The following is a 72,089-nucleotide window of genomic DNA, read 5'->3' as shown; positions in this document are numbered from 1 at the left end:
TTACTCCAAACTCATTAAAGTGACAAACTGACACATTTTAATTTTTGTAAAAAAATGACTTTATATTGAAGACGCACCTTTGAGTTGACAGCCTGCACAGTTCGGCGCGAGACAGCCGTTAGACCCTATAACGTGTTTCTACGCATGAGCTTAGCTAACCAACGTCTTCTTCTTCGATGGGGTTTAACAGCGGTTGGCATCCAATGTTAATGGTGCATTACCGCCACCAACTGGACGGGGTATTGAATAATAAACAAAAAAAAACAAAAAAACATTTTGGGAAAGGGGGAAAATGACATAATAGAAAATAAAAATTAGAAAACACATCACACTTCTTCAATCACAGTCCACTCCAAAATGCATCCCTACACTGGCTCAGGGGCCTGTGATGTGGGGGTGGGGGGTACAGTCCCTGACAGGATTTCTTGCACGGCCTCGGCTGTGAAGTCTCGGAGACCCAAAACATTCAGTGGCATTCACAATGATTACAATTGTCTTAGACTTCTTCTCCGCTTGTGATGTACAGTTTATGACCATTGCAATAAATAATACAAAGTCCACCTTTTTAACATGTGGCATTTTGCTATCCATCGGTTGATGAGGAACCTTCACTGGTTATGGTGGCACTACTACCATTGCTTATTCGCCGCCACTCGTTCCTTGACATTTTTGCACCGCCTCCAGATACGAGACATGTTGGACACTCCTTACCCTTGCCTCCTCATTCTCCTTCACCCTTCACTCCTTCACAGGGCACTCCAAGAAGTCAGGCGCATGTTCACCTCCGCGGTCGGAGCATTTCACTTCATCTGGCATACGAGATTCTTCCCTTCTGCACACACTTGATACAATATTTTACGTTTATGACAATGGAGGGGCTTTTGCACGAAAGCTCTTACAGGGTATCTCATTCATCCTAAATGTTATATGAGAAGGGAGAGACTCTTCATCAAAGAACAGCTAAGCATGGATGAAGTTCATTTCTTTTCTCCACCCACCATACAGGTCAATCGACATGCACCAACCACTCCATTGATGTCTTCAGTTAATGTCCTCTGCCTTTATTTCTTGCGCCACCCCAGAAATGACCCCCTTGATAGGCGCCCTGCTACAAAAATCCATGCATGAAACATTCCACTCCAATATCTTTTTTTGAGTCTTAAAACACACTTCTGCTCCGCATGCACAAAAATAAATCTATTCTTATGACTCTAACTGACTCCACACTTTCCTCCAACACATTCTAGATTTTCCTGGATGGATTTCCCAAGTAGTTAAATGGATTTCCCAAGTAGCATTGATCCAAAACCGAGTCTGGTGCTTTTCCTATTTTCAAACAGCTTTACTTCTGTTCTGTTCTTCCCTTTTTCTTCGCTACTCTGACCCATTCATTCTCACTTTCTGTACTATTAGCTGCACTTGACTCACTAGCAGTTTCCAAAAAGACCCCAGCCAACAACACCATGACATCGCCTACAAGTGTGATCACCTACCTTTGGTTCAACTATTTCAATAACATTTCATTTGGGCTTTTTCTGTGAGCTCACAGCGGCTTGGTGAGTATCGAAGCAATGGATGTAAAAAAAAAAAACTAGCTGAAATTTGCTGACTTGAGGTGTGAGGTGAATGAAGAAATGACTGAGAAACTCATCTTGTAAGTGTTGGAGGTGGTGGGTTTAGACAATCTGAAATCAGTCCTTTCTAAAGGGGCACTTTCCTACTTTTGCATGCAGCAGGAAAGGTACTTCTATAATTGCTCAGGTGCGCGTGATCCCTCAACATTATCAGGACAGAGAAAGCAGACACATGCTAAATTGTTCACATGGAGCCCTCCAAACAAAAGTTAAAGACAAAAATGGACAAAACTCGCAAATGATGGTGATGAAATAAACAAAAACTTGCTTCTCACAAGTGCACAGGTTGTGAACTCTGCACCTAACTTTTCCCCTCAGAAATGAGAACGGCAAATGACTGTAATTAATACAAGCATTACATTGTTATAACCAGGGTCACCTTCAATAATGTCTGATCCCCTGTCAGTTTTCCCACTCTTCGAGGGTGTCTTACACCTAACACATGTACAGTGTTACCCACTTGTGCACACAGTGAAACCGGACTAAATATACACCCCCTAATTATCATTATTATTATTATTATTATTAACATACAGTGTATTCGTAAAGTATTCAGACCCCTTGACTTTTTCCCAATTTTGTTACGTTACAGTCTTATTCTGAAATTAATTCAATTGTTATTTTCCCTCATAAATCTACACACAATACACCATAATGACAAAATATATATTTTTTCAAATCTTTATAAATTTAGAATTATAAAAAACTGAAATATCACATTTACGTAAGTATTCAGACCCTTTACTCAATACTTTGTTGAAACACCTTTCATAGCGTTACAGACTTGAGTCCTCTTTAAGTATAATGCTACAAGCTTGGCACACCTGTATCTGGGGAGTTTCTCCCATTCTTTTCTGCAGATGCTCTCAATCTCTGTCGGGTTGGATGGGGAGCGTCTCTGCACAGCTATTTTCAGGTCTCTCCAGAGACGTTTAATCAGGTTCAAGTCTGGGTTCTAGCTGGGCCACTCAAGGACATTCAGAGATTTGTCCCAAAGTCACTTCTGCTCTCTTGGCTGTGTGCGTAGGGTCATTGTCCTGTTGGAAGGTGTACTTTCTTCCCAGTCTGAGGTCCTGAGCTCTCTGGAACAGGTTTCATCAAGGATCTCTCTGTACTTTGCTCCGTTCATCTTTCACAGAATCCTGACTAGTCTCCCAGTCCCTGCCTCTGAAAAACATCCCACATCATGATGCTGTCTCCACCGTGCTTCACCGTAGAGATGGTGCCAGGATTCCTCCAGACGTGACGCTTGGTATTCAGGCCAAAGAGTTCTTTGGTTTCATCTTAGTTTCATTAGACCAGAGAATCTTGTTACTCATGGTCTGAGAGTCCTTTAGGTGTCTGTTGGCAAACTCCAAGCAGGCTGTCATGTGCCTTTTACTGAGGAGTGGCTTCCGTCTGGCCACTCTGCCATAAAGGCCTGATTGGTGGAGTGCTGCAGAGATGGTTGTCCTTCTGGAAGGTTCTCCCATCTCCACATAGGAACTCCGGAGCTCTGTCAGAGTGGCTATCGAGGCCCTTCTCACCTCGGCATACACATCACAGACAAACAAACTGAAATGGTCCACTCACACAGACAGTGTGGTGAGGAAGGTGCAACAGCGCCTCTTCAATCTCAGGAGGCTGAAGAAATTTGGCTTGTCACCTAAAACATTCACAAGCTTTTACAGATGCACAATCGAGAGAACTGCACCGCCCTCAACCGCAAGGCTCTCCAGAAGGTGGTGCGGTCTGCACAACGCATCACAGGGGGAAAACTACCTGCCCTCCATGACACCTACAGCACCCAATGTCACAGGAAGGACAAAAAGATCATCAAGGATGTCAACCACCCGAGCCACTGCCTGTTCACACCGCTACCATCCAGAATGCGAGGTCAGTACAGGTGCATCAAAGCTGGGACCGAGAGACTGAAAAACAGCTTCTATCTCAAGGCCATCAGACTGCTAAACAGCAATCACTAACTCAGAGAGGCTGCTGCCTACAATGAGACTCAATCACTGGCCACTTTAATAAATGGATCACTAGTCACTTTATAGAATGCACTCTAAATAATTCCACTTGAATAATGTTTACATATCTTATATTACTCACTTCTCCCATGTCACCTGCTTCTCCGCAAGCTCCACTGGCTTCCAGTCGAAGCTCGCATCCACTGCAAGACCTTGGTACTTGACTACGGAGCAGCAAGAGGAACTGCCCATCCCTACCTTCAGGCTATGCTCAAACCCTACACTCCATCCCGCACACTCCATTCTACCACCTCTCTTGGCCCTCCCAACCCTATGGGAGTGCAGCTCCCTTATGGCCCAGTCCATGCTTTTCTCTGTCCTGGCACCCCAATGGCTTCCCCCTGAAGCTAGGACAGCAGTGTCCCTGCTCCTCTTCCGAAAATATCTGAAACCCTACCTCTTCATAGAGTATCTCAAATATTCCCACAGCACCCCCCCCCCCCCCCCCCCTGCTAGCTTTGACTTTGTTGATACTGTAGCTACTTCAGTGAGGAAAAATGCACGTGCTATGACTGTGATACATGCATGTGGTTGTCTCACCTCGCTATCTTAAGTTGAATGCACTCAACTGTAAGTTGCTCTCGATGACTAGAATGTTTAAAAAATATGTTGGTATAAAATAATATTATTATCAATTTTTTCTGAGTGTGGAATATAAGTGTTTGTATCATATATATTATATATTGTATTATATATTTATACAGTCTTTTTTGCTAATCTTTATCAATAGTGCCAATAATGATGGACCTGACACTATTTCATTTTATAAAAAGTATACGGCTCTCTCTCATGTTAGAGTTGACCGTTTTTAATCAAAATGAATGGCACACCCAGCCAAATGCTGTTTCTCACTGTTTGTCATCATACCATCCTTAGCTGAACCAAGCCGAGGGGGAGAGGATGGGGTTGAGGAGAGAGAGGAACAAGCTGGCTGCTGCCAAGTGTCTCAACAGCAGGAGAAAACTGACTGACCAAGTACAAGGAGTAAGTATTCGGAGAATGACCACATCCAGTGGTCAGACCTTCAGTCAGACTTTTTATGTATAGGACTATATATGTTAGGTTGCTGGCATGGTTATGAACTATTATGTTGCCTGTCCTATAAGGAGACTGAGCTGGAGAGAGAACAGGCCAACCTGCAGACCCAGGTCGAGAGGCTCCGGAAGGAGATAGAGAAGCTGGTGTCCCACACCCCTGTGTGTCTACTGGGCTGTGACGGCCAGCCTCAGGCCCAGCCACTGCGCCCTTTCGCCCTGACCATCCACCCCATGGACAACTCAACCATTGTCCATCCCCTAGGCCCCCCTCACGCGGTCAAACAGGAGCCCCAGGAGGAGATGCTTTTCTCCCTTCACTACCATTAATAATTCGCCATCAGACCCACCTATCACCATGTTGAACAGTACTGTCCCAGTGTTGAGGCTCTTCCACAGACCTCCTCTCCAAGCATCTCCATGGTAGTGACATTACACTTGAGTTTGGACCATTGGGACCACTCTTCCCCCCCAGCTTGTTGACTCTGTAAGGCCATTCTTTACAGCAAAGTGGACACATTGAATGTACAGCACTATACTGTACCTTAATCACTATAGCAGACCAGATACTAATCTTTAAAATACTTGAACTGAAACTGGTTTGGTCTGCCTGGTACAATTGAACTAATGAAATAGTCCCAAAAGTACAAACTCCAAGCAAAATTAAGCACAGACTGGGCTATATTTTCTTGTCAAGTATTTGGAAAGTATTTGACATCCGTTTTTCACCCAGCTCAGTAGAGTATTCTTCCCTTGTATTAGGAAGATAAAGAAATAGATCAACTGGATTGGACCTATTCACCAAAAATGAGCAACACAGTTCCTTTCCAAGTTTGTCTCTTTCAACACAACAATCTTATCAATTTCTTTACTGACAGTCGATGACCGGTAGTTTGGTTTGCAAGACAGTAGATGGGGCTACAAGACATTGTATGGGCACTACTCCTTCATAAAGCTCCACTTTTATTCAACGATCGCAAATACTTATTAACTATCAGTTCTGTATTTCATTATTACATTCCTGTGTCATTTATCAAAGGCATTTGATGTATTTTAAGTAAGGGGTTATCACTTGATTCATGGCGATGCTTACTGTTTCTCTACGTTCCAATGCAATATGAAAACATTGCAACATTACTGACTATCCATCTGAGACAAGTGTAAAAGCAATACTGTCATCAACAATGATTTGCTTTCCTTTTGAGCAATATATTTATCTCATAATGTGTGTTATCAATTCTTGATTGTTTTCATTAGGTTTCAATTTAGTATTCGAGGCAATGCAATATATTCATAGGAAGAGTATTTATTATTCAAGGCAATATAATATATTCATAGGAAGAGTATCTTGTAGTTTGCTGTGAGAAACAGATTTTGAAATATGAATTTATGAAATGTGATTTTGATAGTATGATCATGATATATAATGCTGTGTTACAATTCGGTGTGTTAGCAACCTGTTTTCATGGAATAAACTGAAATACCCTTGTTTGGCTGTGGGTGGTGCTTGATGCAAAATGTTACTGCACTATTAGTAGTTAGGTTCCCTGACTCAATGTCTCCACCACTAATGGCAGATTACTCTGTGAGAATACAAACTCTGGGGACAATCCTATACGTTCATTAACTTTTTCTGCACTGATCAAAAATAGAAACCTCGACATGTAAAGTGTCGGTTCAATGTTTTGTGAGCTGAAATAAAAATAACCCATAATTATCATACACACACAAAAAAACGTATTTCCCTCAAATGTTGTGCACACGTTTGTTTACATCCCTGTTAGTGAGCATTTCTCCTTTGCCAAGATAATCCATCCACCTGACAGGTGTGGCATGTCAAGAAGCTGACTAAACAGCATGATCATTACACAGGTGCATTTTGTGCTGGAGACAATTAAAGGACACTCTAAAACGTGCAGTTTTGTTACACAACACAATACCAAAGCTGTCTCAAGTTTCAGCAGAAACTGTTAGAAACCATCTCAGGGAAGCTCATCAGCGTGCTCTTCATCCTCACCAGGGTCTTGACCTGACTGAAGTTCAGCGTCATAACCAACTTTAGTGGGAAAATGCTCACCTTCGATGGCCACTGGCACGCTGAATCCCAGTTTCAACAGTACCGGGGAGATGGCAGATGTGTGTGTGAGCAGTGTGCTGATGTCAACGTTGTGAACAGAGTGCCTGCCCCATGGTGGCGTTAAGGTTATGGTATGGGCAAGCACAAGCTACAGACAACAAACACAATTGCATTTTATTGATGGCAATGTGAATGCACAGAGATACCTTGACAAAATCCTTAGGTCCATTGTCGTGTTATTCATCCACCGCCAGCCCCTCTGCGTCCAGTTTGATAATCCACGGCCCCATGTTGCAAGGAGCTACAGCATACACAATTCCTGGAAGCTGACTCACCAGACATGTCACCCATTGAGCATGTTTGGGATGCTCTGGATCAACATGTACGACAGCGTGTCCCAGTTCCCGCCAATATCCAGCAACTTCGCACAGCCGTTGAAGAGGAGTGGGACTACATTCCACAAGGCCACAATCAAACAGCCTGATCAACTTTATGAAAAGGAGATGTGTCGCGCTGCATGAAGCAACTGGTGGTCACACCAGATACTGACTGGTTTTCCACAACCCTACTTTTTTAAGGTATCTGTGTGTTCTCAGTCATGTGAAATCCATATATTATGGCCTAATGAATTGATTGATTTCCGTATAGGAACTGTAACTCTGCAAAAAAGAAATGTAACGTTGCATTAACGTTTTGTTCAGTGTACATACAGTGCATTCGGGAAATAATTGTCCCACATTTTGTTATGTTACGGCCTTATTCTATAATGGATTCAAATTGTTATTTTCCCTCATCAATCTACACACAGTACACCATAATGACAAAATAAAAAATTGTTTAAAGAAATCTTTGCAGATGTATTCAACATAAAAAACTGAAATATCACATTTACACAAGTATTCAGATACTATACTCAATACTTTGTTGAAGCACCTTTGGCAGCATTTACAACCTCGAGTCCTCTTAGGTATGATACTAAAAGTCAACTACGAAGTCACAGTTGTAAATGAGAACTTGTTCTCAACTGGCCTACGTGGTTAAATAAAGGTGAAATATAAATAAAAAGAGTTCGGCACACCTGTATTTGGGGAGTTTCTCCCATTCTTCCCTCCAGATACTCTCAAGCTGTCAGGTTGGATGGGGAGCATCGCTGCTTAGCTATTTTCAGGTCTCCCCAGAGATATTCGATCGGGTTCATGTCCGGGCTCTAGCTGGGCCACTCAAGGACATTCAGAGACTTGTTCCAAAGCCACTTCAGCATTGTCTTGGCTGTGTGCTTAGGATCGTTGTCCTATTGGAAGGTGAACCTTCACCCCAGTCTGAGGTCCTGGGCTCTCTGGAACAGGTTTTCATCAACGATCTCTCTGTGCTTTGCTCCGTTCATCTTTCCCTCAATCCTGACTAGTCTCCCAGTCCCTGTCCCTAAAAACATCCCACATCATGATGCTGCCACCACCATGCTTCACCGTAGGGATGGTGTCATGTTTCCTCCAGACGTGACGCTTGGTACTCAGGCTAAGGAGTTCAATCTCAGTTTCATCAGACCAAATAATCTTGTTTCTCATGGTCTGAGAGTCCTTTATGGTCTGAGAGTCCTTTGCCTTTTGACAAACTCCAAGCAGGCTGTCATATGCCTTTTACTGAGGAGTGGCTTCCTTCTGGCCACTCTAACATTTAGGGAGTGCTGCAGAGATGGTTGTCCTTCTGTTGTCCTTCTGGAAGGTTCTCCCATCTCCACAGAGGAGCTCTGTCAGAGTGACCATTGGGTTCTTTGTCACCTCCCTGACCAATGCCCTTCTCCCCCAATTGCTTAGCTCTAGGAAGAATCTTGGTGTTTCCAAACTTCTTCCATTTAACAATGATGGAGGCAACTGTGTAGTTATGGACCTTCAATGTTGCAGACATTTTTTGGTACCCTTCCACAGATATGTGCAATGACACAATCCTTTCTCTGAGCTCTACAGACAATTCCTCCAACCTCATGGCTTAGTTTTTGCTCTGACATGCACTGTCAACTGTGGGACCTTATATAGACAGGTGTGTACCTTTCAAATAATGTCCAATCAATTACATTTACCACAGGTGGACTCCAATCAAGTTGTAGAAACACCTCAAAGATTATCAATGGAAACAGAATGCACCTGAGCTCAGTTTCGAGTCTCATAGCGAAGGGTCTGAATAATTATGTAAATAAGCTATTTCTGTTTTTTATTAAATCAGAAGTTGTCCGTTCTAAGAATTCCATTTGAACTTTAGCCTGTAGTGTTGATCTCTAGCCCTGTGTACTGATGCAAATCAATATCACACATATCACTGTCTATAAATTATTAACCTTACCATTGGAAGAATCAGGTCAGCCAAGACAACAGTGAGTAGGGTATAGGTGGCCTACATGCACTACCTAGAAGTGCCTGAAGTTCTTGGAAACCCTCAACACAGAGGATTCCTTCTTCTGTCCCTAACTTCTCATTAGGCTAAAGGAAGGGAAGGGAGTTTAGTTTGCATGGTAAGTTCCTTCTCTATTCCTCACACATATCATACTAATCTCAGTGTGTTGAAGGAGGAGAAGACCCAATGAATACCAGCAGACCTCAGGAAGACTCGTGTAGACTCCTGCGGACCCCAACGAAGACTAGCCGTCACTAAGTTGTCAGCTACGGAGATCCAAATAAAGAATAAACAGGATTATATCATTTGCAGTGGTCTGAAAGTCTCATGCTGTTAGGCTAAGGATGGACAAGAAAGAGGAAGACCCCTATCGGAAGTATACATCTGACTTTTCACCTCTTTACCTCTTCTTTACCTCCCAATTTCTCCTCTTTTCAGTCATCTCTCCTCCTTTCTACATCTCTCCGCCCTAGTAACCCCTCCTTTCCTCACCTTTCCACCAATCTTCTCACCCGTCCTTTTGATCTCATCAACTGTGCTCTCTTCACCTCCCCTCTCATCCTCTCTTTATCTCCCCTTTCCTCCTATTTTCTTCCCCTCTGCTCTTATCCTCGTTTCATCTACTCACGACAGGATGAGAGGGGCCTTTGTCTCTGAGGACCATTGGGTCTTTTGTGGCATCACTCAGAGGCAGACTTAGACACATCTTCCTGATTCTGCATGAGGTAAGTACTGTCCTGACTCTTGTCCCTGTTTAGTGTTAGCAGTACAGTCACGGAATCCACAAACTTGAACAGCAGGAAATATTGCAGATTGTACCTTAAATATCTGATGGACATTGTTGTCTTCTGGTGACTCAGTAGTTTGAGCAGTGATGCTTTTAAAAAAAAGTGCAAGTTAGAGAGGGAAGTTAAATGCCCTGCATGCACTCCGGGGTCTTATGTGTTTGACATGACCTTGTATTAAGTACTCATGATGGCTGTGTTTACAAATGTACAGAGGGGACAAAAGTTTGGTATGCCGAAGGTTTTTAGGCGCATACAGACGATCTATCCTGGAGTGAAGTGGCAGAGAAACATGAGGACAATGATCCCATGGAAGTCTCTCTCAGCAGAAAAGTGATTTAATGCATTGTTTTTTTTTTGATTGTCATGTTTTTGTGTCTATCCAGAGAAGGAAATGTTTGACTAAAAAATCTGGTGGTAAAACGGTGAATAGAACCATTCCGACTGATGACAACGGACCTCTCTTGGCGGAAAATAAAGGGGATTTCATACTAGCCATGATGGGAGTCATCGGGATCATACTAGATCTGCTCTTCATTATTGTTGTGTATATCTACAAAAGGCTTTCAGAACCTCCCTGAGATTCTGTGACACACCACATTTCTGGGAGTTACTGAGACCAAAGTAATAACGCTGAAACTAGCCAGCTACTTCCAACCAACCAAATGAAACTATGCCACTGTCTGGGACCTCTCTGTCTCACCTTAGTGACAATAATACCTTTAAGAGGTGGTGGAGATCAGACACATCACATTACAATCACTTGGGTTTTTACTGTGTACTGTATAGGCCCTAATGGATACAGGATGCAAAAAGATGGACTATAGCTTAACGTGTTACATGTAGCATTAACTTGAAGTAGCATTAGCTCGAGATAGCATGAAGTGGAGATGGTATGAAGTGGAGATAGCATTAACATGGAGAAAGCATTAACATGGAGATAGCATGAACTGGAGATCACATGAACTGGAATACCTGAAAAAGATTGAAAAACTACTCTTTCGTGTGGATTCAGTGGATGTTTTGTCATTTACATATTGCATGTGAAATATGCTGATGATCATTTTCCTCACTAACCAGGTTTTCCACCCAACCTTTGTAATGCGAGTAAAGTACATGTTAGATAAGAAATGTCATGACAGGCCTGATGAAAACAGAACATTTTGTAGGTAGACTTTCCAAATGTCGACAAAACCAAAAATATTCCAGACGAGGTGTGATCTTTTTTGTGGCAGTAAAATGAATCATGTGAGAAATGTCGGTGGAACAGTAGCGGTGCGTGGGTACAATCACTGGGGAGCCCAGAAAAAGTTCATATTACAACCTATGTGTTGTGATAATTGTGTTGTTTGCTCTATAACTTGTTAGTTAATCTGCCTTACCACCATGAGACTGTATATAGGCCTAAGGCCGAGACAATAACAAGACAGAGTGGCAGAATAAATTCAACGACACCTTTTGTTTCATCGCAAAACCAGAGAACAACCTATGTCTGGTGAAGTCCACAAAGCATAATGCACGTACCAAACAGTTACATGACCTACAGCATGGTCAAGCAAGTTAATGTTTCTGACATTTTCCGACCACTTAACAACTATTGATTTAGAACCACAGAGAGTTACCATAAGTCGCAAAGAAAACAGGAGCTGCCTCCACTATTCCAGCACCATTTCAACTTCAGCATTTCAACAATATAAATCACATATGCTTATTATAATACAGTGATAACTGAAAGATACCAATCAACGTAAGCTAAATATGATGTGGCTGTCCATGGTTCTGTGTGAGTGTGCGTGCGCGTTCATGCAAGTAGAAAAAACATGTTCACTTATCATACTCGTAGAGAAACGCCAATTCCAATCCTTCTCCCTTTCGTGTTGATGAAATGGTCTCCCACTCTATCAAATATAATACGCTTTTTGTTGTCCTAGGCTACCTGGCTAACATGCTTGATCGCTAGCCTAACTTCCTTTCATGGGCAACGTTAGCTAGTTAACATTAGCCTTCTACATCTAGCTACATATTGATCTGCTATCCTCTCAGGCCAGGGGCACAATGTTTGAATTAATGTTTGGATCAGAATCATCAATATAATCACTGGCCAGTATGGAGAATGTCCAAATCTCTATTTCCATCCATGGCTAATTTAGGAAAGGGACAATTTTAGGCTGTACCTCCACTGTATCTGTGAGCTGTTGGCTAGAGTGCACATGCCAATAACATTACACATTTACATTTAAGTCATTTAGCAGACGCTCTTATCCAGAGCGACTTACAATAACAGAGTGGGCACGCTCCCTATATAACACACGTTGTTTTGTGAGAAAACCATCAGTAGAGTTGAAACCTGATGGAAACCCATTTAACTTGTCATTTCTATTCGGTACATGGGAATTTACCCCCTTTCTTTCTCCCAATTTAAATGATGATCTTGTCTCATTGCTGCAACTCCCCAACTGACTCAGGAGAGGCAAAGGTCAAGTCATGCATCCTCCAAACCATAACCTGCCAAACCATGCTCCTTATCACCAGCCAACTTAACCCAGAAGCCAGCTGCACCAATGTGTCAGAGGAAACGCAGTTCAGCTGCGGCAGGCACCTGGCCCGCCACAAGGAGTCGCTAGAGCACAATGAGCCAAGTAAAGCCCCCCCAGCCAAACGCTCCCCTAACCTGGATGATGCTGGGCCAATTGTGCACTGCCCTATGGGACTCCCGGTCACGGCCGGTTGTGACACAGCCTGGGATTAAATTCAGGTCTGTAGTGACGTCTCAAGGACTGCGATGCAGTGCCTTCGACCGCTGCGCCACTCCGGGGGCCTTCGCAAAATGCCTTTTATGTGCATTATGTCATCAAGAACGGCCTTTCATCCGCAACAAGTCAATTTGATGGAAACGTATGTCTGGTGGGAAAATGCGCATTTTGTTTTATGCAGATTTTAAAATACTCACATGAAGATCTGTCTCCAATTGGATGGAAACCTAGCTACTGCTTGTAATTTGCAGATGCACAATTGTTACCACAGAAAATTATTATACCGGTTTACTGGGGCTATACAGTATGTACCACAATCAAGTTATATTTATTCTTCTTGACTCTAACTTGTATAAAATATTAGGAAAAGAAACCTTGTCAGTTCCTTTAGGTATCTCCCTCTTACATACTTACAGTAGATACCTCTGTTAGTTGGAAGCAGCATGATAAGTGAGCTCCTCTTTATGGAAGTGAGTTTCTGAGTTAGTCTGTGTACTCTGCTCCAGGCCGGAAGGATGCTCTTGCTGTTGATTAGGTACCAAACAGAGCAGTCTATTGAGCTAATAGCCTCTCTGTCTGGAGCTCCAATATGCCACACGGCCACTGACGATTAAAACACCTCTCACATGGCATTCATGGGGCTGAACACCACAAAGGGCTCTTGTCTCCCACTCTCCCATCCTAAATGCTCCACAGTGCCTCTGAGGCTAAAGGGTAAAACTCTACCCAAACTCGGTGTCTCTGTTAATAAGAGGAAGAGAGCGAAACCCCACTTTGCTGTCGGAAAAGTTGATCAGTAGCTCAGCTGTACCACTGCGACATGCTTTTCACACGACTAAGCTGAGCCGAACTAAGCTGAGCCAAGGTAAGGTGAAAATCAAATATCCAAACCAGCGCAATGTGGTTTGGGTCGGCATGATAGTATGAAAATGATGAGGGGCCACAGAGTGACGTGGACCCCAAGATATTCAGAACTCCATCTGTGATGTGAGTCAGATAAGAGCGGTTTGGCTTCAGGTAGAGAACAATGTAGGGGATTATCACTGTTTGGGAGCTCCACGGTGTATTCAACAGTACTGTTATACTTAATGTTGATGTTTCTTTCCTTCTCTGCTTTTCTCTCTCACTCACACTCAGACAGACACACACACACACACACACACACACACACACACACACACACACACACACACACACACACACACACACACACACACACACACACACACACACACACACACACACACACACACACACACACACACACACACACACACACACACACACACACACTCCCTCACTCTCTCTTTCACTGTTTTATTTCTCCCATCTCTCCCATTCTGTGTGGAATAAAGATTCAGACAGAAGACTGACATGGTTTTAAATACTCATACCCTTTCATTAAGATTTCTCTATTGTTGAATATTTGCTATCAAATATACTGAACAAAGAAATGAAACACTGGTAAAACATTGATTTTAGACGCCTCTCTCTGAGTACACAGCCTGTTCATCAAAGCCTTAGGCAGAGCAATCATATTTCAAGACAGCTTCTCCCTTGTTGTGGATACATTGATGCCCCCTTTACTCAGTAGTTATTTTGGTGGGCTTCCGTTCAGTAATAAAAAGAGAATGCATTTCCTGCTGTGTGCCTTGTGTCCCCTGGTGATGATGTCAGACGGTTCCATACTGATGGACTATCAGGGGGCCATCCTGCCAACTGTGCCAGATGACAACACGAGAGGAAGAGGAATCAACATATCAACCAGAACTAGTATGAATTCCTTCCACTAATAAGTCAACGTATAGAAGAACTCTTTATGATAAAGATAAAGGGAGTATGGGCCTGTGTGTCACTAAAGTCAAAAATGCCTTTACAAGTACATTGAACCTGTATTGAGTGTACGGAGTTGATAATGCTCCCTTTACATACTGTAGACACTTGGCAAACAATATGTGTCATTGTTTTCTGTTTTGTTTACCAATATGGGTGGCATAGGTACAGAAGATACAGTCCACGATGTGGTGATAATATTGATGCCTTGCAGTGATGGGAGGAAGTTAAATCACAGAAGACACGCGCGCACAGCATGCTGCGTTTTAATGAGGAGGAGAGTGTGTACTCTGGCTGTGCATCAGGGTCAACACAGCAACTGTCATAGTCATCTCCATACTGGACTGCTCCTACTCCTGGAAGCACATTTCTACCCCTTAAGCCAACATTTGTGCATGTTTGTTCAGGTTTGGTGAACCTAACCATGTATACACCTATACACCTATACACCTATACTTACTATACTTACATGTATATTAATCAGATACGCTAGTGTAGTTTGCAGCCTTTTTTCTATCTATAACCACCCTCTTGTGGCGGGCACGGCAAGTATTTTAGACGGCGTCACTGTAGAACATGCTGGACTAGCCTGGAGTTTCTAATGTCGGGTTATGAGTTTATTGTCATTATTTCTGGAAGATATGTTCTTGCTCATAGGAATGGATGAGATTGGGCTAAAGACACCTGCATGTCCCGGATGTAGAATTGTCTCAGACACAGCCTTGTGATATTTTTACCCTTCCCTCCTTCAGTGATCAGCTCCCTGTTTCGCAAGATCAAGTCAAACCTTCATCAACACGATGGGCTAGTGTCTGTAAATCAATCGTTAGGTTTATATGGACTGACAACAAGCCTCTCTGATCCTCGTCTGCCGTAGGTGGGTTAAGTGTGTGACACCACGCGCGGTAGAGTTAATGAGACCGTGAAGTGAAGTGAGTGGGACACACCCTGTCCACCTCCTTATCAAATGGCAATCTGATGAGCCCTGTGGCCATCGCTCCTACAGTAACAGACTGAACTGGATTCATCTGACCGCAGTGACAGTCAATAGATTTTCTGCTGGGGAGAGACAGAGAGAGCGAGGGGGGGTTGAGAAAGAGAAGGGCGAAGAGAGAGAGAAGATGAAGGGGGAGAGAGAGGGATCAGATGGTGGGAGTGCGGGAGGTAGGGAGGGAAAGTGAGAGATAAAGAGAGAACAGGAGGTAGAGGAGGTGACCGACATATTATAATCAAGAATGAACAATTATTTTTGTTTAATAACCTGAAATGCCAACCTTTTGAAAATGACAAGAGTAGTCAGATAACAGAAAGTGTTTACAACAGTCTACCTGGTTATCAGTCTAAACATGCAGTGATGAAGTAACGTACAGGATAAAGACATTATTTTGTCAGATTGGGTGACTTTACCATATTGCGTGTAATGACACACATACAGATTCTTCATGGGCAATTACCTATAAATCACATATGATATACAGTATAGTGTACTCTACTAAACATTACAGTCATAATGACTGTGGGCAAAAACCTGCTTTCTTATACAGTGGCAAGAAAAAGTATGTGAACCACTTGGAATTAGCTCGATTTCTGCATACATTGGTCATAAAATTTGATCTTCATCTAGGTCACAACAATAAACAAAAAGTCTACTTAATCTAATAACACACAAACAATTATACATGTTCATGTTCTTATTGAACACACCATGTAAACATTCACAGTGTAGGGTGGAAAAAGTATGTGAACCCTTGGGTTTGATAACTGGTTGACCCTCCTTTGGCAGCTATAACCTTAACCAAACGTTTCCTGTAGTTGTGGATCAGACCTACACAACGGTCAGGGGGAATTGTGGACCATTCCTCTTAACAAAACTCAGTTCAGCAATATTCTTGGGATGTCTGGTGTGAACCGCTCTCGAGGTCATGCCACAGCATCTCAATTGGGTTGAGGTCAGGACTCTGACTGGGCCACTCCAGAAGGTGTATTTTCTTCTGTTGAAGCAAATCTCTTGTTGATTTACTACTGTGTTTCGGGTCGTTGTACCGTTGCGTCACCCAACCTCTGTTGAGGATCAATTGGCGGACAGACAGCCTAACATGCTCCTGCAAAATGCCTTGATAAACTTGGGAATTCATTTTTCAGTCAATGATAGAGAGCTGTCCAGCACCAAACCATGATGCTCCCTCCACCATACTTTACAGTTGGAATGAGGTGTTGATGTTGGTGTGCTGAGCCTTTTTTTCTCCACACATATTGCTTTGTGTTCCTTCCAAACAACTCAAATTTAGTTTCATCCGTCCATAGAATATTTTTCCAGTAGCGCTGTGGAACATCCAGGTGCTCTTTTGCTCTTTTGATGTTCATCTTACTGATGAACATCAAGGCTTTTGGAACCATTTCCATCTTAATGCAAGTCAGCAATTCTTAATCTTAGGTCTTCTGAGATCTTTTTCGTTTGAGGCATGGTTCACATCAGGCAATGCTTCATGTGATAGCAAACTCACATTTTGTAAGTGTTTTTTTTATATTGCAGGGCATCTTTAACCAACATCTCCAATCTCGTCTCATTGATTGGATGCCAGGTTAGCCAAAGGGTTCACATACTTTTTCCAACCTACACTGTGAATGTTCAAATTACGTATTCAATATAGACAAGAAAAATACAATAATTTGTGTGTTATTGGTTTAAGCACACTGGGTTTGTCTATTGTTGTGAAAGATCAGATCACATTTTTTGACCAATTTATGCAGAAATCCAGATAATTCCAAACGGTTCACATAGTTGCACTCTATAAACAAACATGGTGATTACTAAGGGAACACAAAATATCTGTCTACAAATATATAGTTCCACCCATTTAAAATATTTTCCTCTCTAGATTAACAGTCAATCAGACAATTACATCTAAACGATGAAAGACACAGAGAACACACTGTACATAGCTTATGATATTAAGAAGTGTGGTAGGGCCTCCTGAGTGGTGCAGTGGTCTAAGGCACTGCATCACAGTGCTAGCCGTGCCACTAGATATCCTGGTTTGAGTCCAGGCTCTGTCGCAGTTGGCCATAACCGGGAGACCCATGGGGCTCCGCACAATTGGTACAGCGTTGTCCGGGTTAGGGGAGGTTTTGGCCGGCAGTAATGTTCTTGTCCCATCACGCTCTAGCGACTCCTGTGGCAGACCGGGCGCAATGAGTAGTAAGTGGACTTTTAAGTAGCACTTTATATTAACTCCACATAATAAAGCATTTATAATGGATCACTTTATAGTTTATTCATCACGTATTAGTATAGGTCCTTTTAAACCATTTACTAATCGTTAAGTCTTTTTTTTGTGGCCTCATCTAAAGTTGCGATCTATTTATACTTTGTAAATACTTTATAAATGTTTTGAGTGACCGGTGCATTTCTCACAAAAAGATGGACATGCCATTGGACATGCCATTAGTACCTGCTGCTTCTCATTTAGGTCTCAAAATAGCCTAGAACATATGAATGTTAAAATAGTAATCACACAACACAGGACATTAAAGGAAATGCAATGAACTTCCTTCTTTCTCTCTGTTACCGCACTGCAAGCTGTACCGGAGCGCCAAGATCTAGGTCCAAGGGGCTTCTAAACAGCTTCTAACCCCAAGCAATAGAACTCCGGAAACATCTAATCAAATGGCTACCCAGACTATTTGCATTGCCCCCTCCTTTTACGCCTCCGTTACTCTCTGTTATTATCTATGCATAGTCACTTTAATAATTCTACCTACATGTACATATTACGTCAATTACCTCGACTAACCGATGCCCCCCGCAAGTTGATTCTGTACTGGTACCACCTGCATATAGTCTCGCTATTGTTATTTTACTGCTGCTTTTTAATTGCATTTTACTTTCTTCGTATTTGTATTTTTTTAACTGCATTTCACTGTTGTATTTGGTGCATGTGAGGAAGGATTTCAGGAAGAGTTCAATTGTGAATGTTTTGCTAATGTCGTCAATCTCGTGAACTGATCATAAAATAGGGATATGTAGCCTACAGCTGGCTGGACTGGACAGTTATTCTCTAGTGGATTTGAACTCCTTCATTACTACTGATGAATAGGCTAGGTGAATGAAGTGGAAATCTTACATGTATGATTTGCAGTCAGAAATGTTATAAGCTTTAAATGCATCCATCGCTTCAGTCGCTTAACATCAGACTATTGGCGGAGAGTTTCCTTTTCCGAGGGTGGATAGTTCGCAAACCGGAACTCTGCTGCTCTAAGGAGTGACTGTAATCCACAATTTGGTTTTGGAAAGTCACTGCCAAGAACGTCAGCGTTTTTGGACTAAAAACGTTATTTTACTCAGCCTAGAGTGTGTCTGGAGTTACACATCACACAATTACAATGGTGTGACTGTTTTGGAAAAAATGTTCGATATATTTTCTTAAACAACCTCTGTATTGTGCGCTTATTGTTTAACCATTGATATGTTCTAGGGGCAGTGGTGACCCGTCATTCAGGGCACCTGGGGCAGAGCCACCTGTTTTGAGCCCCACCTGTTTAGCTTGAAAAGATAAACACTCAACATCGGCCATGCGGTCAATCCCGCATGATTTACGCTGCGTTCAGAACAACTGGAAACTCAGAACTGGGAAATCTCAGACTTCAGTGAGTTCAACACAACTGGGAACTCTGAATAAACGGGCTCCGACTGGGAAAATACTTTTTGAACGGTCATACAACTCGGAATTCCAAGTCGGGAACTCGGGCCTCGTACTAGAGCTCCGACCTGAAAATCACTGATGTCATGATTTAACCTTGTTTTTTCCCGTGTTACCAGGCTTCTTGAAAGCACCATAAATCCAGAGAATGCCAGACTTTGATAAAATAGTTTGATGACAAAATGTGCACATTAAGGACCGCCGCGTCACCTTCCTGTTCAAGTGATCACAGCACAATAAGGTGAATCCAAAAATATATTGTATGCTGCTGCATAAATTATGTATTATGCCAGGGAGATAGGTATACTGTAGCTAAGAAAGTACTGCTAAGTGTATGTTGTGTAGTAAGCTGTTAGCTGTTGGTGATTTTAGAGAAATGTCATCATTGAATATTGTAAGAGCATTTCATTGTATGCCCCATTTATTTATCATATGGTTTTGACTTGGTGTACAGGGCGAATACTGTAAGAACGGCCATGTTCTGAATTCTGTCGCTATACAAATAGTTATATTGACTATGTCAGTCTTAGCTCATTAATGTATTAATCAAAATGACTGATTTCCTCTTATCCTCTCGGCGTCCCCTTATGCCATAGTTTGTACATCTCATTTGTCAGTAGAAACTACATTTGTTTAAGCAAGTTAGCCATATCAGCTATGTTTTTTTAAAAGGTAGTAAATTAGGCTGAATTAACTGTTTCTCTGCCAGACAAAGCTCCGCTGATAGCGAGGTCTAGCGGTGGAAAGGATTCACTACATGGTGCTGAAAAGAAAGCTCTGCCGTTGGGACAGCGCTTATGTAGGCCCTAACAGTTTGTGGGCACCGTTTGTCACCGTTATAGTGCAATTAATGTATTGTTTAATGTTGTGTTGTGTAGTGTAGTGAAGTGTAGTGTAGTGGCATGTAGTGGCTTTGCTGGCATGTATCTAAAAAAATGGGGAGTTTGACCCACCAAGATTTACATGCTAAAATCGCCTCTGTCTAGGGGCCGTTTTGAGCATCAGGGACTGCTGTAATGTCTACCAATGGCCATTCCATCTTTTTGTGAGAAATTACACTTGTCACTTTTATAAAGTATTTATGAAGTGTAAATAGCCAACACTTTAGATGAGACCACGGAAAAATACTTATTAACATTTAGCAAATGGTTTATAAGGACCTATATTAAGCATCTTAAGAATGATCTTACTTTTACTGTCCTCTGTAGGCTTACTACAATCTCATTTAGTGAGCTTTATCATCTCTATCAATAAAGGAAACACACTAAATGCCTATTTTCCCTTAAGAGACTCTGCTGGATCTTTCCCATTATGTCCCATTGTTTTTGTGCAGACAATCCAATTGAGATGAGCTGTTTAATTGGATCCGTTGCATAAAACAGAATAAACAATAAATGGGAGCCCGAAACCAGAGAGGATCTATCCATTTGTATTCAAATGAGATCAGCTGATACAAAATACTAAACAATTGCTTGTTTCCATTTATTTATTTTTCCTCTCATCTGTGTTGTTCATCAGACAGGCTCCCTGGGGTCTTTATTGGTGTGTGCAGTTCTCCATTAAAAGCGGTGTGGCACCAGACTGGGACGAGTAATAAATCACAGCCCAGACTTAGAGACAGACAGTGAATAGAGACAGACAGTGAATAGAGAGAGAGAGAGAGAGAGAGAGAGAGAGAGAGAGAGAGAGAGAGAGAGAGAGAGAGAGAGAGAGAGAGAGAGAGAGAGAGAGAGAGAGAGAGAGAGAGAGAGAGAGAGAGAGAGAGAGAAGGCAGAGAGAAACGGGTTATAGAGAGAGAGAGAGAGAGAGAGAGAGAGAGAGAGAGAGAGAGAGAGAGAGAGAGAGAGAGAGAGAGAGAGAGAGAGAGAGAGGGCAGAGAGGGGGCAGAGAGAGAGAGGGCAGAGAGAGAGGGCAGAGAGAGAGAGAGGAGAGAGAGAGGGGAGAGAGAGAGAGAGGGGGGGCAGAGAGAGAGAGAGAGAGAGAGGCAGAGAGAGAGAGAGAGAGAGAGAGAGAGAGAGAGAGAGAGAGAGAGAGAGAGAGAGAGAGAGAGAACATTGAGGCAGATCTAGACACAGAGAGAAAGAGAGAGATGGGTTACAGGGAGAGAACCTTGAGACAGATCGAGACACGTAGAGAAACAGAGAAAGGGAGAGAGCAATAGTTAGAAAGATTGAGACAGACAGAGATAGATAGTGACCGAGGTTGTGAAGCGAGATGCTCCGATTGGGTGTGTTCCAAGTTCTTACGTGGCACTCTCAGTCTCAGTGGGGTGGGGGTGGCTGCTTGGTTGGCACCCCTGCAGTTTTTGATAAACTCCGTTTGACGACAGCATTTTATTTACTGGGACATATTGTGTTGCCTGGGAGAATGCTTCAGACTGCTTCAGTCTGCTCTGCGACAACTCTAAAACCTCCTCGCCCTTCAAATCTCAGACGACAGCGTGATTCATTAAGTCAGAGCAACTTTTCTTCGTGTTAGACGTCATTAATTAGCCTTCAATTTCATATTCACATTTAGCTGATTTTGTACAAGTTAGAGTGCGGCACATGAGAGTGCAATTATGCTGAGGGAGAGTGCTGCATTGAGATGTACAGCCCGGAACACCACTGTATTGGTACATTAGTTACTGTACACCGGGTCTGGGTTCAAAGGGTATTTATTTTCTCAAAAATACTGTGAGTGTTTGCTCAAGCCAGCCTGGAGTGCCAAAAAGGCTAGTTCTGCACCATTGTTCCATGGCCCAGGCAACCTGAATCAAGCACATACTGCATTTGACCCACCACCTGGATTCAGTCCTATGTAGCAAAATGTGAAACTGTGTTATTTACATTGGATAAAAGTAGAGACTCCGAGCTAGGAAATTGTATATCATACATTGAAGTTGAGGGACAATGGGAAATCATGGCTAGCGGGAAGGTTCCTGACTTTTCCCATGGCTAAACCAAATAGGCTTGTAATTTAACAATTGTATTCGTAGTCACAGATGGAATACAAGTTTGTTATTAAGGTAGACGAAGGTTCAATGTTCCAGAAGGCATTTCTGGCAACAACAAAAAAAACACGCATTTTGATCAAAATAAAATAAAAATACTTTCAAATGCCTCTCCTGTGAAGGAGTGACGTGCCACACGCACCTAGCTTCCTGAAACGGCTCACGTATTAAAAGTATTTGAAAGATTTCAAATGCTATTTGAACCTAGGTTTGTACATGGTGTTCGTGTATACTGTGTGGGCGTGTAATGTAGATTAGACAGGAATACACAATGAGTGCACGGCTGCTGCTTTTGATGTTCTTGTTCGTCAGTTTAATAAGCTTGGCAGGCCTCAGAGACATGACTGTAAGCCAATGCACACTCAGGTCACCTTATATAAATAGTTATAATGAAGTACAGCAGACCTTTGATGTAGTCCTACTTGTGTTATAGGAGACGGCGTGGGATAAGGCCATTGATTATCGGGTCTGACACTCGTGTGGAGACAGTAATGAAAAGGGGGTTTAATTGAGATAACCCTCGTGCCTTTGAGGGTTTTGTTCATGCGAAACCCTTCAGGATAATCTTTACATTCATGTTGAGCACTCTATTGGACTCGAAGTGAGCCAAGAGGATGTGCGTGGATCATCCTTTAATCTTTGGATATGTGTACGGTATAAGATAACGAATGAAAAGTGTATCTGCTTTGCTTAAAAAAACGAAGAACGTCAGACACATCAGAAACTTCAGAGACGAAGAAAACCTAGTAGGTAATTACTCGATAACAGCACACTGTTGCTGAGCCGAGAGGAGAGGAAGGATATTAGAAGTGAAAGGTGTGTTCACACCATCGGTTCCCATCGGTGTAGGGAGCATGATTGGTCTTGGCAGGGGATGCCATAGACCCTTACGCCTCTCTATCAACACAGAGCCTTATCCACCACCAGCCAGTTCAGATTGTTATTCATGAGATGTCCTTATTTCAATGTTTTTTTATAAGAAGTGAAAATGTACACAGATTTATTTGCAAATCCAATTTTTGCAGAAAACCACTTCCATGATTACGTTCGCTTGGGAGTAACCAACCTGTCTTTGGTTGAGTGGTTTCATTCACAGAGGAATTTGTTAAATCCTTAGTTCTTTTGGGAATCTGAGACTCCTTTTTTATGTTAATTTCCTAATGATAGCCAATAGGGTAATAAGTGCACTAATAATTGATGTAGGCCAAGGAGCCGTTTTTGCCTGCTTATGTGTCATTTAATGTGTTGTGTACAGTGTGTCTATCTAGGGATGGTTTAACTTATTTTTGCACACTAGAGGGCACTATATATTGGGTCAATGGTCACTGGTCACATAAGTAGCACTGGTGACCAGTATTGATAGGAATTCCGAGTCTATTTGGCCCCATTGAAATAGAAGAGTCAGCTCAGTTGGCTCTAAAACTCCTCTTCATTCAAAATGCTTAAAATTCGAGCTAGAACCATGGAAAAATGTCAGATCTCCAATGTAAAGCGCAAGAGGAAGGCTACTAATTATGTCAGATCGTGAAATGCGCATTCAAATAAATGTTTACCTGGTCAAATTATTAGATGGGCTACAAGCAAATTATGCTTTTTTCATGCACTGAAAAACTTTGCGTGGACCAGATTGAGTGCTCTCCCCACTATTTACTGTTTCTGCAGTGTGGATTCACCATCTTCAGATAATTATTTTGTAACTTATCTGAAGAAAAACTTTGTTTTGAGCTCAAAAGCAGTATGCAAATCAGGGAGCCAAACAAATGGATCTTTCACCTATGCGAAAGCTGGAAAGCTTTTGGAAAGCTGATTCTTGTGGACGAGTCATGAACCGCTCTCAACCTGAGCCAGTGGCTTCTCAAAGGGATTCAACACTACACTTAAGGTGACCAGATATCCAGAAGGACTTAGAACCCTGTCAACACATTTTCTCTTGACCTGGAGAAGGGCTTTAACAAGCTAAGACGACTGCCTGTGCGGGTGCCTCTTGTGACTTACAGTACAGTATATGTGTTTCACTTCTAAGCCATCTGTGCCCAAGAGAGCAACTCTTCCCCTGGTGGCTGTGTCTGATCAGACACACACCAGGGTTGGGCTCAATTGAGAATTTGGGAATTGACTCCCATTCAACGTACGAGTTGAAATTCAAATTGAATTGGCCACACCCCACAGGATGAAGAATATACATTTGAGTTTGAGTTACAGAAAGTAGAATTTAATTTAGTGCAATTCAAATAAATGCCACTCAGTCTTAGAACATGACAGTTTCATTGAATCTGAAATGTAGTATTTTCCCCATACTGAACAGAATTTAAGCAATTCATTAAATATAATAACTTAGAATATTTTCATTCGGGTTTTGTTTTCCTTTATCATTCATATAAAGTTTATCCTGAAAATCAATAGTTTCAACAATATTTTAGATGCATGTATATAAAGACATGTTTGACGTTTTATGTACAGAATGTTTATTTGTATAGGCTACATCTAATATAGAATAGAAGAGGAATTTGAATTTCAATTATCTTTCCTTTAATTCAAATTCAAAATGCAATTCTGTATCCTGTTTACTACTTCAGTTCAAATTCAACACACACACACACACACACACACACACACATTACGAGAGGAAGCTTCTGTCCAAGATGTTCAGTTCAAGTTATTTGGTAGAGCAAATGCTTTTTGCTTTGTTGACACTAAAGAAAAGATAAGGGTGAAATTGCAAAGGGATTTCTGAAGTCAACTTTTATACTCAGCGAAATTCTGACTTAAAGAGCAAGTTAGACCTGACTCTTACAATCACATAGCCTCGGTAAACAGTAGAAAAACATCTGAAAATAACATTTGTGTGAGGATGTTTTATATGCAGTATTTCACCTGCCATACCAAAGGAAGGAGAAGTGAACACACTAAAATGCCAAAAAAATAGCTATTTAATAGAGATGATATGATGTATTTTACTTACTGCATAAGAAAAAGTCAAAGTGAAGACACAGAGAAAGTGTCAGACTTATTGACTTCCCTTATTACACGGGAGACCTCATACACCTCATACTCACACACATCATTGCTCCATCTCTCTGTATTGGTCCCACCATGGCATTCCATGTGTGTCTCTTGCGCAATAGGGTAGAATTAGACTTAACATGCAGCCGTACATCATCAATGGTTGGCTTCTTATTTTTTTTTACCTTTATTTAACTAGCCAAGTCAGTTAAGAACAAATTCTTATTTTCAATGACTGCCTAGGAACAGTGGGTTAACTGGCTGTTCAGGGGCAGAATGACAGATGTGTACCTTGTCAGCTCGGAGGGTTTGAACTTGCAATCTTCCGGGTTACTAGTCCAACGCTCTAACCACTAGGATACCCTGCCGCGGGAGGAGTTGTCCTTCCTCAAGGTGAACTGGGAAACGGTGGTAATAGTGTATTGGTCAATAGATTGGGGGGGGTTGTCTTTGGCGTCGGTATTTATTGCATATACAAAGGGTGTCCACTCCAAACAGTCATCTATAACAATGCATTGAATATCAATATTATTCCGGGGTTACATTTTTCTCAACTCTTTTATTATTTTGATTTATCATACTAACTACAATAAAGCTATGCCACCCTGTCTCTTCCATGACTAATCAACATCTCTGAAACACATCTCATACCCAAACAACCTCTAAACAACAGAGACATATACTGTACATCTCATTATGTGATACTATCTCCCTGCATGCTGTGATTGTATCTGGGTTGGAGTTAGTGACTGTGGCGTTGCACAATGAGCTTTCTTCTCCCTTCCACTCAAGGCTACATCTGTAAACCTACCCGATGAGCCTCTTCGTGACGTTCTGGGAAACTAGACACTACCTGACGCTCGGGAAAACTAGACCCGCCATGCAGAAAGAACTTTGGTGGACATGCTGAAGGTTACTCTCACACTTCAGCTCCACTATACATGTCGCTTTGCCATCAGTGTCGTGTCAATGTGACATTCCAACTGCTACACAGAGCGTGCAGTTTGAGAGTGGAGAGGAGCAGAGGGGAAGTGTCATGTTTTGTCATTTATTATCTTGTCTTGTCCCTGTGCTTCCCATTCTATTCGTTTCCCTCTGCTGGTCTTATTAGGTTCTTTCCCTCTTTCTATCCCTCTCTCTCCCCCTCCCTCTTTCACTCTCTCGCTCTCTCTTCTCTCTATCGTTCCGTTCCTGCTCCCAGCTGTTCCTATTCCCCTAATCAATCATTTAGTCTTCCCACACCTGTTCCCGATCCTTTCTCCTGATTAGAGTCCCTATTTCTTCCTTTGTGTTCCGTTCCTGTCCTGTCGGTTCCTTGTCTAGAATTCACCGTGCTGTGTTTGTGTATCGCCCTGTCGTGTCGTGTTTTCCTCAGATGCTGCGTGGTGAGCAGGTGTCTGAGTCTGTCTGGTTCAAGTGCCTTCCCGAGGCAACCTGCTGTTCACCTGCTGTTCAAGATCGAGTCTCCAGTTTGTCCTCGTCATTTCGAGTGAAAGTTGTGTTTTTTGTTTGTATTTACTTTACTGGATTAAAGACTCTGTTTTCGCCAAGTCGCTTTTGGGTCCTCTTTCACCTGCATGACAGAAGGAACCGACCAAGGAATGGACCCAGCGACTTCAGACGCTCGTTACACTGCCGTCGAGATCCAAGGAGCCATGCTCGGCAGACACGAGCAGGAATTGTCTGCTGCTCGCCATGCCGTGGAGAACCTGGCCGCTCAGGTTTCCGACCTCTCTGGACAGTTCCAGAGTCTACGTCTCGTGCCACCTGTTACTTCCTGGCCTGCCGAGCCTCCAGAACCTAGGGTTAATAACCCACCTTGCTACTCCGGGCAGCCCACTGAGTGCCGCTCCTTTCTCACGCAGTGTGAGATTGTGTTCTCTCTCCAACCCAACACATACTCTAGAGAGAGCTCGGGTTGCTTACGTCATTTCACTCCTTACTGGCCGGGCTCGAGAATGGGGCACAGCTATCTGGGAGGCAAGGGCTGATTGCTCTAACAAGTTCCAGAACTTTAAAGAGGAGATGATTCGGGTTTTGACCGTTCAGTTTTTGGTAGGGAGGCTTCTAGGGCCCTGGCTTCCTTATGCCAAGGTGAACGGTCCATAACGGATTATTCTATTGAGTTTCGCACTCTTGCTGCCTCTAGTGAGTGGAACGAGCCGGCGCTGCTCGCTCGTTTTCTGGAGGGACTCCACGCAGTGGTTAAGGATGAGATTCTCTCCCGGGAGGTTCCTTCAGATGTGGACTCTTTGATTGCTCTCGCCATCCGCATAGAACGACGGGTAGATCTTCGTCACCGGGCTCGTGGAAGAGAGCTCGCATCAACGGTGTTTCCCTGCTCCGCATCGCAACCATCTCCCTCCTCTGGCTCAGAGACTGAGCCCATGCAGCTGGGAGGGATTCGCATCTCGACTAAGGAGAGGGAACGGAGGATCACCAACCGCCTGTGCCTCTATTGCGGAGTTGCTGGACATTTTGTTAATTCATGTCCAGTAAAAGCCAGAGCTCATCTGTAAGCGGAGGGCTACAGGTGAGCGCAACTACTCAAGTCTCTCCATCAAAATCCTGTACTACTTTGTCGGTCCATCTACGCTGGACCGGTTCGGGTGCTACATGTAGTGCCTTGATAGACTCTGGGGCTGAGGGTTGTTTCATGGACGAAGCATGGGTTCGGAAACATGACATTCCTTTCAGAGAGTTAGATAAGCCTACGCCCATGTTCGCCTTAGATGGTAGTCATCTTCCCAGTATCAGATTTGAGACACTACCTTTAACCCTCACAGTATCTGGTAACCACAGTGAGACTATTTCTTTTTTGATTTTCCGTTCACCGTTTACACCTGTTGTTTTGGGTCATCCCTGGCTAGTATGTCATAATCCTTCTATTAATTGGTCTAGTAATTCTATCCTATCCTGGAACGTTTCTTGTCATGTGAGGTGTTTAATGTCTGCCATCCCTCCCGTTTCTTCTGTCCCTACTTCTCAGGAGGAACCTGGCGATTTGACAGGAGTGCCGGAGGAATATCATGATCTGCGCACGGTCTTCAGTCGGTCCCGAGCCAACTCCCTTCCTCCTCACCGGTCGTATGATTGTAGTATTGATCTCCTTCCGGGGACCACTCCTCCTCGGGGTAGACTATACTCTCTGTCGGCTCCCGAACGTAAGGCTCTCGAGGATTATTTGTCTGTGTCTCTTGACGCCGGTACCATAGTGCCTTCTTCCTCTCCGGCCGGGGCGGGGTTCTTTTTGTTAAGAAGAAGGACGGTACTCTGCGCCCCTGCGTGGATTATCGAGGGCTGAATGACATAACGGTTAAGAATCGTTATCCGCTTCCCCTTATGTCATCAGCCTTCGAGATTCTGCAGGGAGCCAGGTGCTTTACTAAGTTGGACCTTCGTAACGCTTACCATCTCGTGCGCATCAGAGAGGGGGACGAGTGGAAAACGGCGTTTAACACTCCGTTAGGGCATTTTGAGTACCGGGTTCTGCCGTTCGGTCTCGCCAATGCGCCAGCTGTTTTTCAGGCATTAGTTAATGATGTTCTGAGAGACATGCTGAACATCTTTGTTTTTGTCTATCTTGACGATATCCTGATTTTTCTCCGTCACTCGAGATTCATGTTCAGCACGTTCGACGTGTTCTACAGCGCCTTTTAGAGAATTGTCTCTACGTAAAGGCTGAGAAGTGCTCTTTTCATGTCTCCTCCGTTACTTTTCTCGGTTCCGTTATTTCCGCTGAAGGCATTCAGATGGATTCCGCTAAGGTCCAAGCTGTCAGTGATTGGCCCGTTCCAAGGTCACGTGTCGAGTTGCAGCGCTTTTTAGGTTTCGCTAATTTCTATCGGCGTTTCATTCGTAATTTCGGTCAAGTTGCTGCCCCTCTCACAGCTCTTACTTCTGTCAAGACGTGTTTTAAGTGGTCCGGTTCCGCCCAGGGAGCTTTTGATCTTCTAAAAGAACGTTTTACGTCCGCTCCTATCCTCGTTACTCCTGACGTCACTAGACAATTCATTGTCGAGGTTGACGCTTCAGAGGTAGGCGTGGGAGCCATTCTATCCCAGCGCTTCCAGTCTGACGATAAGGTTCATCCTTGCGCTTATTTTTCTCATCGCCTGTCGCCATCTGAGCGCAACTATGATGTGGGTAACCGTGAACTGCTCGCCATCCGCTTAGCCCTAGGCGAATGGCGACAGTGGTTGGAGGGGCGACCGTTCCTTTTGTCGTTTGGACAGACCATAAGAACCTTGAGTACATCCGTTCTGCCAAACGACTTAATGCCCGTCAAGCTCGTTGGGCGTTGTTTTTCGCTCGTTTCGAGTTTGTGATTTCTTACCGTCCGGGTAGCAAGAACACCAAGCCTGATGCCTTATCCCGTCTGTTTAGTTCTTCTGTGGCTTCTACTGATCCCGAGGGGATTCTTCCTTATGGGCGTGTTGTCGGGTTAACAGTCTGGGGAATTGAAAGACAGGTTAAGCAAGCACTCACGCACACTGCGTCGCCGCGCGCTGTCCTAGTAACCTCCTTTTCGTTCCTGTTTCCACTCGTCTGGCTGTTCTTCAGTGGGCTCACTCTGCCAAGTTAGCTGGTCATCCCGGTGTTCGAGGCACTCTTGCGTCTATTCGCCAGCGCTTTGGTGGCCGACTCAGGAGCGTGACACGCGCCGTTTCGTGGCTGCTTGTTCGGACTGCGCGCAGACTAAGTCGGGTAACTCTCCTCCTGCCGGTCGTCTCAGACCGCTCCCCATTCCTTCTCGACCATGGTCTCACATCGCCCTAGACTTCATTACCGGTCTGCCTTTGTCTGCGGGGAAGACTGTGATTCTTACGGTTGTCGATAGGTTCTCTAAGGCGGCACATTTCATTCCCCTCGCTAAACTTCCTTCCGCTAAGGAGACGGCACAAATCATTATCGAGAATGTATTCAGAATTCATGGCCTCCCGTTAGACGCCGTTTCAGACAGAGGCCCGCAATTCACGTCACAGTTTTGGAGGGAGTTCTGTCGTTTGATTGGTGCGTCCGTCAGTCTCTCTTCCGGGTTTCATCCCCAGTCTAACGGTCAAGCAGAGAGGGCCAATCAGACGATTGGTCGCATACTACGCAGCCTTTCTTTCAGAAACCCTGCGTCTTGGGCAGAACAGCTCCCTGGGCAGAATACGCTCACACCCGCTTCCTTCGTCTGCTACCGGGTTATCTCCGTTTCAGAGTAGTCTGGGTTACCAGCCTCCTCTGTTCTCATCCCAGCTTGCCGAGTCCAGCGTTCCCTCCGCTCAAGCGTTTGTCCAACGTTGTGAGCGCACCTGGAGGAGGGTGAGGTCTGCACTTTGCCGTTACAGGGCACAGACTGTGAGAGCCGCCAATAAAAGCAGGATTAAGAGTCCAAGGTATTGTTGCGGCCAGAGAGTGTGGCTTTCCACTCGCAACCTTCCTCTTACGACAGCTTCTCGTAAGTTGACTCCGCGGTTCATTGGTCCGTTCCGTGTTTCCCAGGTCGTCAATCCTGTCGCTGTGCGACTGCTTCTTCCGCGACATCTTCGTCGCGTCCATCCTGTCTTCCATGTCTCCTGTGTTAAGCCCTTTCTTCGCACCCCCGTTCGTCTTCCCTCCCCCCCTCCCGTCCTTGTCGAGAGCGCACCTATTTACAAGGTACATAAGATCATGGACATGCGTTCTCGGGGGTCACCAATATTTAGTCACCAATATTTAGTGGATTGGGAGGGTTACGGTCCTGAGGAGAGGAGTTGGGTTCCGTCTCGGGACGTGCTGGACCGTTCACTCATTGATGATTTCCTCCGTTGCCGCCAGGATTCCTCCTCGAGTGCGCCAGGAGGCGCTCGGTGAGTGGGGGGGTACTGTCATGTTTTGTCATTTATTATCTTGTCTTGTCCCTGTGCTTCCCATTCTATTCGTTTCCCTCTGCTGGTCTTATTAGGTTCTTTCCCTCTTTCTATCCCTCTCTCTCCCCCCCTCCCTCTTTCAGTCTCTCGCTCTCTCTTCTCTCTATCGTTCCGTTCCTGCTCCCAGCTGTTCCTATTCCCCTAATCAATCATTTAGTCTTCCCACACCTGTTCCCGATCCTTTCCCCTGATTAGAGTCCCTATTTCTTCCTTTGTGTTCCGTTCCTGTCCTGTCGGTTCCTTGTCTAGAATTCACCGTGCTGTGTTTGTGTATCGCCCTGTCGTGTCGTGTTTTCCTCAGATGCTGCGTGGTGAGCAGGTGTCTGAGTCTGTCTGGTTCAAGTGCCTTCCCGAGGCAACCTGCTGTTCACCTGCTGTTCAAGATCGAGTCTCCAGTTTGTCCTCGTCATTTCGAGTGAAAGTTGTGTTTTTTTGTTTGTATTTACTTTACTGGATTAAAGACTCTGTTTTCGCCAAGTCGCTTTTGGGTCCTCTTTCACCTGCATGACAGGAAGAGCATCTGTATTCTATTTTACCCTAATGTACCATACCATGTAAGTACAATAGCCTTGGTCCAGTTTTTCGCAAGTGCTCATTAAATTATTGCTAGTGGTTGTACAGTTCACTAAGTAGAGGTCATCCTCACACATGGCAGTGGACCAACCTGAGCAGGAAATCTGAACCTGCCGAGTCCCTCGAAACACATACATAAGGCATGTCTACACATAACACTTTGATAAGACTTCTGCTTTCAGAATACGATGATCGCATTGAAAAGACAGCTCTCAAGAAAACAAAGATCAATTGAGAACTGGGATATTGCATCTTTCAACAGAAGTAGGTAGGTTCAATGTCATAGATGAAGAAGAGCGGCTATGTTCGGTCTGCGATTTAGGGGAGATGACGAATGAACTGCACTTTTTATTTTTTACTGTACGTTATATGATCGTTTAAGACTAACCTTGTTTGAAACAATGCAACAACAGAATCCAGAACTATTCTGGATAGTGATGAAGAAAAACTATCACGGCTATTCAGGAAATAAGTCTTTCTGATTGTAAATGTTATTTCCAAAGCTTGGAAGACGCGACAAGATACTGTAAATTGGATAACTGAAAGGTGTTTTAATTGTTTTAATTTCATTAGGAATGCAAATGTGTATGTACTGTACATATGTAGGTATGTACCCACAGGGTTGGGGGGTAACGTATTACATGTAATCCGTTACATGTAAAGGATTACAAAAGAAATGGTGACTGTAGTCCATTACTTTACCAGCAAACATATTGTAATCAGATTACAGATACTTTTGAAAAACAAGATCATTACTTCAAGGATTACTTTGACATTCAGAAAGGAGGTTGAAGACATTCAGGTTGATGACATAATGACATTCAAATCAGCATTGAAAAAAGTTTAAGTTTGTTCCACCTGAGCGAGTCTGACCACAAGTCCTAAAGCACTATGATGACACACCAAATGGGTTTGATGGATTCCAGGAAAAAAGCAGGAATAGGCTTTTGTAGGTTTACAGTCCAAGCTACGTCTTCCAATGGTACGACTGCTGTCGGCATCCAAAGATTATCCAACTTGAATAAACGCTTGGAGGTAAGGATGACAGCAGTGATATAGTCCACAACGATACGGATATCACTTATTATTGATATCTACTTGACGAATTGATGTGAATCACACTGCTGCTCTCTCATGAACTATTTGTGCCTTACGGATTGTGGTTGTTCCTCCTGACCGTTGTGCAGGTCTGATCTGCAACTACAGAAAATGTTCGGTAGAAGTTATTGGTGCCAAAGGAGGGTCAAACAGTTATCAAATCCAAGGGTTCACATACTTTTCCCACCCTACAATGTGATTTTCTACATGGTGTGTTCAATTATGAAAGGAAAATGTATAATGTTATTAGATTAAGCAGACTGTGTTTGTCTATTGTTGTGACTTAGATGAAGATAAGATCAAATTTAGTCACCAACTTATGCAGAAATCCAGGTAATTCCAAAGGGTTCAAATAGTTTTTCTTGCCGCTGTACATGAACAGGACATGAGGACACCTGTAATTTACCATGAGTAGCTCTGATCTCAAACCTCGCCACAAGGTATTGTGTCTGTCACAGGGGAGCGCCATGTCCTTGGAGACCACGCAAACAGCTATAAGGCCTGGCATTTGTAGCTGTACATAAAGGAGACCTCACTTGAATCAGACTATATTCTCAAAGCTTGAGACAGCGGCATTAAAATGATATAGGTTTACCAAGGGCTTCCATTTGAACCTGAATGGAATAAACCAACAACTCACAACCCAAGCTGTAAGACTAACGCCATTCTATGGTAATCTGGTTCCAAAGAAAGAAATAGAGTGGTGGTATATAAACCTGCCATGGCAAGCATCCAAACATACAGTACTCTCTTTCTCTGTCTAAAAAAAGGACAAGTCAGTCCATCAACCCGTATTTGACAGCTGAGGTCCCCATAACATGTTCAAACAAGAGGTCTGAGAGGCTCCAGTCCAATAAAAAAAACAGGGGATGCTGAAAGAAATTCACATTTCAGCACAATTAAAGCCACAAGTATGGAAGTGGACATGTGGGACCTCGAAATGGCAAGGCTTCCTCATCCCATTTTCAACTGTTCAGCAAGACTCAGCAAACAGCTCCACTGGCTCGACCTGTCCTTCCCCAGCGTGTGAGGCCAACTTAATCTGATGTATTCTGAATACCAAAACAACATTTTACTGCTAAAAAAACTCTGAAACTGCAATGACTACACCCCAACTACACCATGGTGATCCCGAGATTTAAATAGACAACTGGGATCTCTATTATTCCAAAAAAACGTTAAAGGGAAGTTGCTAGGGAGCATGGGTCTTATCTCTAGTTATATGGGTCTTATCTCTTAATTATAACTTTGGGGATTGCCCGCTTTGGATGCCCAGAGGCAGTCTCTTAGTAGACCGTGTAATACAGTAGGTATGCCGTACCGGGTTTAAGGTGAAAGTTAGAGCTGGTATGGGGCGCTTCGAAGTGGCTGTATATCGTTTCACCCAGAATCATGGGCACAATGACTTGTAAAGGAGAAGAGTAAGTCATAACTGCATGTGGCCATGTGAGAAGTAATAAGGTTGCATGCACTGCTGTCATACAAAGCGGAATGCAGCTTTTCTGTATTGTACTGTAAATTAATATCTGAAACATTCTGTATACAGTGCCCGTTCAGTTACTGAAAGGGTGTTACTGGACAGAAGGTGTAGGGGGTCATCAATTTGAGCTACAAAAAGAAACACATCAGGCAAAGACTACAGTCGGGATGAAAAATTATCATAATTGCAGTCCTTCTTGGGCATTGCTGTCCTCTTCCCTCTTTCTGGAAACTTTAAGAATCTATCAACCAAAACAACCAACCCATTCCAATAGAAACCTTTACTACAGCAAGCATATATTCATTAACATCGCAACACTTCCTTTACATTTCCCCCCTATCAGATATTTTATTCCTCTGTCGTGTTCCAGTTTCAACGACAAGCCGGATTCTACATGTAAAATCTAATAGATGTTAATCTATTGCGCCCCGTCTTCTACTCTTGGCTAATGATGGTATTCATAGACTCCCTCCCACACAGCTGCCACAGTCTAATGACCAGCAAATTTATGCTACCAAAGATTAACTATGTTTACTGGGAACAGTTGCTGTTTCAAATGGGTTCTTCGGCTGTCCCCATAAGAGAACCAAGTGAAAATAGTGTACTGTAATAACAGATCAGACCACGTGTGAGTGGTGCTTGCAATCTTGGCAGTATCTAGTGTATAAAGTTGTACAATAGCTAAAGGCAGTGGCACTCGATGGAGGCAGCAATTTATCTACTGTATCTATAAAGCCTCCTGTCCAGAATCAAACTGCACAATACATTAGGTATCTGACTGCAGGACATAGTTGGAATGCTTTAAAAGGTTCTGTAGCAAGTTTTTATCCTCAAGAGTAAATCGCCTTGACCTCAGGTGTGCCAGATGCTTTGGAACTCTGATGAAATATTGATGAGTTTAAAAGATTGTGTGTCAGTGCAATTGTTCTGGTACGTTAATGCACCGGAATTAACAAATCCCATGGCCAATTTCCCATGGGTCCGCGAGTGGATGCATTGTTATAATTTATCAGTAGAATATCATTACACAATATTACTTGTTTGCATTGGAATAGGAAATCACCCGGAAGATCTGTACTGTTATTCATATTCCATAACATTTTCAGAAGAGCCGGAGTAGGCAAGTGGACATTAACGATGCAATGGCCAAGAAGGAAGGTACAGTACTTTGTTCAAATGGCTAGACATAAAACTGTGAACACAGTGTTACAGCTCTCATCTGGGTGATTTCCCTGACTGAGAGTTATTTGGCAGACACATAAAGTGTCGGCTATTACACTACACTACGGAGTTCATTACCTGTTTTAGGCAAAGCGTTCTATGAACTTGATGTTGGCGCATCTCATCGCTTTGCCATCATCAACTTCTTTCCCTTTAAGACATTGCATTTCCTTGTCCTATACTCACAATGAGCTTTGAGTTATTCACAGGCCACGTGCTCTCATATGAGCAAGTATGGTAGCGACTTTAAACCAACACCTACGTCCGGACCTCTTGGCGTAATGGTTATGGTGTTGGCTTGACAGTCGCAGAGTTCCGGTCGGCGCTACCCCCCCCCCCCCCCCCCCCGAATTCACTACATTGGTGTCAAAAGTGGGGTGGCGCCTGTGTGGCCATCAAAAGAGGCGTGTACACGTGAGAGTCTTGGTACAGAGAAGCGTGGGGACACTCTCTCCCAGAGGAAGGAGACAATGTTATGGCCTTCAACTAACACCTAGCAACCTCAGTAAGAGGTTCAGACCTGTTGCCGTAACAGGTAAGGTGTTGGCTTGACAGTCGCTGGACCCGGGTTTGAGTCCAGGTCAGGGGGAAAAGTATCATTTCGAATAAGATGAAGGATGTTACCCAGAGTGGGGATCCTGAAAATAGACCACAGACACAGTACATTAAACATTTACTAATCCATCAGACAATAATTTATCATACAACCTCCTGTGCTTCTAACATAGGTACTCAGACAGTGCATGATTAATTGCTTCATGAAACGGTGCTCTTTAAATATTGCAAGCAGACATGGTTTCTGAAGCACAAGCTCCTGGTTGTATTTCAAAATGCACAGATAAATGTGCCAAGAGTAGGCGAGACAACTCAATTAGACTGTCATAACTACTCTCGAAAACACTGCATGATTAGCCGTTTGTGTTAATATCACTGTAGGCTATTAAAAATCTCCCCCTCTCACACACTGACACAGAAACACACGGCTGTTGCGCTCTTTCCCTCTCTGTAAGGTTGTCGTATGTTCCAATACAGTAGTCGCCTACTCGGCTACGCCACTTGCATACGCTATTAACGTTGGCTGGATCTGAGAATGTAGATGGGAAAAACGTTCTAATTACATTTTGGAGAATACTAGGGCGACTCGACACTATTTCAACATAGTCAACGGTGTACTGTTCTCACACGCGTAACACAATGGATCTCTCATTTATGGCTGCGCAGGTAAGTCTGTGACATTTTTGGTATTGGTAATCAATAAGTTATGTGTGGTTTCAATGCAATTATCGGCTAATAATTATTAGAACGAATATACCAAATGCGTTGTCAAAAGCTTGCTAATGTGCAGAAGGCAGTAAAGAGTAAACCAGTTCTATATGGCGTATGTATGGGTTGTTTATTTCCTACCGACATACGCACGAAGTTTCTCTCTCGCCTGATGAACTTGATTTTGTCACCAACAAGCTAAAATAACCGTTCACGGATAAACAGGTGTAAACACGCATCCCACCCTAAATCTTGAGATCAATATCGTTTTTTAAACAGACTGTAATACAACTTGTTGATTTTTTTTCAAAATATAACATTTGGTCGCTAAGCTTCAGGAAATGATACGATTTTTTTGCACGAATAAGATTAGGCTAAAGTTAGTACATGTAATCATATACAGAACTTAACACACATGCATACATGTTTTCATCCATTTTCTATTATTTTGTCCACGCTGATGTTCCTCTGATCATCAATGCAGTTCTTATATTTGACTGAGATGTCAGACAACTTTGTAATCAACAGGATAATTAAAGTAATCAAATGTAATCAGCCCAGATGAGATATATGCAATTATAATAGACTTGGAGTTGATCAATATCTATTAAGATAGGCTATTCTAGGTATTATATGGCAGGCTACCATGCCATAGTGCAAATATGTGATTTGCAATGCGAAATGTAATTATCTTGAACTTGTAACTCCGTATAACGACTCTAATAAATGAAACATGACAATAACACACCGGACCATGAACAATGTTTACGATTCACCATGATTTTCATTGCTAGCCTATTTACATTTCTCTGATTATGAGTGTCATGCCCTCAGGGCTGCACATGCATGCACATTTATATTTAGAAAATTTATGCGTCATTAGGGTGGGCAAGGGGAACCCCCCCCCCCCCAAAAAAAATGATGTCTCAAACTTAGCTTAAATTTAAGAAAACATAGGCAAACATTTTGTCAATTCAAAATGATGTGCTTGCTCAAGTTGTCTCATATGATCGTTCAACTATAAATTATTATTTGGGCATCTTAACTAAAAAAGGCTGTACAACTGGTTACAGACACACAAGAGTGCTTTAACATACAATGTTTTTAACTTACATACAGTACCAGTGAAAACTTTGGACACACCTACTCATTCAAGGCTTTTTCTATATGTTTACTAATAGTGAAGACATAAACCCAATGAAATAACGCATATGGAATCATGTAGTAACCAAAAAAAGTGTTAAACAAATCATAATATATTTTTGCCAGTGTGCAAAGGGCGGCTACTTCAAAGAATCTCAAATATAAATATATCTTTTGATATGTTTAACACTTTTTTTGCCTACCTCACGATCCCATATGTGTTATTTCATAGTTTTGTAGTTTTGAGGTCTTCACTATTATTCTACAATGTAGAAAATAATGAAAAATCCTTGAATGAGTAGGTGTGTTTAAATATTTGACTGGAAATGCATATTAGACATACATGTTTACATTGTGCATGTTCATTTATACAGTAGTTATTATTCAACATGTCCTCACTTGGGATTTGAACTCTCAGCCTTCTTGGCATTCCAATCTTCCAGCTTTGCCACCACATCTGAGTCAAGTGTCAGTTTATCTAACTATTCTCTCACCATTGATATTATTGACTTATTTCAACAATTGTAGGTTTTTCTGTGTAGTTGTCTGCTGTTGGTGGGGCATATTAATCTGTTTTAATGTTACTCCGTAATCACTATGATAAATACAATAGTTTTGCTTGAGTGTACCTGAGATTTACTGTGAAGAGCAAAGTGTAGCAATGCAGGTGAAATAAGTCATTGACATGAACATGGTTGTGGTTGCAAGAAGATTGGAAGAGGTTGAGAGTTCAAATCCCAGGTGAGGACATGGAATATTAATTACTGTATACATGTCAAATATGAAATGTTTTGTATGTTAAAATAATAGTTGCCCCACAGGTAAGTCATATTTTTCAGTCAATTTTAACAAACACATCGTTTTAAGTTGACTGAATTTCTGCCTATGTTTTTTAAAAGTTGGAGCTAATTTTGCACAAACTGAACTTTTTAGTTCAGGTAACACTTGGGCTGAAAGAAGTGGAACAAGTTAATAATAATTTGTTGAAACCAAACATATTACAGTGTGTGGTGTTAGCCAGACGCCTGATAACTTGGAATGTAGAGCGGTATCAGCTGAATTCTCTTGTATTTAGAGACTTTCTGACAGGGATGAAAGTTTTTAAATCCTCAATAAAGCTGACTATAGTATCTCACAAAGCCCAGATTGAATGTGTTGGTCAACACATTATGCAATCAACATGCAGAACTTTCAGGTTACTGTAGGCAAATACAAAATAAAGACCGATATTACTGAATCACACAAGTATAACCATGAGCTAGGACGCCATCATATATCTTCATGTCACCACTCATTCCCCTCAACATCCATCCATACAGTACTCATCAAGGACACATCCTCAATCATCTGTCAACTACAAAACAGTATTAATCAAGGCTTTCTCTGTTGCTGTGGGTGTTCAGAGTCTAGGTCTGGGAGGTCATGTGTCGGGAAATATTCAGGTGGCTTTCCTCCACCGCTCTAGACAGCTGTGCGACAGTGCGAGGAAGCGATGGCTGTTGGGAGGACGGCATCGGTAAGGTAGAGATGGTGACACAGCTCCGCCTGCCACGTTGAGAGAGCTCTCCATTAGTCTCTGAGCTGGGCCCCAAGTTTCTCTGCCTGACTTCTCCACGACGCTCTCCGCTCTGCTCAGTGTCATCTCGCCCTCGATGCCCTGGCTGACAGGCAGGAGCTAGTCACTTTCACATTAATGCTGGAGAGCACACTGAGATGCTCCGTTGCCATATTGTTCCAACATGGGTCTGCTATGACAGAACTTGGTAACTATGCAGGCTTAAGCATAAGCACTAACTGCCTCAGTTTCTCACTTCCCACTCTTATTACGTTACTCCCATTCGTATTACATTAATCACATTCTGATTACATTAATCACATTCTGATTACATTAATCACATTCTGATTACATTAATCACATTCTGATTACATTAATCACATTCGTATTACATTAATCACATTCTGATTACATTAATCACATTCTGATTACATTAATCACATTCTGATTACATTAATCACATTCTGATTACATTTCTCTCTTCTGTCTCATTATGCCTTCGTACACAAAAAAAATTGCTGTGTTAAAAACAACCCGTCGCTGGGTAAATAGTGGACAGAACACACGTTGGGTTATTTTTGACCCAGCCAGTTGTGTCATTTAGTTGGGTTGTTGAGCTATGATCCACCGTGTCAGATCAGAACACTGGAAGCACGTGGCCTAGTAGTCGCATGGCATTCGGGTCGTTATTTTTGGTCCCCGGTGAGAGCAAATGTCATTACGGTTGATCTGTTTTGTAGTATTGTCAAACGCATTAAGGGTAAGCTCCGACACTTTTGTAGTTTATTGAAGCTTACACAAGTTGAGTTCCTCAAGTGCCTATGCATATCCCAGTGTTGGGATAGTTACCAATTTGTTATGATATTTAAATAATGTTATTAATTGTATATTTAAACTATGTAATGTGCAAAAATATTGAAGGGAAATTTAAATGTGTACAAAATTGTACAAAAATAACATGATGAACAGGAATGACATTTACTCCCACAGGTTGCCAAAAATACTTATCGTCGCCAATAGGCCATTCTTCCTGCAAATAACCTCTATAGTTTAAGCCTGTGGGGGGGGTTCTACTAAGCTAACATGTGGAATTGTTTTAAGATGGTCATATGAAGGATCATTTAGATATTTGATTTGAAATTTTAGGATCCCTTTAGGTATAAAAACAAATATTTGATGAAACATTGAATTTGGCCTTACTGCTATTAGCTATTAGCCCATAAACGCATTGAATAACAGCATCATACATGGAAAAACAAAACTAAAGGAATTTTGTTTTTGAAGTGTCTGTCCTATATCCATATATACTTCCATTCATTCATTTTACTGGTACCGGGCTACCTTGAGGTGAGTCTTGTGAGGCTTAGGGACATCCTAGAACAAAACAGTAATCACAATAGAGGAGTCATAATAGTTTGGCAACCCGGACAGGAAGATCACTTCAGTGACTCAACCCACTCAAGTGACGCACCCCTTCTAGGGACGGCATGAAAGGATGCAGTGGATTCAGATGCAGCCAATGCAAAAAATATGCAGCCAATGCATATGCAGCCAATGCATATGCCAAACGTCCTGCACGGTGTTGGGCTGTAAGCACAACCCCCACCTGTGGAAGTCCTCATACCACCCTCAAGTCTGTTTCTGACTGTTTTAGCAGACACATTCACATTTGTGGCCTGCTGGAGGTCATTTTGCAGGGCTCTGGCAGTGCTCCTCCTGCTCCTCCTTGCATAAAGGCGGAGGTAGTGGTCCTGCTGCTGGGTTGTTGCCCTCCTACGGCCTCCTCCACGTCTCCTGATGTACTGGCCTGTCTCCTGGTAGGCCCTCCATGCTCTGGACACGCTGACAGACACAGCAAACCTTCTTGCCACATCTCGCATTGATGTGCCATCCTGGATGAGCTGCACTACCTGAGCCACTTGTGTGGATTGTAGACTCCGTCTCATGCTACCACTAGAGTGAAAGCACCGCCAGCATTCAAAAGTGACCAAAACATCAGCCAGAAAGCATAGAAACAGAGAAGTGGTCTGTGGTCCCACCTGCAGAACCACTCCTTTATTGGGGGTGTCTTGCTAATTGCTTATAATTTCCACCTGTTGTCTATTCCATTTGCACAACAGCATGTGAAATTTATTGTCAATCAGTGTTGCTTCCGAAGTGGACAGTTTGATTTCACATAAGTGTGATTGACTTGGAGTTACATGTGTTGTTTAAGTGTTCCCTTTATTTTTTGAGCAGTGTATATACAGTATATATATATATATATATATATATAGAGGATATCTTTAGCTTAAACAGACAGATTTTTATGGGGATGTTTATATTATGCTAGTTAGATTTTCGTGGGGCTGCTGTAATTGACTAAAGAGGGTTAAAAAATACCCATCTGCTGGGTCAACCCAACATGAAAGTGAATAATAACCCAATTTACGGTTAAATTAACCCATGTTTCGGTAATCCAAAGGCGTGGCCTATTCTGGGCATGGCTTTCAGATAGTTATTTTTGGCCCCCTGTGAGAATAAATGTAATTCATGTTCATCATCAAGTTTGTATACTGCAAATGTTTATTTTCCTTCAATATTTTATCACATTACACATTTTAATGTAACATTTATTCAAATAAAAAAAACTGATTTAAATATTATAACAAAGTGGTAACTATACCAACATTGGGATATCAAATCAAATCAAATGTATTTATATACCCCTTCGTACATCAGCTGATATCTCAAAGTGCTGTACAGAAACCCAGCCTAAAACCCCAAACAGCAAACTCTGCAGGTGTTGAAGCACGGATATGCATAGGAACTCAATCTTGTGTAAGCCTTATTAAAGATACAAACCTGTCTGTGCTCAACATGTACTGACAATACAACAGAACAGATTAACTGGAATGACATTTACTCTCAAAGGTAGCCAAAATAACGATCTGAAAGTCACGCCCCTACTAAGCCACGCCTCCAGTATTATGCTCTGACTGGGTGGATCATAGCTCAATAACCTAGCATCAACAACCCAATTTATAGAAAAAATTAGTTGTTTGTGACCCAACTGGCTGGGTCACATTAACCCAACATGTGTTCTGTCCAATATTTAGCCAAATTGGGTTGTTTTTAAACCAGCATTTTTTAGAGTCTACCTGCCCATTGGAAACCAGAGAGAGAGGGAGCAATCATCTGGGTCGCACCTAAACTCATTACGCTGTTGGTGGTATAAACAGTCTTAACATTTACTGTGCCCTCTTTACACATTTTTCTCTCTATCTCTGCTAGCCTTAATCTGAAATAGGAGCCACCATGTAATGAGTCCTAATGTTTGACCAAGTGACTTTACTCTTAATCATATCCTTCCTTTTGTGCCCTTGTTGCAAATTAACCGTGGGCTATATTCCTTTTAAGTTTTGACAGATGATGAAGGATGCTTGAAGTTTGCCATTTTTTTTCATACAAAGTCCATGATCGCAATCAAGATTTCCCATTATTCCTAATTAAGCCATTCCGTTTATCTCTTGCCACTGATACCGATGCTCCTTTCAACTCTTATTGAATTTCTGCTGTGTCTGTTATATTTACATTTTACATTTAAGTCATTTAGCAGACGCTCTTATCCAGAGCGACTTACATGTCACATACACTGATTTTAGCATCAATCTACTACATTCCTTTTTTCTATTTAATGCTCTCATACTATTCTATACATCCTTGGTTTTGATCATTAATGTTGTCTGCTACTAAATTAATTTACAGCACACATCAGCTGTCAGTAAGTGGGATGCTTGTTAGTGGCTTCCATAGATGTGTAGAGTGTGGGTAGGCTACAACAGGTACTGAAACAAAACCCTATCTGAAAGGAACTGATAGTGAGGATGGCTGTGGCTGCAGATCCCATGGATACATAGCTGATCAGCCAGCCAGTCAGCCAGACAACCAGCTAGTGATGGTTATAGTAGACATACTGTACGTGAAGCCTCTGCTGGATCTACACATGCTATATGCAGTGGTGAGAAAGGTGCCAAATTTTCATTTTTGAGTAAAAGTAAAGATACCTTAACAGAAAGTTCCACAAGTAAAAGTGAAAGTCACCCAGTAAAATACTACTTGAGTAAAAGTCTAAAAGTATTTGGTTTTAAATATACTTAAGTTTAACAAGTAAATGTAATTGCAAAAATATACTTAAGTATGAAAAGCAAAAGTATAAATCATTTAAAATTCCTTATATTAAGCAAAGCAGACGGCACCATTTTCTTGTTTTTAAAAATAATGTATTGCCAGGGGCACACTCTTGTGTTTAGTGAGTCCGCCAGGCCAGAGGCTAAATTTGACACAAGTACTTTTGGTTTGGTCAGGGAAAATATATGGACTAAAAAGTTTTTAAAAATGTAGGAATGTAGTGAAGTAAAAGTAAAAGTTGTCGAAAACATGTATAGTAAAGTAATGTACAGATTCTCCAAAAAATTACTTAAGTAGTACTTGAAAGTATTTTTACTTAAGTAGTTTACACCACTAGCTATATGGGTGTGTGTACAGTAGGATCAGGGAGTGGTTTGTCACTTCTTGGCCCACTCGACTGGTCACCAGATAAAATTGCTTTCAGACCTTGACACCATCCTCCTTATCACACCAACCAAGTGCTTGTCTTTGGGTCTAAGCTACAGGCGGCAATACAATTTTCCTCAGCTTAGCCCAGGGGAGTGTCAGAGTGCATGTACTGTAATTAGCGGGGCGAGAATGATGGCTTCTGGCTCCCAGCTCTCCAGTAGTAATGTGCCATGCACGAGCTATCTGGCTCTCTCTGAATGGGTGAATTTCCAGACAAGGGGTGAAATATTGCAGGACGGCAACAGCTCCCAGGGTGGGGCACAAGCTCCCTGTGTGTGGACAGGAAGCACAGAAAAGATTAAGCAGTTGTGAGATCTTTCTTGGATTATGACTGTTTCTTCTCAGTAGTCTGCTGACACAGTGCATGAAAGGATATCTGATCAAGACATAATGATCTGAATCAGAGTGACTGGAGCTATGGCAAAAAGAGATCAGCATACACGGTTAAACCGAGTGTTTAAGACACATACCTAAAAATAATTCTGTAACACTTTTTAAATGCGTCAAGGCATTTAGAATATCAATGAAAACTCGTCACAGTGTTTTGATTGTAAACACAAGAACATGCTTATTTGCTATTATACTTTTTAAACATATGAACAGGTTTATTCAGGATAAGGCATTTAGGTTTTAAACACTAAACACTGGGGGTGTTATTTCAACACTGTAGGATGTAAATCCATATTTTCATATTTCCATAAATGCCTTTTGAGTGAATGTAAGAGATACCCACCCATTACTGTGTTTCTTAGTAGTGATGGGGAAATGAAGCTTCCTAAAGCATTGAACTCTTTCCAGCCGATTGTGTCGAAAATAGGTTTATTAAGGCTTTGATCAACACAGTGTACACTAGTAGCACCTGCTGGTCAAAAGAATGTAGAGCATCCAAATGATTATAGATGACGTCCCACACTGTGTATTGTGCGCAGAGTAGACTTTTTGTCTTTCCCGAAACCAATTCCAAACCATTCAGGTGGTTGTTTGGCGAAATGAAGCTTCGGATGTCAATGATCATGTGCTTCTGATAAAGTGGTACAGGCATCGTTACACTGCTTTGAATTAAACTGCTTAGCAGTTTTGCTGCATGCCTCAGTGCTCCGGTATCAAACTTAACATCACTATTTGTTAGTGACAGAGACATGGTTGTTGAGTTCAATAACTTCTATTCCTTCTATTCCTATTCCATTCACCAAGTGACTATCTAAGTGAATGTGTTGCAATTAAAAGTAAACCTGTTACAAAGACATACTTTTCATAAGGCCTTTATTTATGGCCTAGGTATCCTCGACATTGTGGCCTAAAAATCCTATTGCAATCCAGCCAGAGGAAGGATATCCAAGAATTTGAATATTTTTATCACACCTGCAATCAGAATGAGTGGAATGGAATAAGAATATATACATTTAAATATATGGATGAGCAATGACAGAGCAGCATAGGCAAGATGCAATAGATGGTATTACAATACAGTACATACAGTACATATGAGATGAGTAATGAAAGATATGTAAACATTGTTAAAGTGGGATTATTAAAGTGACTAGTGATCCATGTATTAAAGTGGACAATGATTTCATGTCTGTATGTACTGTAGGCAGCAACCTCTCTGTGTTAGTGATGGCAGTCTGATGGCAGTCCTAAAACTGATCTGAGTAAAAGGCATGGCAAGTCATACATTTCTAATGACTAAATATACTCTAAACAGGATGATGGGAAAGTAAACACTAGTGTTTAAAATCTGAACACTTAGGAGATATAGATGTTCTGGTTAGAAACTTACTGGAAAAAGCAGACTATCGTGTTTAATCTTGCATTCTAAACGCCTGTGTTTAAGATTAGAACACTTATAGACGCTATATTTAGTCTCCGATGTTTACTGAAAACCTAAATAGAATTACACAATGAGCACTTGTTGTCTCTCAAATACATCGTTACAGTTGTTGGCTAGCTAGCTAGCAAATTATTCCTATATTAGCATCGATTTGGAATCAAAAACACCTAAAAGCAAGACATGGTGTCAAGAGCAAGATGAAACAAGCTGAAACGAGCCGCTTACCATTGCCCACCCACATGGCAGTTTCTTGTCATTTTTGCTAGCAATCTGGCCATCCAGAATCACAACAACACAAGGACTTCTGCCCCATGGAAGCGCGCACCTCATTTTCTTGACGTTGTTAGCTAACCCGTATATTGGAAAAACTAAATGCCTGAAGTTTACGTTTTTAACACTGATGTTTATGTTATAAACGTGTCACATGTTTCATGGTTTTCCAGTGTGTTCTGTAGAGAGTGTGATTATGCTGATATCCAGGTCTCACGAAGCCTCCGCGTGTAAATACACGAGGATGTACACCCATAACGCTCGTAGGTTGTTTACCCTGTAGAGAAAGGAAATTGGAGTGCTAATGAAAATGGCAGTGTGGGATGCCATAGAGTTAGTGAGCCATTACCTGTAACCAGAGGGGGCCTTTCTCTCCAAGCTGCCTTCGCAAGGAAGCATCCAAGGCAGGGTGCCCTATTTCCAAACTTAAATCGACATAAACATTTCTTAAAATGCATTTTGGCCCCTATTCCAGGCATGGTCAAGTTAATCAATAGGACTGTGGTCATACATCAGATCATCTTGTTTAGTCATCCATCATTCTACTACTCGCTGTTAATAGCAATGCGCTGGGAATGAACAAGCATGTCCATGACTTACAATATTTAGCCTTACAAAGCAGAAGGAAATGCCTGTCTACCTTACTTGCACAGAAGTGCATCCGGCAGTAGTTCTATTTTACCCCCCATTAACATTACCAGATGTACATAAAGTAAAATGACTGATACTACAGAAAATTCAACAACCATTGCAAAACCATCCTAACAACCATATTTTGAGTTATTAATGGGCACTGATACATTTTCACGAGTCACGACTCGTATATACATTTGTAAAATTAAGAATTCTCCAGGGAGCGCACACATGGAACATAATGATATGGATTTTGGGTCGGGGATGTACATTTTCTTCAAAGGATCTGCGATATCTGATGAGTGCAGTGATTTACTGCGTTTATAATCCATATACAGCATTGTGTTATCTTTTTCGACCTGATGAGTTAGTATGTAAATCTAAATGAAATGTTGCCAGTCCAATGTTCCCCAGAGGTGACGATTTGTCAACGTGATTTTTTGTAGTCTGTAGTTATTATTGAATGGGAAAAATCCTTATTGATTGACTAAACTGTTTCACATCATAATTTATCATATTTAATGTATTCACAGATACTGAGACATTGTGTTTTTTTTTACATTCCGGCCCAATGAAGTGGAAGAAAAGTTTGTCTTTGTTTAAAGACGATATTCTTCATTTTTAAAATTGTGTTGTAACTACTGAACCTTTAAAGTATGCCCTTCTAAGGTTATATATTGCATCATAAAGGCTGTGTCTGACCTGGTGTCTTGCCAGAGTCAGAGGTCCCCATTCTACCCTGCTATAGTACAGTAGAATCCATGCAGTGACGCAACTGGTCTGGGGATAGTGCTTCCACATCCTATGTAACTCATCGTCACCACAGCAGGGGTTACTTCCAGTGCCTCAAACAAACATAGTTCAGGGTGTAGAGAACAAACCCATTGCCCCATACAGTAGTCCTGCTCCTGGTCTATACACTGGTCATAGAGTTCAACTCAGACTTACTATTGCATCATGAACAGTATGATAAAAGGGAGCCAAGCAGTACAGTAAGGAGAGTCCTCTGGATCACCCCTATAGCCCTCTGCACTGTGGAATGCTGGGAATTGCCATTGTAGCGGCAGTACCAGTTCACTCCTGTGTGTAATGTGTTGACTATAGTTGTTCTAGTTGAACTTGAGGTCTGTGGTGTCATGATTCAATGACTTTTCAAATGCAAAGCAGAAAACTACTCAAACGTGAACTGTGCTGGGTATGCGCCACATCTGAGGAATAACAATCAGTTAAATATTTTCTCCCTATGTATCTCTCTATTAATACATACACAGTTTGTTACAGAAAGTCCTGGCAAATATGCTTATTTCCACAGGGGCTATGGTTGCTATCAAATTCCTTCAGTGCCACTTTACTGAAAACACTCCCTTCTCAGGGAAATTGGAAGCTATCGCTCGTTGGAAAAAATGTGTTATCTAATGTTAGTCCAAAAGTATGGGTTTTCTCTCTCTCTCTCTCTCCCCATTCCTCTGACTGTTTTTTCCAACTATTTTTGTGACTCAAAGGTGTTAATGCCCATTCTAGAATGCCCTTCTACCAAATCAGAAATTATTATTCAACATGTGGTAGTGATAAGGTGTGATATGTCAATGTCTATTTCAAGAAATTACATTTGAAGGGTTAATGTGTCAACATGTGTATGCTAAAATGTTATGTGGAATTGGAGGTACCAAACTATTTTAGGTGTTGCTCCCCTTAGAACCCAATTAGTTTTGCTATTGGGACAAGTGAATAGGTAACTTATTGTGACTTTGAGTGTCTAGAGGCTGTCTACACTCCATGACTACTCCGTAGGGCTGTTACGGTGACCATATTACCGCCACACTGGTGTTCACAAGTCAATGACCGCAGTCAAATTCCAGTGACCGTTTAATCACAGTAACTCGGCTTCTCCAAGCTCTGATGCTGCTGATGGCCATTAGGGGCCTACCAAACTTGCAAACTGACTGGTACTCAGCACTCTATTGTCCCACATGAATGCAAATGTGATCGAAAATCTAATCAAACACATCATGAGAGCCCACAAGCTCCTGTTATGCATCATTTCTATAGGCTGTGCAATTGAGTGAGAAAACCGTTTTGATGGCCTTTCTATAGGCTAAGCCTACTATATTTATTTCTCAACTTTCCTAATATTAAGCACATTGCTTCTTTTTGCAAGAGGAGTATAGCCTGCCTGGCTGGCATGAAAATGGAAAAAGCTTCCTCCATTGGTTTTTTTAAGTGTGTAGATGACATGTATTTTTACCCCTGTTTCGTGTTTCAAGTTTCACACATATATTATTTAGTATTTGTAAAGATACGATTAAGAAACAGAGCATGCATTTTTTTGTGTGTGACTTTTTCAAATCATAGTTGCACACCTCCTGTGGCCTAGCCCATAGGCCTACATGTTTTGATAAGGTTTGTATCACAACTACAGTGGCCAAATAACTTCTTAAAATGAAGCACATTAATCCACTTCACAACCAGTGTTGAGCCTATTTGGCATACATAGGCAGTGTGTGAGTTTGGGGAAGAAATTTTTCACCATAAAAATGCGCCTTTATAATGAGCATTACATGCAGAATCGCATTTGCGGTCACTTTTGAGAATTGTGTTTTCTCCGCTAATTGATTGCATTTTTGAACATCAACTATTCCAGACTATGTTTGGAATATTTTTTTGTTCAGGCAGAAGGACAAGTTGACCAATAAAATGGGTGAACTTTTGTACTATGGGGTATAGTAGATTGACATAGGCTAGTGATTGTGTTGTTTGTTAGGCCTACTCAAATGTGGACAGTTATTCCAACATCTTCAATATGCAACTCAGAATTCTATGAGGACGCAGACAGCTGCGTCCCTGTTGTGTCTGTCTTCACTTGTAGCCTGTATGAAAGCATAGCAGCACCCACCTGTAGCACGCGCTCCAGCAGGTATATCTCTCTGGTCAACCCCAAAACCAATTCTTCCTTTGGCTGCCTCTCCTTCCATTTCTCTGCTGCCAATGACTGGAACGAACTACAAAAATCTCTGAAACTGTAAACACTTATCTCCCTCACTAGCTTTAAGCACCAGCTGTCAGAGCAGCTCACAGATTACTGCACCTGTACATAACCCATCTATAATTTAGCCCAAACAACTACCTCTCCCCCTACTGTATTTATTTATTTATTTTGCTCCTTTGCACCCCATTATTTCTATCTCTACATTGCACATTCTTCCACTGCAAATTTACCATTCCAGTGTTTTACTTGCTATATTGTATTTACTTCGTCACCATGGCCTTTATTTTTTTGTTGCCTTTACCTCCCTTATCTCACCTCATTTGCTCACATTGTATATAGACTTATTTTTCTACTGTATTATTGACTGTATGTTTGTTTTACTCCATGTGTAACTCTGTGTGGTTGCATGTGTCGAACTGCTTTGCTTTATCTTGGCCAGGTCGCAATTGTAAATGAGAACTTGTTCTCAACTTGCCTACCTGGTTAAATAAAGGTGAAATAAAATAAATAAAAATGTAAATCCCGAGATGCTGTGAGAAGGACCAGATCACTTTACAGGCATTGTCTAATATAATAAGAATTGAGAACCTCTGAGAGAGCCTTGAGAGTGAGAGGTGCTTTGGAGCATGCAGCCGGGAGAAGGGAAATATCATTATTATATTCAGCCCAAGTGCACTACAGCTACTGGCCGCAAAAGTCATAGATTTTTTTAGGGGGCATTACGGCCACACAAAAGGGATGCCGCCGGGAAATTTGAGTCATTATCAAGTGCTTGTCCAGTTGTGAATGAGAGACTGAAACGATGCATATCATATCATTAGAGTCACATCATGCAGCCTTAGAATCTATTGAAAATTAAAACACATAGCCCAACATTTGTATCACAACTAAAGTGACATAAATAAGTCTAAATGAAGCATGTAGGAGGACCTGTTTCTTTGTGAACCTCTCAACACAGAATAGAAGCATGTGCACACTCCCTCAAACCTTTTGGAGAAAATATCCTTTCTATTTTTATTCAACTATGTTCAATTGTATTCTTCTTCATGTTTCTTTAGACCTGTCTAATATAAATAATGGATATCTTTTGATGGTATTGGCTATATTACATGGATTTATTACACTTTTAAAAGTAGACGTTCCAAAGGTCTGCATCAGTGTCTTGTGGACTATGGGTGGAAGCCAGAAGATGCTAATTGTGTTTCTGTTAATTAACGGTCAATTACCGTGAAGCCAGCAGTTATTTGCTCGACAATCACCGGCTGACAAAATGTCACGATCGCCACAGCCGCCGGTATGACATTGTTTATTTCTTCCCAAACACAACTCATATGTTGTAGTTTCTAGCAAGAGATTTCTTTGGAACACATTTTCTCAGCAAGGTACATAATGAAGCAAACACATTTTCATTAGCTTGTCGAGACTGTCGATGTACAGTCTGTATGTGATTATTATTCATAGAAAAACGCGCAGGTGCCGTTGTGTGTTGGGGTTTTGTTGCTCCCTTGTTTGATTGTGTGACCTAGGGAAGAATGGATAAATGACCTGTTTGTGTGTGTGTCTGTTTGCGTGTGTGTGTGTATGCACGTGGGTGTGTGAAAGGGTATTTTGTTATTCCCTCCTGACATTGTGTGGCCTGTGGAGAAATGGATTAATGACCTGTGAATGTCCTCACACTAAGCAGCCTGTTTCCTGTAATGTAGCCCAGTGGATAGCTTTTACATTCACATGAAGCCCAGCCCCCAGAGTGGTGCTAACGCTATCTCTGAGATCCCATGCCCCTCTATATGATTAACGCGTCACCTGGCTACACACTACAGTGAAGACTCACCCTGGCGGTGAGCCAGCAGGAGTGGACTAATCACAGCATGCGGAAAGTCCCATGTCCTTCTTGTCGTGATTGAATGATGGGCGTCTTGTTCAGTTTGCTGGTTGGCCACCGCTGTTACAGGGATGTGGTTAGCCCCACTCTGAGCCCAGACACACACTTTTAGGGGAAATTAGTAGTGGTGGGCACCAAAATAATATTGATAATTCAATATGAAAATGGTACCGGGCATTTTTTACATTTTTATTTAACCTTTACTGGGCGATGTATCGTGATATATCGTGATAGCATGTCATATCGTGATATTATTGTGGCATATATAATGATATGTTTTTATTCCTCCTACTTGTCTACACTTTTCAAAAAAACTGTTCACGTTTTCTATTTTCCTTCATGCCCATAAGACATTCTCATCCAGGGACAGATAGAAAGACGGCGAGGACGTCTAAAGAGATACCAGAGGGAATCATGGTAAAAATAAGGGCCAGTGATTAGTACAGCCTTATGTAATTCTTACAGAGCCAAGATATAATACACAGAGTACTATATATCTTGGGCTAGGCCCAGGCAGGCACATAGTACTGTTACAGATCTGAGCTGGGCCCAGGCAGGCACATAGTACTGTTACAGATCTGAGCTGGGCCCAGGCAGGCACATAGTACTGTTACAGATCTGAGCTGGGCCCAGGCAGGCACATAGTACTGTTACAGATATGAGTTATTTGGAACGAGAGAAAAAAAGCGGAAATAGCTGGCTGATTCTGTTTTGCCAAAGATTCTCCACCGTCAGTAGTGTGATGGCACTCAACCAGACAGGCTTGAGAAATGGTAACTCGTCAGATATGACTTTGTAATGTCAAATTGGTTGCATGTTCCAGCATTGCTTTCCATGCTATAATGACATGCCACACTCATTACGTTGAGGTAGGCTGGATATGACCTGAGGAAAATACCTTGTCTATGCATTGTGGAGGCAGAAATCCAATAATTGCAACACATATTCCAAATGAAATGGTAGGTCGTGAACTATGCGAAATAGTGTAGTCCTTGTTACTGTACCTGAAGATGACAAAGTGTCCTTTGCTTGATTTGCATAGAATGTGTTACCGTAGTAACAGAGTTCACTGAGAGACATGGAATGAGTTTGTAGCCATAAATGTACATAGGTCAGGATATAGCAGGTTTAAATGTCTAGTCCGTAATAGCTTACAGGATATCAAAGTCTACATGGGAAAATAGTGGTAAAGCTCAGAGTTCTATTGTGATGTGAAGCAGGGGTTTATAGGTATTGGACTCCATATTCAAGTCCGTAAAAAAGTCAGTGCGTATACGAGGGCCAAACTTGCTATACGTGTGCATCCATGAACCATCCAATGACCCTCTTTTTTTACTAGATTGAAGTGTTTCACTTTATGCTTTGTTAGAGAGGATATCATATTGGTTTCTCAAGTTTTAGACATTTGTATACCTTTTGATTGATGGGTCCTTTTTGTTTCGTGAGAGAATAAGAGGCAGCTATGAGAGAGGTAGTCGTGACTGATGCTGTGTGGACGTTTCAAATAGCATTATTTTACAGTATTTTACTTTTTTTTCTCTAAACACATGGGGCATTTTCTGTAAATGTAACAGTTGTCTTGGGAAGAAGGTGAGGACCAAAGCGCAGCGTGGTAAGTGTTCATCTTATTTAATGAAAAAACTGAACACTGAATAACGAATAACAAACAACAAAGAAACAACCGAAACAGTTATGTCTGGTGCAGACACACAAAGACTGAAAATAACCACCCACAAAACACAATGGAAAACAGGCTACCTAAATATGGTTCTCAATCAGGGACAACGGTTGACAGCTGCCTCTGATTGAGAACCATACCATGCCAAACACAGAAATAGAAAATCATAGACAAACTAACATAGACAACCCACCCAACTCACGCCCTGACCATACTAAAACAAAAGACAAAACAAAGGAACTAAGGTCAGAACGTGACAGTAAACACACGCTTTCCCTGCTTGGTTCGTATGAATAAAAGCATGATAATGGCCTGGAACATTACCATAGGAGTGCACAGTAGCCTGTAGTTAATGGATGACATTTGCAGTGTGTTTAGAAGAAGAGAGGAGAATCTCACTGTTGCTACCCATTGTCTCAGTAGTCCATTTGTACGAGAGATGGATTATTTTGGGATACCAGGGGAAATAAGAAAAAGTGCACTTCACAGGTGAATAATTTACAGTTGATGGAAGTGCTCAGTGTCATTACTATGCTCTAAGTCCAAAGTGGGCATGTGAGTGCTCATTCAGTGGTTCTGCTAAGCAAGCTTTGGGATATTTAGTCTGTACTTGCAATAGAATACAAAATGTTACATCCTTTTTCTTCATGCTGAAACCTCTGGCTATAGGACCGAAGATCATTTGGTAAACAGAGAGTGCCATGACTGACAACCGACTGGAGGCATATTTCAGGAACTGACTGTAGAAACATAAAGACGTTGACTGCTTCTGACAGTTGCGTTGTAAAGGGGAATCCTAAAGTGCTCACTAACACATATGCTCCTGTTCAGGCTGTAGGGTTGGAGACAGCAACCTATATACAGGGACTATCCTGAGACTCATATGAGGATATGGTTTGTGCTCTGTTGATGTTCACTCCTATGGAAGCCCTTTTGAAATGCTTTACCCTGAATGCTGATTGGCTGACAGCCGTGGTATATCAGAACCTCTTCCACGAGTATGACAACAATACATTTTTACTGTTCTAATTACGTTGGTAACCAGTTTATAATAGCAATAAGACACCTCAGGGGTTTGTGGTTTATGACCAAAATACCACGGGTAAGGGCTGTATCCAGGCACTCCACTTTACGTCGTGATTAATAACAACCCTTATCCGTGGTATATTGACTAAAAAAGCCAACTGTACTCTTGGAGATTTACATAGAAAGGGATTGTGACAATGACAAAGAGCAAATGAGTGCAGAAATCAACGGAATTTAGTTCATAAATCCAGATAATCTAGCCAGGGCAATACCGAGGCTCCAAACCTTCCTATCTTGTTGATCTCTTAATTATTGTCTCAGCTGTGATTTAGCACAGTCTACACTGGGAAACCAATATGCAAGATCCATTTGTTCTAGCTAGAAAGCGATTTCAAAAAGCTGTTATGGCGGTGACAGGCACCTCTATTACCCTGAACATAGCACTTTAATGGCTAGTTGGAGAAAAAACGTGTGTAATCCGATGCATGAACAAATGAGCAATGTGGGAGTGCCATCGCTCATTTGGACAGAGCGGTTAGTTTTCATAGGCACACTGACTTGTCCCTTTTGAGGAAAGGTGTTTGGGGCCGTCTGAGTTGTTGTGTGCCTAAGTGTTTTGTCAGCGTGCATGTGTGCGCGTGTATGACAGTGATGTTTAGCAGAGGCAATAAGGAACAGTGATTAAAAACAACACTCTTATGTCTTAGTTACCTTGCAAGGTATTTATTAAATGGAAAGTAATTGACAGCATTGAATAGCAATCAAGCAGTTCACCTCTGAGTGACACATTGGAATTGATGTCCAGTCCACAAATGGACAGTGTGTACTCCATTATCAGCAACAGTCAGCTTTGCATTGGTAAACAGCTTTGAATGAAAAAAAGAACATGTTTGAGGAACAATTGTATAAATTTCTTCACATTCCCCACTGCTGTTTCTAAGTGGTTCAAATCTTCTCTGAACCACATAATGTGCTGGGCTGATTCTATATACAAGTGAAAGATAAAAAAGTAAGCTTCTTGAAGGCAGAGTTTCTTCAATGAGATGAGTTCTCCTTTGTTTGAGGGAAAGTGTCTTTGAGAAGCTTTTGTGCATTTCAATGTGTAGAAGGAATTGTTTACCCTACAAGTCTATACGTTTGACATGCAGGTGGATTGTCTCTTAATTCCTCTCCTTACGTTATCTGTGAGGTGTGAATAGATGGCGCGGTCAGGTGGAAACCTGAAAAACAGACACACCTACGGGACACGCATCACAGCCCTTTCCTTAATCAGTTCTCTACATGACATTGTCTGTCCCTTTATTGTACCCCTACTTCACAATAACCTCTCTTTTTCATTAGTTTGCTATGAACAAAACACATCTCTATAGGAATCAAAGGAAATAAGGTACTCATAAAGGACTTATATACCTTTATTTAACTAGGCAAGTCAGGTAAGAACAAATTCTTATTTTCAATGACGGCCTAGAAACAGTGGGTTAACTGCCTTGTTCAGGGACCGACGACAGATTTTTACCTTGGGGATTCGATTTTGCAACCTTTCGGTTAATAGTCCAACGCTCTAACCACTAGGTTACCCTGCCCTGGCGTACTCATACAGGATCTCAGACTCCATCCCCTCTTTGAGACAATGTTCACAAAATCTTTTTTTGTATACTGTATCTCTTAACCTCCATTGACTATTTACTTTATATGTGACAGACTAATCTCCACAGAAGGGTTTCAAAGACACTGGTAGCAGCCTCATCACATTAGAACACGTCTTTCACCATTGTACTCTAATGAGAACGGACCTCGTGACAGATTGGTCATTTGCTGCAATTGGTGACGCTCTACTACGGACTGTGTTGTATAGGATACAACTGTGTGAAGGAGAACACCTTTCTTGTCCCACTGTCAAATTTGTGGGGTTTGGCTACCTAAACACAGCTCATATATTCTGTGTGTTATTTTCTGAGCATAGTTGCCATCCTCTTCCCTGCTGTAGATAGGTATTGCGATACTGCGTGTATGTTCTGAATGTGTATGCGTAAGCGTAAGTGTAGGAATATGTAGGTTCCATACCATCGCTGGAAAGCATTCCATTGGCAATCCAATAGCTTTACTGTAGATACTGTTATGCAGGTGAATGAGGACCCAAAAGCGACTTGGCGAAAACAGAGTCTTTAATCCAGTAAAGGAATTATGCAATACTCCTAGACAAATCGGAGCGGTAAATAAAGCATAAAAAACAATTCCACTCGTAATGACGAGAACAGACTGGAGACTCGATCATAAACTGTAGGTTGCCTCGGGAAGGCACTTGACCGTAGCAGACTCAGACACCTGCTCACCACACAGCATCTGAGGGAAACACGACACGACAGGGCGATACAAAGACACAGCACGGTGAACAATATACAAGGATCCGACAGGACAGAAACGGAAGACAAGGGGAGAAATAGGGACTCTAATCAGGGGAAAAGATAGGGAACAGGTGTGGAAAGACTAAATGATTGATTAGGGGAATAGGAACAGCTGGGAGCAGGAACGGAACGATAGAGAGAAGAGAGAGAGGGAGGGAGAGAGAAAAAAGGGAACGAACCTAAAAAGACCAGCAGGGGGAAAACGAACAGAAGGAAAAGCAAAATGACAAGAAAATATAAGACAAAACATGACAGATACAGTTCAGTGAAAGAGTTTTAAATGATTGCTATAATCTAAATATGTGCTCCAATGGCCTATTGGACGAGCTTCACCTTCCAGATAAGGGTTCCTCATTCACAATGAATCAGAGCCATTGCAGAAATGTTTTCAGACTGTTTACTTAATATTGGAAAGGAGACAAATGAACTGAATATTCAATTCATTTTCAAAGGGAGAAGATTACGCCACTGGACTATATTGATAGGGGAGGAGTGTTTCGGGTTATACATAAAATGACGCTGTGCAAAGTTCAGATATTTTCCCACTTTGAGTTTAATGGACTTCCTTTTCTCTTCCAGTCTGTCATGGCGGGGGCCTTCATGGACTCGTCACCCAACGATGACTACAGCACGGACCACTCCCTCTTCAACTCCTCAGCCAGCGTCCACGCGGCCTCCATGGCAGCCCATGACCAGCCGGAGAGGGAGCCCATGTCCCGCGACGCCATCTGGCTTTGGATTGCCATCACCGCCACCATTGGGAACATTGTGGTTGTGGGAGTGGTGTACGCCTTCACTTTCTGAGTGGTGGGAGCCATGATAAAGTGTTGCCAGCAGGAGGAAGTTGCTGCACAAGATATTTGAACATAAGCTCAGAAACTTGAGAGCGACATAATCTCAGAACTCCACAGCAGCCAATAACCACTCTGAAAGGCTACATTGATACAGAGGAGTGAATGATTATTGCATTGACATCTTGTCCATGCTTTTGAAAGACAAGGGACAAATACAAATACAGAATTGAGTATGTGTAATATGTTGGTAATTTTACTGCAGCCAAAGGTTAAAAAAAATGATTTTACGTAAAAATGTTAACATTTCTGATGAAGCTTTAAATATTGAACGGATTCTAGAAAATAGTATACAGTGTTGTATAGTCAACTCTGAATAACCTCTGAGCTAATTGGTCAATTCTGAAATCACCTAAAGGACGTACATTATTCCTACAAAACCTTTGTAACATGCCAATCGAAGCGTTTGGAGATCATTGTATGGAAAGTAACACTGATATGTTTTTATCTTCAAAGCATTATCTTCAAAGCATTACTCCACAGAGGTCACTATATTCTAAAGACATCTGCCCAAAGTTAGGAGTTTATGACAAACATTCTAGAAACAGAATGCCTAATGATCTTAGATTTATTTACTTACCCCATGAAAATATAGTTCACCTGACACTATCGGCTTTGGATCAAGTAAATCTAGTTCTCCCCTTTCCTTCCTAAGTGAGCCTTGAGTCCTGAATAGACAATCCTTTCCGAGCAAATTCATATCAAATAAAGTATGGGTACACTAAAACTATTTCCCTCAAACACCCCTATCAGACCTCAAATCCACATGAACGGGATGTACGATTTACAGAACTTGATGTTCACTGTGACCACGCTTGTTATGTTTGTTTCCATTCTGTATAGCAATCCACTTTTCACAGATATTTACATGTGGAAACCAGATTTATCACGCTTAGAACTCACTTGGATCCAAGCCTCTTGATGTGACTGCTGTAACCATAACCATTTATGTGTCGGTCTGAATGTATATTTGGATATAAGATGATCTTTCTTCCTCTTTACAGTTGCTCAACACATTGTAACCCAAACTGCATTCCAAGTCAAATACTCAACAAAAGTATAAACGCAACATGTAAAGTGTTGGTCCCATGTTTCATTTGTTGAAATAAAAGATTTCAGAAATGTTCCATATACACAAAAAGCTTCTTCCTCTCCAATTTTGTGCACATTTTTTTTACATCCATGCTAGTGAGCATTTCTCTTTTGCCAAGATAATCCATCCACCTGACAGGTGTTGCATATCAAGAAGCGAATTTAACAGCATGATAATTACACATGTGCACCTTGTGCTGGGGACAATAAAAGGCCGCTCTAAAATGTGCAGTTTTGTCACACAATCATGCAACAAATGCCTCAAGTTTTGAAGGAGTGTGCAATTGGCATGCTGACTGCAGGAATGTCCACCAGAGCTGTTGCCAAATAATTGAATGTTCCTTTCTCTACCATAAGCCGCCTCCAACATCGTTTTAGAAAATTCGGTAGTACGTCCAACCAGCCGCACAACAACAGACCGCGTGTAACCACACCAGCTCAGGACTTCCACATCTGGCTTCTTCACTTGGTGGATCATCTGACACCAGCCACCCGGACAGCTGATGAAAATTAGGAGTATTTCTGTCTGTAATAAAGCCCTTTTGTGGGGGAAATCTAATTCTGATTGGCTTAGCCTGGCTCCCCAGCTGTGCCCATCCATGTGAAATCCATAGATTAGGGCCTAATGAATTGATTTCAATTGACTGATTTCCTTATATGAACTGTAACTCAGTAAAATATTTTAAATTGTTGCATGTTGCATTTATGTTTTTGTGCAGTATCGTTTTTAATGAGCCCCGGATGAGACAAGAGACAGTTGCCATAGCGATGAATCTCTACTTCCCTCTCAAGGATGCAGTGTTTCTCGTTCCCAGTGCAGTACACCTTTTTATCTCTCCCTAAACTCCCCAGCAAAACTGGCTAACACACACACACAGCTTTCTCACAAAACGCTGGGTACATTTCCATGCACAGGCATCCACAATGTCCAAATGGATTATGCCCTTTATGTAGCCTCTTTACATGTGGACATCACACATTAGCCTATACTCTTACATAAATAATTAAGAGATTTTATAAGTTGAATGATACTCTTCATCTCTTAGCATTAGCCTGCTCTACTCCAGAGAGCAAGTACAGTCGTCTTCTGCTTTTGCTGTCTGTAAAAGGGCACATGGTGAGACCCAGATGCAGGCACGGGAGGCAGATGGTTTGAGTCTCTGATATTAATTATAATCCAAAGGGGAAGGCAAGGGTATGGTCGTGGATAGGCAAAATATCATAACAAGGTCAGAGTCCAGGAGGTACAGGGTGGCAGGCAGGCAGGCTTGAGGTCAGGGCAGGCAGTATGGTCAGGCAGGCGGGTTCATAGTCAAAGCAGTCAAGTGTCAAAACCGGGAGGACGAGCAACAACAGAGAAAATGGAAAAAGCAGGAGCACAGAAATAACATGCTGGTTGACTTTACAAAACAAGATGAACTGGCAACAGACGAACAGGGAACACAGGAATAAGTACCTAGGGACTAATGAGGAAAACAGGTGACACCTGAAGGTGGGTGGAGACAATCACAAAACAGGTGAAACAGATCAGGTCATGACAGTCTACCCTTTGTGCACATTGATGTTAGTAGTGAGATCCGTAGCCTGTTACTCACCAGACAGTGGGCATGCAAATCTACAAACCGCAAAGTCACTCTCTAAATTAAAGCAGCCAGACAGTGAGCACCCCATTAGTTGTAACATGGAGGCTGGGAGGCTAATAAAATTTCAATAAATCTCTGATGCGTTCCTGCCTGCCACACCGTAGAGCAGGCCCAAGGATGTCAAACACACTGCATTATTAGAGTCACTGTTTGGGAACAGTCATCTGTGTCCCAAATGGCATCCTATTCTCCATACAGATGCCGGATCTTAATTTGACCCCTTTCATCTCAGGAGGATTTGAATGAATATTGAATATTTAGAATCACTGCCAGAGGGCAGCTGGAATTGGTGTTTGTAGGCTATACAATAACTTAGGCTTCCTGTCCACAAGGCATCAGTTCAAGTAGCCTTTCTACATGCAGGCTATAGAATTCCTATGTGGATTATAATAAATGAACATATTTGGAAGGGGTAGATGTATTTTTCATTAGGGGAAATCTGTTTTTTAGATGACTTATTTGATTGTATGTTTAAGAGAATTAATAGGTTGAAAAAAATTGTAGATACCTCAGTGCCTGTGTGGTCTAGTGGTTACAGCTGCTGACCCCAGCACACATATGCCAGTGTCAGCATGGGTTTGAATCTGGCTCCCTGCCTTTTGGAGGAACTCATACTTTTCTAGTTACTCTCTGTGGGTTGTACTTTCTGAAGGAATTCCATTGGCTTTCAAAGTTGTCCATCAAACCCAATCATTTCTATTTACACTAGATGGCTGATAGGGGGCGCTGTGTTGAAGCCACCGCACCTCCATCTTGGCACTCCCCCCACTGTTAGAAAAAAATATTTTGGAAGCTATAGAAATGCATTTATTATGGTCTACATTAATTTTTTCACATTTATTCTGTTATAGACACCTTAATGTATACTTTTGAATTATATTATGTGAGCTAAACATAAACAATAGAAATAAAAACAAATATAACAATTATCTTTGAATTTTTTTTTTTAGGTTTCCAATGTTACTGTCCCCACTACAAAAAAAAATCTTAAATAAATGTAATTTTTGTCTTTGAAACATTTATTTTAAATACTGCAGAATTCCATTAATTCCTATGGAGTACTGACCGGTGACTTCAAAGACTCTCAATGGCCAATACATAGCATCAGCAATAAAGGATTGGTCAAACCCTGTATCTCCACCATGGATCTTGATGTGAAGCGCATGTCTTCACTCCTTTCCTTTCTGTTCCTTTTTTAACCTGTGAAATATTTTTTTTTTACATTTAGCTCATTAAATTACTTCACTAATCAGTGCAGATTGAGCAGGCAAGCTAGTTTACATGCGTGATGGACAGAAAAGTGTATCATATGGCGCAAGATTTGACTGAATTAAAGCAGGTGGGGAGAGAGTGAGAGAGGGTTGAGAAGGAGGCTTGAATCACTGGGCATCTTGTTATGACATGCATTATTTCAATAAGATCCACCAAATTATACCTAGGAGGAGCGGCATCTATGGAGGAACTTTGAAAGTCCTTTGAGCTAGCTAGCTAACAGGCTTGTGTGTGCAGATTCGGTAGCAGAATTAAAAACGCGTCTTACATTTTTGTAGTTTGTAGTGAAATGTGATAACTAGGCCTATAGTATCCTTAACTAGCACTGAAAACGTTCATCCACTCTTCCTAGTAAAATATCTCTCTCCCTATCTTCTGAATCACGCTGTAACTTCAGTACAGTAGCCTATGCTTGGAGGAGGGAGGGGCAGGTAGCCTAAATGTGCACACACACTGGCAAAGATTTTCACTGGAATACGTTTCTGAGTGACAGAGGGCCTTGCATAGAGGCTTTGTTGCATATTTTTATAGGACTAGACAAAAATGCCTGGGATGTAAAATAACGTTATTAACCGGTTCCCATGCTTTTAAAATAATTGTTCTGTTCCGGAACTGTATGGATCACTTTTGTTCCAGGTTCTGGTTCTGTCCTTGAAAAATGACATTCTTTTACGGCTTTCAGTTCTGAACCAATTCCTGCTCCTGAGGATATATTTGTTCTGAGTCCAACACGATCAGAGGTAAATTGCACATGAATAACCTTATGCCTTTGCAAAATTATATATTTCTGGAGTAAGATAAGTATTTCTCAGATATAATTCTGCTGTTGAAATTGTGTTTTGAGGGCAAGTACATGTAGCTGGTAGCTAAACGACAGAATTTGACAGATAAAGTTTAATTTCCTGTTTTTAGCTCCCCATATGATCTCTGCTTGTTAGCTAACTAGCCACCTTGTCATGATTAGCATAAAGAGTGAACAGATTTATCAGATAATTGTGTCAATAACTAACTAGCTATAACATTAGGTTGCCACTGGATATGCTGGCGAAGCTAGCTAGCTAGTTGTAGTGTCAACCATGTAGCTCGCTAACATTAGCTAGGTCAACAGGTGAGTCCAGCACAACATCCTCCCACTCCTCTGCTCTCACTCTCACTGTATTTGGGTGTGTGTGGTGGGTGTGTCTAAATGCCATTCTGATTTTATGACAAGACCTGACGCCTATAAGCACATCGGTCATACAGTCAATTTATCTCACTTTTTGTGCCATATACTGGAAATAAAAAAGGTTGTGTGTCTTAATTACAGCTTGTAGTGGCACAACTGAGTGGGAGGAGAATGTGCCAGCCAAGAAAATAAAAAGTGGAAAGGAGAGGTTCTGAAGAGAAATTGAGGGTAAATCCTACCTTGGCAGGAAAAAGATGATTGAGTTGACTATGCCAATTAATATCTGCACTTTGCTTATTGATTACTTACATTATTCTTACCTGAAAACTTTGATGTTTAATTCATGCTGAAATGTGTCTGATTTACATACTAATGACATGATTGATAGTGAAATTTCTGATGTCCTGGAGGGCACTTGCCTGGGCTACGGCGGTGTGGGAGCAACAATCCACCATTTGCCTCAGTCTGGGGGAGTTTGTGGTGGGGGTAATGAAGGTGTTCGATTCTCTATTGTCTGGGAGAGTGGCTGCTCGGAAGCTACTTCCGCTACGTCATGACTCCCGTAGTGTGGCAAACTACGTGGTATATTTTCGCACTGGCTGCCGAGAGTGCCGGGAAACCGGAATTCCTGTTTGACATGTTCCTTCATGGATTATCAGAGGGGGTTAAAGACAAGTGTGGTCGACATTTTCTGTACTATCAAATGAGAGTCACACTTATCACACAAGTCAGAGTTATACTTTAACTGAAACTTTATTAGTGAGAGCTTTGCAATAGCAATGGCTGGTTGACGAATCACCCTCCGATGATTCATTGAGAGCCACAACATAAAGGCTAATGAGATCTTTTATAGCATAGATCCACCCCCTAGTCTACATAACAAACCGGGTCACAAGGTGTGACTTTTTAAATGGGAAAGCAGTATGCTGTAGCCAGATAGCATTCGCCAGAAATTATCGTTCAGTTTGGCACCTAAGACGAGGTTCCTATCTCGTTCCTGGTACTTCGTAGCACAAAAGCACCAACTCATCCAATGGCATAAATCAATTGTCAACTCCAGATACTCCCATCTCAAGTAAAATCCCTTCTTGACCACACACCTGGACAAGCTCACTGAGGGGAGTAAAGCCTCTAGGTCGTACACTATCCCAGGATAAGTGCAACATCAGAGATGACATACAATGGTTCCAGACACAACCACACATATCTGTTGTCTCAAACCTTATCTCCCCCAACGCCAAAGGAGGGAGTGACTGACATACAGACATTGTGGAGACAAGTAATTGGTTCCCCATTAACCTTTTTGGTATAGGGGGCAGCATTTTCACATTTGGATGAATAGCGTGCCCAGAGTGAACTGCCTACTCTGTCCCAGATGCTAATATATGCATATTATTATTAGTATTGGATAGAAAACACTCTGAAGTTTCTAAAACTGTTTGAATTATGTCTGTGAGTATAACAGAACTCAGGTGAAAACCTGAGAAAAATCCAACCAGGAAGTGGGAAATCTGAGGTTTGTAGTTTTTCAACTGAGCCCCCATTGAAGATGCAGGATGATATTAGTTATGTTTCACTTCCCAAGGCTTCCACTAGATGTCAACAGCATTTAGAACCTGTTTTGAGGATTCTACTCTAAAGGTAAGTGAATATTTAAAATGCTATTTCTGAGTAGTGTTGACTACCCAATATGGTGAGTATCTTTTTGGCTGCTTTGTTGTCTAAAGGCTGTACTCAGATTATTGCAAGGTTTGCTTTCTCCATAAAGTTTTTTGAAATCTGACACAGCGGTTGCATTAAGGAGAAGTTTATCTAAAGTTCCATGTATAATAGTCATATCTTTATCAATGTTTATTATGAGTATTTCTTTAAATTGATGTGGCTCTCTGCATGTTTTAGTACTACTGAACGTAGCGCGCCAATGTAAACTCAGATTTTTTTATATAAATATGAACTTTATCAAACAAAACATACATGTAACATGAAGTCCTATGTGTTTCATTTGATGAAGATCATCAAAGGTTAGTGAATCATTTTATCTCTATTTTTGCTTTTTGTGACTCCTCTCTTTGGCTGGAAAAAATGGCTGTGTTTTTCTGTGGCTTGGAGGTGACCTAACATAATCGTTTGTTGTGCTTTCACTGTAAATCCTTTTTGAAATCAGACACTGTGGCTGGATTAATGAGAAATATATATTTAAGATGGTGTAAAATACTTGTATGTTTGAGGAATTTTAATTATGAGATTTTTGTTGTTTTGAATTTGGCACCCTGCACTTTCACTGGCTGTTGCGGGGGGAAGGGGGGGGTTCCACTAGTGGGGGGGGGGGGTTCCACTAACCCTTCAAATGGTTTAAGAATAGGTAAAAACACATTCACATATGAAGACAATGTTCCCTCCTGTCCTCTTCCCTTTCTGATATTCTGCATAGCACCAGGGGCATGTGAAAGACAAGTCTGGCCTATCCCCTCTCTGGGCCCCACGTGACTGAGCCCCAGCTGAGGGAAGAAGTGCAACTGCCAACACCAGTCCGAAGGGATACATTCTAATAACAAGTATATCATATAAGCATATTATGCAGATAAGACATCTTAATTATCTATGTTACCCAAATAATTCTGATACTTCCGCCACACAAGCTCGCAGCCCGGGCGCTTCCCATGGACCTCTACTCTCATAGCCTTGACCATACTGTTCGATGGAAGGCTACAGGAACGTAGGAGTGAGAGGAGGTCTGTTACCCAGTCACACTCGGTCGTCCACGGTTCCCACTTCGCCTCCGAGGAATCCCTGAAGTACCAAGCGTCTAAATTACTGAGAGAATCCGATGTCACCCAAGTTCCCTTGGGAATCACAGAGGGCTGTCGACTCACCTCCTCCGGAGCCCATAAACTGGGCAGGGCTAGATTGTCTCCTGCTTAACACTTACACAGACTGATCACCAAGAGCTGTCTGTGTTGTGGAACAACAGGACATTACATATCTAGCTGCCCATTAAAAGACCAGACTCATCAGTAGGTATGACTACGCTGGTGAGCCATATGGGGAGTTTCCAATCTCCCATTACAACTGCCCCTCTCCATGCCATCTTGCTGTGGGGTGACTGGTCCAGACTACGATTCCTATCAACCAGTGAGTGTCAGGCAATCACAGTGAGTCTATATAGTTCCTGCTCATCAAATCTCCTCATGTACCCATACGGAATAGGGAGAGGCGATTGTCAAGAGCTATTCGTCCTCCGAAACACAACCCAACCAAGCCACACTGCTTCTTGACACAATGCACATCCAACCCGAAAGCCAGCTGCACCAATGTGTTGGAGGAAACACCATACACCTGGCGAACTGGTCAGGGTGCACTGCCCCTGGCCCGCCACAGGAGTCACTAGTACACGATGAGACAAAGATATCTCTGCGGCCAAACCCTCCCTAACCCGGATGGCGCTGGGCCAATTGTGCGCCGCCCCATGGGTCTCCTGGTCGCGGCCGGCTGCGACAGAGCCTGGGCTCAAACCCAGAATCTCTAGTGGCACAGCTAGCACTGCGATGCAGTGCCTTAGACCACTGCACCACCCGGGAGGCCGAAGACAGAATTTAACATGGCTAGAGGGCACTACAAGTACCTTGTGATACCATCCGGACAGACCAACACTCCCACAGTGTTCCAGGCCCTGGTCAACGATGTGCTCTGTGACATGTTGAACAGGTTCGTGATTGTGTAGCTTGATGACATCCTCCTCTTTTCCCATTCAGCTCAAGAGCATGTCCTTCACCTCCAACAGGTCCTACAGCATCTCCTGGAGAACCAGCTTTTTGTGAAAGCAGAGAAATGTGAATCCCATCACTCCACCATCTCCTTCCTAGGATACATCATCACTGCAGGTCATATTCAGATGGATTCTGACAAGGTGAGAGCGGCAGTGGATTAGCCTCAACCCACATCCAGGGCTGCAACGTTTCCAGGGGTTTGGTTTCTACCGCCGCTTCGTCCAGGGATGCAGCACCCTGGCTTCCCCCTTCTCAGCACTAACCTCTCCCAAGGTACCATTCACATGGTCTCCAGCATCAATTCACTACAGCTCCCATCTTAATCCATCCGGACTCGTCCCGTCAGTTTGTGGAAGTCGACACCTCGGACATCAGAGTTGGGGCTCTCCTGTTTTAGCGTTCTGCCCAGGACCAAAAGCTACATTCCTGCGTTTTCCTTTCCCATCTTCTTTACCCCTTCTGAGAGGAACTATGACATGGGAAATCGAGAACGAGTCGCTGTTAAGATGGAGTTGGAGGAGTGGAGGCACTGATTAGAGGGGGTGGAACATCCATTCTTAGGGTTGACTGACCAAAACAAAATGGAATATTTCAGCACTGCCAAGTGCCTCAACTCATGGCAGGCTCGATGGGCTCTGTTATGCATTCGTTTTAATTGTATTATCTGCTACCGCCCTGGGTCCAAGAATGTGACACTGAGACCATCCTCTCTACCTCATGTCTAGCGGCAAACCGAATGTTTGTCCCAAAATCTTTCTGTTTCCCTGTCCTAGAATGGGCACATTCCTCTAGACTCACCTGACTTCCTGGAGTCACTCAGACCCTGGCTTTTGTCCAACAATGTTTTTGGTGACCCACCAAGGTTCCTGACATTTCTGCGTTTGTCGCTGCATACACTGTATGCGCAGAATAAGACCGCGGCAAGCTCCGGCTGGACTCCGTCAACCACTCCCTGTTCCTCACCACCCCTGGTCCCATATATCCCTGGACCTCGTCACTGATCATTCAAATAGTGGTAGATAGGTTTTAGGTTAGGTAGGTTTTCCAAAGCCATCCATTTTATTCCCCTTCCCAAGTTACCCTCAGCCAAGGAGACGGCCCAGCTCACGATGCAACACATCTTCCAGATCCATGGATTTCCAGTCGACATGGTCTCCGATCACAGTCCTCAGTTCTCGTTTCTGTTCTGGAAGGCATTCTGCACCCTCTTTGGGTCGTCGGCCAGCCTGTCCTCAGGTTTTCATCCCCAGTCTAATCACCAGTCGGAGCGAGCCATCAAGGCTACAACGTGTTTGTCATCTGGATGGCATGGAATCGAGATTGAAACAGAGGGAAGCTCCAGAGGAGACGGCTCTTTCTTGAGGAGCAGGGCAAGGCATTGGTAAGACCTCAAATCCAGAGGACGCAACATATCCCAAGGACCCCAGCATCTGCAGCCAACGTAAGGAGGATGCTGGTGCCCCATCCGCCCGACCCACAGAACCAACAACTCCAACACCGGAAGTAAGTGTGAGTGATGTTGTTGCATGTGTGTGTGTCTGACTCTCCTACCTTGGCCTGTTGTAACTATATATGTGAGTAAGTGAGTGAGATGTTAGTAAAATTTGTGAACTAAGTGTTTTCATCATTCTAGATTGCAGTCAGTAGCAGCAAGAAGAAGCGTTGCATTGTGTGTGTTCCCAAGACGGACAGGAAAACAAAGTACACATGCATCAAGTGCAATAAATACATTTGCAACACACACACACACACACAGTAAACCTCTGTTCCTCATGTGGTGTATAAACAGGCCTTAATTTGTTTTCAAGGAGGCTCATTTATCATTTCTATAAAATACTGTATGCAAAATCTGTCCTTACATTTTGTTCAGTTCAAAGCAATCAACATCAATAGTGATGCAAACCTTGTTTCATTTATATTTGTTCAAGATAAACATGATTTATTCCACCCATGTCTTGATTTTAATTGATTGTTGTTTATAAAAATCACATTTTATAAAAAATAAAAAATAGCGCTTTTATTGATAAATGTGATCTAGCAGAGGTAAATGGCAAATATTAACCATGTATGCGGTATGTATTGCTGGTAATTGATATAAGTCAATATTAAGTATGAAGTATTTTTATGTAAATTGTTATGGCTGTATTGTTTTAAAAACCCAATAATGTTGTGGGCCCATCAGACCTGAGAACATTGGATGAAAACAAGATAACAAAATAACAAAAACATGAACACCACATAAGGGTTAAGTATAGATTTACAGTACTCTATCCCCCCCGCAAATTATGCATAGGAAAGTTTAGCATTCTTCAGTAGGCCTACAACAGTCAATCAACTGATTGACCAAATCAGGTCATCAACTCCGCCAGGGAAACACAAACAGTAACCTATTATCAGTTTTCACACCTTTCATTATGTGACAATGGATAGGCTAACAGGTAGCCTACAAAATGTAACCTATTAGAATTTAATCAAATAACACGCAGCCTATTGTAACCATCAATAGCACTAGATTATTGGCAGCTGATGTAGCGCTAAACCATCAATATGCACTAAATTCACCCACACAGCTGATCTCAATTGCAACCATTATTGGTCACTTCATTACAGCTCCCTGAACGATGATGTCAGTGTTACTTTGGTCAGAGATCAGGGCTGCGCTCAATACTTTTCTACGTTCTGGAATGTTCAATTGAACGGAAACGATGCTGTACTGAACGACCAGTTGAAAAACCGGGAGTGGTTGGGTAGTGGGTTGGTGAAAACTGTCAACATGGCCACTGCCCATGAAATATGTCACTCATTGCTTCAAGCTACATTTCGCCACACCCAACAAACGGGAACGTACCTCAAAGTCTGTTCAAGAACGTACAAGCCATTCCGCAACGTAGCAAACGTTCAAGCAAAATGAACGCACCTCTGTTTAAAATGATGAGATGACCATGTCTCTTCAATGGGTGTCGTTGTCCCAAAGGCAGGAAGGCAGACAGCGTACTTAGTTCTGTGTATTAAGCCCATAGAGCCATAGAGCTTGTTCTGGACAGATTTAAGAGTGAGCCCTCTCGCTTCACCTCTTTCTCTCTACCTTAGTCCTGCTTGTTTCATATTGTCATTGGAACAACGTCTACGTTTTTGAACAGACTTAGGACAATTTATCTATTTGACAAGCTTTCCTTCCAAGTATTTTCTCATGTACCACGGAAAATCTACTGTGGCAATTTACCCGACACTGTATGAATGGAAGCTAATGTTGGTCTAGCTTACTGTTATTATTTTGTTTCCTATTTCTGTTATCAAAAAGTGTCTGGAATGGGCATTTTTTATCAAGATCGGGGGTAAAATATCCCTGGATTGTTCATACTGTCTTTGAAATGTGTAACTAAATTAAGTCAATCTGGGGGATTTAGTTGAGTTATGTGAGCAAGAAGGGCATGGGCCAGAATTGAACCCACGCCAACACAACAGGCCTATATGTGCGCCCTGAAAGCAGCAGCCCTAAATGCTAGACCACCCCAGGCAACAATTTAACAACATTTTGACAGTTCATTTGTAACTTTACGATACTTCACGCTTGTATGTCATAATCTAGTGGAGACCAATATCTATCTTGTGTTCTTGAGCTATATTATATAAAACAACAGTTGTATATAGCTGCATTCCAGATACATTTTTGTACATTTGAATGTAGCAGTAATAAGACCTAGGCGTAGCGTTTGATTCAGCGAGAGATAACATTATTTTGACAGCAGCCCTGATCCCAATGACTCCACTGACCCCACATAGAGAGAAAGAGAACCGCACATTTTCAAGGAATCACAAGGCTCATTTGGATTTTGTGATACAGCAGGAAAATTCTCCCTGACAAAATAGTGATCAAGTTAAGAGCCAACATCTGTATAGTGAACTGTGAGCCCTGATCAAAAGTAATGCACTATGTACGGAATATGTGTCATTTGGGACACAGCCATTGATTTGGATGTGAAGACAGGGATGGTCACGGCATTATGTAGTCTTTGGATAGGGGATATAATGTCCTTTTGAGTATAATGGATGAAGCTGTCGATCCAAAAAGTTTGGTTTGATAAGTTGGTCCGTGATTAACCTTGATTAACCAATCGTTAACGGAGAGATAGATGACTTGTTGAAATGGTACAAATGAAATGCTGATTAAGGAATCTGTCTTTCTTTGAAAGAATGTTGATTTATAAAATGGGATTGAGCTCACGTTTCATCTTTTTGATAATTTAATATGGGCATAGAGGGATTTGAAATGAGAGTCAGGAAGCAGAATGTCACAACCCCCGCTCCCTCTCTCCGGCGCTCATCATCGCCGGTTTACTATTCACTGGCTCTAATAACCATTATTACGCACACCTGGCACCATGGTCTCAGACAATCCCACAGGTGAAAAGACAGATGTGGAGATCCCGGGCTGGTATGTTACACGTAGTCTGTGAATGTGTGGCCGGTTGGACATAGTGCCAAATTCTCTAAAACAACTTTGGAGGCGGCTTGTGGTAGAGTGGTAGAGAACAAAACATGCCTGTCCTGATCCTGCCTAACGTCTTATACCTGCTACTTCCGGCGCCGACTGAGATGGCCGCCTCGCTTCGCGTTCCTAGGAAACTATGCAGTTTTTTGTTTTTTTTACGTGCTATTTCTTACATTAGTACCCCAGGTCATCTTAGGTTTCATTACATACAGTCGAGAAGAACTACTGAATATAAGATCAGCGTCAACTCACCATCAGTACGACCAAGAATATGTTTTCCGCGACGCGGATCCTGTGTTCTGCCTTACAAACAGGACAACGGAATGGATCGCATGCAGCGACCCAAGGAAACGACTCCGAAAAAGAGGGAAACGTGGCGGTGTTCTGGTCAGACTCCGAAAAAGGGCACATCGCGCACCACTTCCCAGTATTCTTCTTGCCAATGTCCAGTCTCTCGACATCAAGGTTGATGAAATCCGAGCAAGGGTGGCATTCCAGAGGGACATCAGAGACTGCAACGTTCTCTGCTTTACGGAAACATGGCTTACTGGGAAGACGCTATCCAGGGCGGTGCAGCCAACGGGTTTCTCCACGCATCGCGCGGACAGAAACAAACATCTCTCTGGTAAGAAGAGTGGCGGGGGCGTATGCCTCATGACTAACGGGACATGGTGTGATGAAGGAAACATACAGGAACTCAAATCCTTCTGTTCACCTGATTTAGAATTCCTCACAATCAAATGTAGACCGCATTATCTTCCAAGAGAATTCTCTTCGATTATAATCACAGCCGTATATATCCCCCCAAGCAGACACATCGATGGCTCTGAACGAACTTTATTTAACTCTTTGCAAACTGGAAAACATTTATCCGGAGGCTGCATTCATTGTAGCTGGGGATTTTAACAAAGCCAATCTGAAAACAAGACTCCCTAAATTTTATCAGCATATCGATTGCGCAACCAGGGGTGGTAAAACCTTGGATAATTGTTACTCTAACTTCCGCGACGCATATAAGGCCCTGCCCCGCCCCCCTTTCGGAAAAGCTGACCACGA

The 72,089-nt window shown here is 42.2% G+C and overlaps 1 protein-coding gene across 1 annotated transcript; it reads left to right on the top strand.

Moving 5' to 3' along the window:
- The first annotated feature begins 36,456 nt into the window (after window positions 1-36,456).
- On the top strand, window positions 36,457-58,733 carry LOC123991670 (uncharacterized protein C14orf132-like). The gene is made up of 2 exons (XM_046293319.1): window positions 36,457-36,701; window positions 57,331-58,733. The coding sequence occupies exons 1-2, from the start codon at window positions 36,675-36,677 to the stop codon at window positions 57,553-57,555; spliced, it is 252 nt and encodes an 83-aa protein (XP_046149275.1). The 5' UTR covers window positions 36,457-36,674; the 3' UTR covers window positions 57,556-58,733.
- Window positions 58,734-72,089: the final 13,356 nt, after the last annotated feature.

This window comes from Oncorhynchus gorbuscha, linkage group LG12, assembly GCF_021184085.1.
Source record: "Oncorhynchus gorbuscha isolate QuinsamMale2020 ecotype Even-year linkage group LG12, OgorEven_v1.0, whole genome shotgun sequence".
In the NCBI taxonomy this organism is placed as follows: domain Eukaryota; kingdom Metazoa; phylum Chordata; class Actinopteri; order Salmoniformes; family Salmonidae; genus Oncorhynchus; species Oncorhynchus gorbuscha.
Note: the sequence above shows the minus strand (reverse complement) of the source record. Positions and strands in the feature narration are given on the sequence as shown.

Coding starts and splice junctions, on each gene's coding strand:
- LOC123991670 (XM_046293319.1), top strand. CDS start 36,675: ATGGATCTCTCATTTATGGCTGCGCAG. Junction 36,702..57,330: donor TCTCATTTATGGCTGCGCAG/GTAAGTCTGTGA, acceptor TTTCTCTTCCAG/TCTGTCATGGCGGGGGCCTT.